The 54,052-nt window shown below is 40.0% G+C and overlaps 2 protein-coding genes and 3 non-coding genes across 6 annotated transcripts; 1 reads left to right on the top strand and 4 right to left on the bottom strand.

Moving 5' to 3' along the window:
• The first annotated feature begins 9,118 nt into the window (after positions 1-9,118).
• Positions 9,119-25,022, top strand: fbxw12 (F-box and WD repeat domain containing 12). Of its 2 annotated transcripts, none has more exons than XM_062969962.1 (10): positions 9,119-9,470; positions 11,678-11,715; positions 12,409-12,569; positions 12,890-13,011; positions 13,932-14,141; positions 14,792-14,953; positions 15,651-15,861; positions 16,406-16,590; positions 16,689-16,816; positions 23,623-25,022. In XM_062969962.1, the coding sequence occupies exons 1-10, from the start codon at positions 9,378-9,380 to the stop codon at positions 23,666-23,668; spliced, it is 1,356 nt and encodes a 451-aa protein (XP_062826032.1). In that variant the 5' UTR covers positions 9,119-9,377; the 3' UTR covers positions 23,669-25,022. The 2 variants fall into 2 exon arrangements, with proteins under 2 accessions (XP_062826032.1, XP_062826031.1); XM_062969961.1 differs by lacking the exon at positions 23,623-25,022 and adding an exon at positions 17,788-18,088 and having other exon boundaries at positions 9,125-9,470.
• mirlet7d (microRNA let-7d) lies at positions 22,042-22,138 on the bottom strand. The gene has a single exon (NR_129816.1). It is a non-coding gene; the product is annotated as a microRNA let-7d (primary transcript).
• On the bottom strand, positions 22,786-22,892 carry mirlet7f-2 (microRNA let-7f-2). The gene has a single exon (NR_129819.1). It is a non-coding gene; the product is annotated as a microRNA let-7f-2 (primary transcript).
• mirlet7a (microRNA let-7a) lies at positions 23,383-23,483 on the bottom strand. The gene has a single exon (NR_129812.1). It is a non-coding gene; the product is annotated as a microRNA let-7a (primary transcript).
• A 15,672-nt stretch (positions 25,023-40,694) lies between the features above and the next one.
• Positions 40,695-52,174, bottom strand: LOC134296062 (tripartite motif-containing protein 54-like). Its single transcript, XM_062969959.1, has 4 exons — positions 51,940-52,174; positions 47,372-47,530; positions 45,551-45,721; positions 40,695-41,463 (listed from the first exon to the last, which is right to left on the bottom strand). Exons 1-4 carry the CDS (start codon positions 52,111-52,113, stop codon positions 40,819-40,821), a joined length of 1,149 nt encoding a protein of 382 aa, XP_062826029.1. The 5' UTR covers positions 52,114-52,174; the 3' UTR covers positions 40,695-40,818.
• Positions 52,175-54,052: the final 1,878 nt, after the last annotated feature.

The following is a 54,052-nucleotide window of genomic DNA, read 5'->3' as shown; positions in this document are numbered from 1 at the left end:
GAGAATCTTTAGGAGCAAAAATTAATATAAGACACTGTCTTATTTTCGGGGAAACATGGTAGGACCACAGTTAGAGAGTCTGTGCCCAGTGAGCGTAAGCTAAACCAGGTAGGCCAGGATAGAGAAACAAACTCACCAGGTTGAAGACAAGCCACAGAAGTTTATTACGACTTGGCCAAAAAGGATGAACGTAGAGTTATCTGGGTTATCTGTCTTTACAAACACACAATGATTCTGATAGTTATCTGACTTGGGAAATAGCTAGAGGGATTTAGCCAACGTTCCTGTGCAAACAGGATGATAGAGTTGGGTGACTTAAAGTTTCATTTTGATATATATAAGGGACAGTGTATACACTACATATAAGAAATTGATACAATACACAGAAAGATGCAAGTTACACAGAAATCATTAAACAGATACAATTTATTAAAGGGTTAGAGAGTACTAGACACAATAGAGTTTGAGGGATACAACTGCTGCTAAGTCCTGATCCTCCAAATCTTTGGACTATTGTAACTTTGGACATCCAGAAAAAGTTTTTAATATAAAAGAAAAATCATATATTTATTTGTAGTCTCTTACTGAACTATAAATTCTTCAGGGGGTTACTATGGCTCAATAACAATATCTTTAGGAGTATCATGCCAAATCAGGATACTTGGAATTATATTGTTGGTATACATTGCTTATGTTCTGATCATTTACAAGCCTGACTCCTAGTTCTTTAAGATTATAGCCTAAAGCAAGTCTTGTTTTGGCTCTATAACAATGAATTGCAACCCAAGTACTTGGCTGTTAGAGTTATCTCAGGGCCTGGACTCCCCTACGCATGCTTTGGTGGGGGGGGGGGAGGCAGGAGGAGTAGGAGAGAGTACTCCTTTTTGGGATTTCACCTTATCTAAGGCCATCATGCACATTTAGGAATTCTCAAGTGCTTTGCTTTGCCAAAAGTTAAATACTTGTAATAGCTTATTTCCTGCCATTCTAGCAAGTGCCTTCCTTTTTATTTATTTTCACTTCATGGAGGGTCCTAAAAATAGTTTCAAAAATTCTTTTTTAGCTCACTGTATATAGCATTCCAAACTCTAATCACCTCATGATGACTTTATTATAAATTGTGATGGTTTGCCTAGCATCACTCTCCCTAATTTATTTTTTTAAAGTCAAATACTCTCCCTTGAATATTTTAGGTAGCACACTTGCGTTTTGGCTTGCCAAGAGTTGTGGGGAGTTGATAGATCGTGGTGTTACCTTGTAAGGGCACTTATCACCATAAATCCACCCAGAAAGGTTTTTCCTGAGGATAATGGCTGTTTTGGTGATTCATCTTACAGACCCTGCCCTTCCTTATTTGCACAAAATATCCTACACCCTGCAATAATTTCTGGGTCAGGCTCCTGCCCCACATGTGATTTCCTTTTGGACACAAGAGACAAGAAAAGATTAAGTTAAAGGTCAGCTCTCCCTAGGTCAGCCAACCCACTTCAACTTCTAGGTCATTTCAAGGACTACTAATAGGATGCTATCAGACCAGTGAGCATTCCCAAGGGTCTAGGCAATTGTCCGCATGAAGCAGAGTTTACTGTTGTCTCACTGAGGGAGGAGAGGGGAAAATAGTACTTCTGTTGTGCTGGAAAATTTCACTGTTTCTGGCTCTAGTGGAAAACAGTTATCACCAACACATCCTGGCATGTAATTTCCCTCATTTATTACTGTCTAGCATTGGTTTAGAAATGCACAATAAGCACTAAGTTGCTTAGAGAGGGCTGCAGTTCCTGAAGGAAACATTATGCAGAGATGCCAAGAACTGTCAGTTTCCTCCCTAAAACTGAGATGCATCTTCAATTATCATTCAGATTAACCTTAAATTGAAAAAAGAGAATGACTACAGGCAATAATAGGGGCAATAACAATTAACAGGTTTGGCTCCCACCTCCATCACAGAAAGCTTTGCAAATAATAATAAAATAATAATAATAATAATAATAATAATAATAATAATAATAATAATAATAATAATGCGGTTTTCTGGCATTGTATATTTCTGCCGCTTCTGTGACTGTTCATTTGGGTTTTGATGATTCCGTAGCCCACTTGTCGATGGATGTCTAGAATCAGCAGCGTCCACCGTGGTCCTTTTTATCCTGGGCGACGACCGAGCCAGTATAGACTTCGTTTGGGTTTGATTCTCCATAATGCTAATGGGTTAGGTGCTCTTAGTTCTGCTCCTCAGCTGAGGCCTCTCTGGCTTGGTTGGACCTACCGGTAGTTACACTACCGCCAGCACAGCCCTCAGTCATCATTGGAACAGTTAAGCCCCCCCACCACGTCAAGGTGGCACCTGCGGGGGGGATAAAGGAGTTCGAAGGAAAATTCTCACAGAACAAAATGGAACAGATGGAAATAACAACTGAAATGATCAGCAAACGAGTGCAAAAAGTCAAGAACTGGACATCGCCTGGTAGTGATCAACTTCATGGATTTTGGCTCAAACATCTGATTAGTTTACATGGAAAAATGGCCCAACAATTCAATGAGATGCTGCAGAAAGGAAGTATCAGTGAATGGCTAACAACTGGAGGAACATACCTGATACAAAAGGATCCAGCAAAAGGAGCAGCACCAAGAAACTATAGGCCAATAACGTGTCTGCCCACTATGTTTAAACTACTGACTGGCATCATAGCTGACAGAATTCAAGACTATCTTGAAGAAAAAAAACATCTTGCCAGATGAACAGAAAGGCAACAAACGGAAAAGCAGGGGCACAAAAGACCAGTTATTGATTGACAAAATGATTCTGGAGAACTGTAAAAGCTGAAAAGCTAATCTTCACATGACGTGGATTGACTACAAAAAAGTCTTTGACTCACTCCCACACAGCTGGATTATCAAGTGCCTGGACGCCATTGGGATTAGTAAAAACGTTGGCACCTTCATTGAAAACATGATGGAGCACTGGAAAACTGAACTGTTTGTTGGAAATGAAAGCTATGGACTTGTCAACATCAGAAGAGGAACTTTCCAAGGAGATTCATTGTCCACTCTGCTTTTCATTATTGCCATGATCCCTCTGTCAACAATCTTACAAAAAACAAATCTCGGCTACCAAACATCTAAGAATTCTCACAAAATTTCACATTTGATGTACATGGATGACCTGAAGCTGTATGGGAAAACGCAAACTGAAATCCAGTCTCTGACCAACACTGTCCAAATTTTTAGCACTGATATCAACATGGAGTTTGGTTTGGACAAATGTTCAACAGTGGCATTGAAGAAGGGAAAAATCATTGAAAATGATGGCATAAATATGCCCAATGGCCAAACAATAAAGTGTCACCAGCCAGAGGCCTATAAATATCTGGGCATATTACAACTGGACAACATCAAGCATGAACATGTGAAAACTGTGGTCAGCAAAGAATACACACAAAGGGTCAGAAAAATTCTCAAAAGCAAGCTCAATGGAGGCAACACCATCAAGGCCATAAACACCTGGGCCATACCTGTCATAAGATATACTGCTGGCATTATAAATTGGACACAGGCGGAACTGGACAATTTGGACAGAAAAACAAGAAAACTCATGACCATTCATCATTCACTGCACCCTCGCAGTGATGTTGACCGGCTCTATCTGCCTAGAAGATCAGGGGGCAGAGGACTCTTACAAGTAAAACAAGCAGTCAAAGAAGAAGAACATGCCCTGGCAGAATATGTAAAGCAAAGTGAAGAACCTGCTTTGATTGAAGTCAAAAATCAGAAACTCCTCAAAACACAACAGACAAAAAACCAGTACAAGAAAACTGCACTACAAACTAGAGCTGACAGCTGGCACAACAAAACACTGCATGGAAAGTTCCTTGACAAAATTGAAGGAAAAGCTGATAAGGAGAAGACCTGGCTCTGGCTCACAAATGGGACCCTGAAGAAGGAGACAGAAGGCCTGATCCTTGCAGCCCAGGAGCAAGCCATCAGAACAAATGCAATTAAGGCCAAAATCGAAAAATCAGCTGATGACCCAAAATGCAGACTGTGCAAGGAAGCTGACGAAACCATTGATCATCTCCTCAGCTGCTGTAAGAAAATTGCACAGACAGACTACAAACAGAGGCACAACTGTGCGGCCCAAATGATCCATTGGAACTTATGCCTCAAGTACCACCTGCCAGCAGCAAAGAAGTGGTGGGATCACAAACCAGCAAAGGTCGTGGAAAATGAACACGCAAAGATACTGTGGGACTTCCGAATCCAGACTGACAAAGTTCTGGAACACAACACACCAGACATCACAGTTGTGGAAAAGAACAAGGTTTGGATCATTGATGTTGCCATCCCAGGTGACAGTCGCATTGATGAAAAACAACAGGAAAAACTCAGCCGCTATCAGGACCTCAAGATTGAACTTCAAAGACTCTGGCAGAAACCAGGGCAGGTGGTCCCGGTGGTGATGGGCACACTGGGTGCCGTGCCAAAAGATCTCAGCCAGCATTTGGAAACAATAGACATTGACAAAATTACGATCTGCCAACTGCAAAAGGCCACCCTGCTGGGATCTGCGCGCATCATCCGAAAATACATCACACAGTCCTAGACACTTGGGAAGTGTTCGACTTGTGGTTTTGTGAAACGAAATCCAGCATATCTATCTTGTTTGCTGTGTCATACAATGTCGTTGTGTCAATAATAATAATAATAATAATAATAATAATAATAATAATAATAATACAAAAACACTGGGTGGATAAAGGAGTTTGAAGGGAAAGTCTCACAGAACAAAATGGAACAGATGGAAATAACAACTGAAATGATCAGCAAACGAGTGCAAAAAGTCAAGAACTGGACATCGCCTGGTAGTGATCAACTGCATAGATTTTGGCTCAAATATCTGATTAGTTTACATGGAAAAATGGCCCAACAATTCAATGAGATGCCGCAGAAAGGAAGTATCAGTGAATGGCTAACAACTGGGAGAACATACCTGATACAAAAGGATCCAGCAAAAGGAGCAGCACCAGGAAACTACAGGCCAATAACGTGTCTGCCCACTATGTTTAAACTACTGACTGAAATCATAGCTGACAGAATTCAAGACTATCTTGAAGAGAAAAAAAACATCTTGCCAGATGAACAGAAAGGCAACAAACGGAAAAGCAGGGGCACAAAAGACCAGTTATTAATTGACAAAATTGTTTTGGAGAACTGTAAAAGCTGAAAATCTAATCTTCACATGACGTGGATTGACTACAAAAAGGCCTTTGACTTACTCCCACACAGCTGGATCATCAAGTGCCTGGACGCCATTGGGATCTGTAAAAACATTGGCACTTTTATTGAAAATATGATGGAGCACTGGAAAACTGAACTGTTTGTTGGAAATGAAAGCTATGTTTTGGCCTTCAACTCCCAGAAATCCTAACTGCTGGTAAACTGGCTGGGATTTCTGGAAACTGTAGGCCAAAACACCTGGGGACCCACAGGTTGAGAACCACTGCCCTAAAATGAATCTATCACAGGGGTTTCTTGGCAGCATTTATGCAAAAGCAGAGTGCCTTTGCTTTCTACTGAGGCTGAGAGTGTGTAACTTGCCCAGTGGATTTTCATGGCTGAGCAAGGCCTTGAAACCTGATCCCCAAAATTGTAACCCAATGCTTAAACCACTACATTACACTGGCTTTCTGAGAGAGAAGGATTGCTACATTATTCAACTCCTTCTGCCCTGAATGTCACTGACTAGAACATTATTAAATTTTCTCTCAAGACTCAAGTTTCCCAAAGAGACTTAGTAAAAAATATGGTTTTTTTTAAAGCCTGGGGATAGAATTGTAAAATACGCCCACAAATACATTGCATTAAAACACAACTGGATCAAAGGCACAGCAAAAAAAGGCCACCTGAATAAAAAGTGCTTAGTCTCCTGGTGGAAGCACAACAGGAAAGTAGACACTCAGACTAACTCCTCAGAAGAGGGATCTACTATCTGAATGTTCATGAAACTGGAAGAAAACAAATTGTGCTAGGAGATGCTAATGATCTTTGCTGTATGTTAACTAACGTATATTGAACACTCTTTAAAAGCACAACAGAAAATGTTTTAGAGTGGAATTAGCTACACACACAATCAGGTAGCAACTGGTGCTCTCTCTTCCGGTCTGCCATTTTTTGAAAGGTAAAGTTTTTATATAAACACAACATTATTTATATGTGTAAAACAGATTGACACTTCATTCATCAAAAAGTGTGAAAATTGGAATTGTACATTTTCGATATTTCCCTGTAACTTCTCAGTAGTCATATGTAGTACTTTTTCAATTGCCAAATTTTAAGGTCTTCTAGCCCTTCTTCAATATATAAATATTTTTAAAACTCATACTTTTAAGAATAATATTTTTAGAAATGGGTACTGAGGCCTCAAATGTTTTCTTATCACTCCAAATTCAGTACTGAAGAGCAGTATTAATGCTATAAAGAAAATGCATCATGAAAACATGGCATAGATCTCCTGAAATATTTCCTTGCAAATTGGTTTAATTGCAGGACAAGCATGTAGCTTTGCTTTTTGTTTTGTGAGTAAACATTGTCTATACTCATTACAGTTCTTACTTCCTGTTGAATTTGATTGAGGGTCTAGTATGCATCCAATATAATGTTAATTATGTTATTATTGTTGCAGCTATTAATCTTTTCCCTTAGACAACAAGGAGATATCACCTGTTTTCCCCTCCCACTTAATTTCACAACAACCCATTTAATTTCACAACAACCCAGTGAATATGGATGCCATCTATCTGTGTTGACCGGATTTTATCCACATTCTAACCATGTCACCCAGTTTCTGTTTGGACCATCGTGTGAGCCAGGTTTGAAGCTTTCATTTGTTTAAAAAGTAACCCTTCTAATCCTTATAGAAGCCAAAATAAGAGACAAAATATGGAGGCACTCTGCAGTCCAATTGAAATTTATGGTATGAGGAAACAAAGTGTGAATAGTGTGAGCTACTAAGTTAAAAAAATAAAAACAAGTAGCACACTCTCGAGGCACAAAATCAGGCAAGGGAGATTGCAGGAGAGTGTGCAAGAGTGCAAGAAGCAAGCAAGGTGTGTACTACAAGGACACAAGGTAAAGCTCAGGAAAGAAGAGTTTTGATTAAACATTTGGAAGAACATCTCAGGTTTAAGAGCAGTTGGACTGCAGAATATATTATTTTAGAGGGGATGAATTTGCCTTCTTTGGAAGTCCTTTAAATGAGATGGGATGCAAGATGTTTATGAGAAAACAAGATATGCTATTTTTTCAAAGATGACTTTGGTTTTTTTAAAATCTCAGAATGCATACATTAAACTAAAAGGATTTTAAAGGGGGTGTATTTGTTTTGGGCAATTACAGCTGCAATTTCAACTTTAAATAAATAACCATCCTCTGCTAGCCAAATATATTTTTGTCCTTGGCAGTCCAAAGACATGGTTCTTCAGTTTAACAGTTGAGTTACCTGTGTGCCATTACATGAATACTTGTGAATTTTTAAGTACATTTTTGCTTATCCAACCTTCACTCATCCAACTTTCTGTATTATCCAATGAAGTCTGCCTTTTAGTAGTCAATGTTTTTGTAGTCAATGTTTTCAACACATTGCAATGTTTTGGTGCTAAATTCATAAATACAGTAATTACTGCATAACATTACCTTGTTGAAATGCTTTTTCTGTTGATTTGTTGCAAAAAGATGATGTTTTGGTGCTTAATTTGTAAAATCATAATGTAATTTGACATTTAATAAGCTTTTCCTTAATCCCTCCTTATAATTCAACATTTTCACTTATCCAACTTTCTGTCGGCCCATTTATGTTGGATAAGCGAGACTATTGTATCACTTGTTTGAAGAGTTGACTTCTAACAAGGTCATGCTTTTCTTTTTCTTTTCTTTTTTTTAATAATTTTAATTGAGAATTTGATTATATGCAGTAAAAACTGGGGGTGGGGGAGGTGCATGGAGGGGAGTGTCTAAGGAGGGGGTGGTGGTGGGGAAATAGAGGATATAGGGGGTGTTGTGAACTTCCATTCTTCTATACGATGGTTCTTTGACTCTACTGTTCAAATTTGAATTTTATGTTTTCCTTGATACTCCTTCTCTTGCATGTCTTCATGTGGTGGTGCTTTGTTTTGGCCTCTTCATCTCATTAGATTAACATCTTAAATTTACTTTTTTTAACCATTCTGGAGTCCAGTCACTTATCTTCATAGATTTGCCTTGTGCTTTGGAAACCAGGAGTGTTAATTTATCCATACACATAATGTTGATTATTTCCTCTAGCCATTCCTCTTTTGTTGGTATTAACGATTGTCTTTAGACCCTGGCAAATACCATTCTTGCAGCTGTAGTTAAATATGTAAACAAGTTTGTCTTTATTCATGGTCCAATCAATATTTGTCATCCCCAATAAAAAAAGGTAACGGTGCTCCATGAACCGCTGAGCTGCTGAACTTGCTGGCCAAAAGGTTGGAGGTTCAAATGTGGGGAGCGGGGTGAGCTGCCGCTGTTAGCCCCAGCTTCTGCAAACCTAGCAGTTTGAAAACATGCAAATGTGAGTATCACTCTGGCGGGAAGGTAATGGCACTCCATGCAGTTATGCTGGCCAAATGACCTTGGAGGTGTCTATGGACAACACCGGCTCTTCAGCTTAGAAACGGAGATGAGCACCAACCCCTGGAGTCGGACATAACTGGACTTCACGTCACGGTGAAACCTTTACCTGATAAAAAAGCTTCTGGTTGTAATGGGATTTTTTGTTCTAATTTTTTTGGACATATTTCATGAATTTCTATCCAATTTTTTTTTGTCTTCTCACATGACCACCACATATAGTGGAACCTGCCTATGCATTTCCCACATTTACAACAGTTGTGGTTTATGCCTTTGCCAGATGTGACAAGGTCATGCTTCTTTTCTTGACTAGTGGTTTTCCAAAGGTGGTCTCCATATTCATGGGGATTCACATTTGCCCAACGGATATGTGCCCAGAGACTGGGTACAGTTATTTTCCAATAATAGCCAAAGGGTATGGGTGCCTCACCGAACTACAATTCCCAGGATCCCACAGCACTGAACCATGGCTGTGAAAGTGGTGCCAAACTGCGTTAATTCCACCTCTTTGTCTCCGGCCTCCCAAACGCGAAAGTCCTGGCAGGCGGGCTCAGCGTAGTCCCGCCTGCTTCGGATCCTGACGAAGAGGAGGAGGAGGAGGAGGAGGAGGAGGAAGAGGGCCGCAGCCCCGCCTCGACAACAAGAGGGACCATCCCGGGGCGTCCTCTCCGCCGAGCCCTGGGCCAAGGGCTTCTCTCTCTCTCTCTCTCTGTCCCTCTCTTGCGGGGAAGATGAGTGCCGACGCGCTGCCGCTGGACTGCCTGCTCCACCTCTTCGCCTGCCTGGAGGTGCCCGACCTGCTCCGAGCCGCCCAAGTCAGCAAGGTACATTACCTGCCTCCCACAGCCCCTTCCGCTTTCCCTGGATGTTGTTTACCCCCAAACAATGGAGCCGCGAGTCTTTGCTGCCAATTTCTGATCGCTGTAAAGAGCCAACCCTCTTCTGTGTATGTGCTGATCACTTCCTCCTCCTCTCCCCTTTGTATACAAACCATGGTGGCTTCTATGAGTCAGCTTGGCCCCTCTGGGTGCATCAGCACTGTGTTGAACGAATGCAGCTTGACACTGCTTCTAACCACCATGGCTCAATGCTATGGAATCACTGCAGCAGCAGTTTTACAAAGGCATGATCCATCTCCGCCAAAGAGGGCTGGTGTCTCACCAAATTATGACTCCCATAATTCTATAGCATTGAGCCAAGGTGGTGTAAAATGGCATTTATTGTAAGCAGTGGTTCTCAACCTGTGGGTCCCCAGATGTCTTTGGCCTTCGACTCCCAGAAATCCTAACAGCTGGTAAACTGGCTGGAATTTTTGGGAGTTGTAGGCCAAAACACCTGGGGACCCACAGGCTGAGAACACTGATCTATGGTGTAGAGCAGGCATGGGCCAACTTGGGCCCTCCCTCCGGGTGTTTGGACTTCAACTCCCACCATTCCTGACAGCGTCAGCCCCTTTCCTTTCCCTCCTCAGACACTTAAGGGGGAAAAGGAAGAGGCCTGGGGCTGTTAGGAATGGTGGGAGTTGAAGTCCAGACACCTGGAGAGCCCAAGTTGGCCCATGCCTGGTGTAGAGCCAGCCTGTGTATGTGTGTTTTGGTCTTCAAGTCGCTGATCCAAGGGTGCACCTTCTGTAGAATCAATGCATTTTGACACCATTTTAACTTCCATGGCTCAATGCTAAGGAATCTATAGTTTGGTGTGCTTCAGAGGTATCTATTAGAGATGCCATTCTGACAGAGAAGGCTAGACACAACTTGAAAAACTGCAGCCTACAGGATTTAATAGCATTGAGTCAGGGCAATTGAAGTAGCCTCAAACTACATTCATTCTTCAGTGTAGATGCACCCTAAGAGGTAGGAGAAACATGTATTGTTGTATCCGCGTTTTAAATGGATCAACATTTCTGACACAATTAGTGTCTAATTGGTGGAAGAATATGTGATACTTGCCTTACAATCGCTTGTCAGTGTTTGACATCCCCATGCATTTCAGTGAGGTTTTTTTTCTAAATTCATATTTATGTTTTTATTTGAAAACAAATACAAAGAAGTTATTATCTGTTGCATTTGTATGCTATGCTGCCTTCCTTCCCAGAGTGGGACCGAAGGCGGTTTCCAACAGTTATAAATTTTCATAATTGAAACAAAGTTGCCAGATACATTAAACAGAAAAACTGAAACACTTCTGATGCATGCAATGTTGAGGATAATCGAATGTTTCCATTTTCAAAACTGGTAGTAGTCAAACAATGTCAGTTTGGGAGGAGACAGTCAATACCTGGGAAAGTGACAGGTCATCAAAGCTTAAGCTTTAAGAGAGTCAAAGAAAACACCCTTGGCTCAGTGTGAGATCATATTTGGCATTTGTTTCACCTTAGCCTTGCTTGGTAAACATTCGAGGGAGGCACAGCTTGAACCCTGCCCCAGCCAGCAACATGGGAGCTTACTCTTGTGCAGAAGTTGGTGAAATATGAAAGTGAAACTTCTTGAGCTAAGAGTGAAACCCTAGAACAGTGGTTGTAAACCTGTGGGTCCCCAGATGTTTTGGCCTACAGCCCAGAAATCCCAACCAGTTTATCAGTTGTTAGGATTTCTGGGAGTTGAAGGCCAAAACATCTGGGGACCCACAGGTTGTGGTTCTCACACTGCCCTAGAAGATGAGTGGGCGATACCTGGCCCTTTTGTATAGTTGGGTGATAGCACTTCCTTGCCACTGGCTAGGCTGCCAAGGCCTGATGGGACTACCATTCCACCAACATGCATGGGACCTTTCCCCTCACCTTTATCTAGAAATGTTTCCTTTTTGAACAGAAGCTGAGCTCAGATCCAAATACTTTGAAGAAACAAGATAAATCCAAACTATTGGTTCTGAATGCATTCCTGGGAGTAATCTTCATTCTCCCGTAGCACTTACTTCTGCATAGACTTGCATAGGGCTCCACTGCTAAGGCCCAGGGAATTCCTGAGAATGCTCAGACATTGCATGTTTCAATTCTGGAGCCGCTTCTCAAACCTGTTGTTTGCCTTTTTAGACATGGAACGAAGCATCAGAGACCACTTCTCTTTGGAGGTGAGAGCCTTATTATCACACTGAAGACTGCTACATGGGGTCATTTGTAAAGAAATTGTTCCTGGGAGTCCTTGCTCCTAATTCAAACAGTTCACAAGTAAAAGCTTCTCCACTAGATAGCAATCTTTATATTCTGATTGTGTGGGAAGATGTTATTATTATTCAAAAGGTCAATACAGAGGTGGAAACATACACACGTCAATGTCCTAACCATTTTTGTTAATCCTGCCCACAACCAGAAAATACCAAAACTAATAAGAACACCTTGGTTTCAAGGCCCTTTCACTGGGCAGTGTTCAGTGATAAATATTCATACATATTCTATTAACGTATTGCAGTGACAAACATCTTTACTCAACATACACCTCTTATTTGGTAAGTACAATTTACAAATCTATGTAAGTTCTTAGTGTTTAATGACTCATCTCTTTGTGTTTCAGTGACTCATCACTAATGGATATTAGTATTTTCATAAATTCTTATATTGCAAGTTTAGGATTCAAAAATCTCCAAAGCAGAATGTTAAAAAAGTTTTACATCCAATGCAACTAATCACCCATCTGTTTTTCATCTAATGAAAGCCTCTCAGAATAAAGGATTGTTGTCAGGAGTCCCTAATGAACAATTCATTGAAGCAGTTGTCGGAGAAACACCTTACATTGAAGATAACTCTGCCACTGTTTAAATTTACAGAAATTTGTGTCTAAGACGGTGGGCCTTCTGCAATATCTCTGTGATCCCAGGAATGCAGACCTGGAAAAAGTACTACCTCCACCGATCAAACCTTGAGCATAAGATGGAATCAGGACGGCCTTCAGTTGATTATACATGTAAAGCTATTAGAGGACATAAAGGTAAGTGAACTGTAACTAAAAATACAGTGTCATTTGTAAAACAAAAAAACCCTATACATTCCTACCTCAAATCATACATTCTGGCCTGCAGAACCCACCACAATAAACCAGAGTAAAATATAAACAGCTACACACATCAAACTTTCAGTCCATTGTTTGTTTATTGGGACATCTGGATCTGTAAATACATCCCCAACAGGTTTGTGATGCACTTTTCATACTGAAATACTGCGATTTTTTTCTATCAACATCCAAATTAACTAGGTTTTTAGCCCCAAATATATTTTTACTTCAAAGAAAATTTTGTTATTTCATTGCAGGAGTAATAAATGCCATGGCTTATCTATCAGAGAATGAACACACTTTTGCAACAGGAAAGGTGAAGTCTATTGTATGTACTGCATCTTCTGATGGCACTATCAGAGCATGGAATGTCCAAGAGGTAGGACAAAAGTGTACGTAGAAAATGATTGTTTTAGCGTTCTTTGATGGCCCAGCACTTATGATACAGGCAAGATTAAAAAGCCAACAAAATTAATGTCTAATTGATCGCAAAATGTGCAGTGTGTTTGACTCTACCTTCTAATTGCTTGTCAACTTCATGGGGTTTTCTTAGGCAAGGAATACTCAGAGGTGCTTTTAACAGACATGATCCGGTGCCTTTGCACTTATATTAATAGTATCATTTTGAACAAAAGACAAGGCAAGAAGATTGGTCAAGTTCCATAGTGACTTTTCGATAATGCGTGCTACATCTTTTGTCCTTTCTGGCTTTTATAAAAGCCAGTTGAATGGAAACAGTATATTTATTGCAAAGTGATTCTGTGTGCCTAAAGAAGGTGGTGGAGAGACCTTTGGTTTCTGCTTTTTTGAAACCCACAAACCCTGATTTATAGCTCTAGTTTTTGATACCACATTTTGAAACAAGGTGGAGAGACAAAGAGGTTCCTGAATAAGTCTGAATATAAATATACTCTTCAGTCTACCTTCATAGCTCTTTATGGAACATAACTACTTTTGATTGGCTTTTATATTCTAACCAAGATTTTTCTTATAAGTATGTGATCTGAGTATTGTTTGCTCTTCATGCATAACTTCTCACTGAAAAGGCAGGCCATATATTAAATGAAAAAAGTGTCAAAAAGGCAAGAATTAAGGAAATAGGTGACTTTTCATATACCAAAACAGCTATTTTATTTTTCCTTCTACCCAAAGATGACTGATAAAAAGGTACCAGAACATGCACTGTCGTGGAACTGCTTTCATGTGTAAAAACATTTAACACAAAAACAGTACCAACAGGAAATAATTTCTTTTTTAAAGTACTAATCAGCTAACACAATTTTTATTATTATTAATCAGGGCACGCAGATTTGGTCAAGTCCACAACAGGAAGCTCCACTACTAAATATTATCACATTTCCTCTGCATAAATTGGCAGCTACCACAGACTCTCAGGGGACAGTGAAACTGTGGCATGGAGACACAGGGGAAGAGCTTGCAGCATTTTCAGTGTCATCCTCCTCGTGCTCTGTGGTTGGCTACACAATAAACAATAAGCCATTCCTAACGGTAAGTGCAGCTCTAATGGAATTAACTCCTCTTTCTGCCAGCTTCCTGTTGCCTGGACAAATGCCTACTGAAAATAGCAGACAATACATTTTGAAATTGTAGAAACAGAAGACTGGGTCAAACCAAGGCCTACCTAGGTAAGGTAAAGGTTTTCCCCTGACGTTAAGTCCAGTCGTGACTGACTCTGGGGGTTGGTGCTCATCTCCATTTCTAAGCCAAAGAACCGGCATTGTCCATAGACACCTCCAAGGTCATGTGGACAGCATGACTGCATGGAGCGCCATTACCTTCCCGCCAGAGTGGTACCTATTGATCTACTCACATTGGCATGTTTTCGAACTGCTAAGTTGGCAGGAGCTGGGGCTAACAGCGGGTGCTCATTCCGCTCCCGGGATTTGAATCTGGGACCTTTTGGTCCGCAAGTTCAGCAGCTCAGTGCTTTAACACACTGTGCCACCAGGGGCATACCTAGTCTGGCATTATCTTCAAGAAATGCAGCACCAAAATGCACTCAATGACTTAGCCAGTGATGGAGGACTGTGGTAAATCTTTTGTCTGCTTCCATAAAGTATAGTAGTTTTTAAAAGCTTCAGCTCTTTGAAAATGGTAAACCGTTAATCCTATTTTGACTATTTCCCTTATTGGTTTAGGTAGGCACCGGAGAAGGTGTACTCTACCAATTGGCAGCTGCTGACTTAAGCCAGGTTTTACGCACAAAAGTGTTTCACGCTGGTGGCATAGAGTTGTCACTCTGCTCGCCAGATGGACAATGGATAATTGTTTGTCCTACTGATCCTGCTTATTCGCCAAAGGTACAACCATGCTGCTGTTTAACATATTGGTTAATACTAGATTTTTAAGGCAATGACAATTTGGGATGGGGTGAATGAATTTATATGGGGATGTCAGATTGCCTTCCAGTTATGCTGCTGTGAGCTTGATTCCTGCTCAACCTCATCTTATCCCCACTGCAACCATCCTGATAGGGGTTATTTTACAAATAAAAAGAAAAACTAGACACTTTACATGTAGTTATGCATTTTGCATGGTGCACGATTTGGGCTCAAGCCAAACAATAAGCTTTGGTGCTTGAGCCTCAGGAATTAGTTTCTGTCCTCTCCCTCTTCTTTTGCCCTATCTTAACAGTAGTAATGTAATGATACATTTTGAGGTGGCAAGCACAATCCTAATATCCCTATCTCCAAAGACAGTCCAAAGAGACAGGCAGTATGTTGATCCGAATCAAGAAAATCAGCTGACAAAACACTATAAGCTAAAGCCACATTTGTGTGGAGAAATTACAATTATCTTGGAGACTGTGGGAGGACATGCAGTTCATGAATAGCACATTGCTCACAATAGATGTTCTAATAGTGTGACTTGGTCCAAGGCAGTTTGGTGTGTCCAAAGTTTGCTTAAAACTGGAAAGCCTACTTGAGAAGGCGTTAAGTGTACCCAAAATAGACTTTTGGGCCTCAGCCTATTGTGATTCTTGTTTTTGTATACTAGGTATTCTACACACATTGTGTAACTCACCCAGATGATGATGAACTGATGTTGTCTAGCCCCTTACCAGTCACAGACCACCGTCTTGTCACCTGCTGGTTACCAGCAGAACCAGCAAGAATAGCCATAATGCATAACGATGAGATTAATTTTCGCATTGTTTGCTTTGATATAGCCATTGAGAAGAAGTCCAGATATAAAAGAAACATTACAGGTATAACTTTTAAAGTTGTTACCTAGTTACGGAAGCTGTTTTACTTGTAATGCTTTTATTTTAGTAGTAATCTAAATAACAGTTTGCAATAGTGCACTTGGTGTAGTTGCTACATCTTCTAGAAAGTCCCCTTAAGTTGTGTGTGTTTTTATTTAGAGATAGTCTAAGTGAAAGACTATTGTTTTGTGTAAGATAATACATGGAAACAGAAGCCATTCACTTCATATTTGCATTGCTTAACACACAATATTAAAAAAATTCACTGTGAAATAATGCATGTTTTGTCATACACATCAGAGAATCTCATGCAATCCTACTTCTTTATACCAGAGGATACTTTCTGTACAAAATTAATACTAGAATAGGCATAAATTCTACCTTTGGGAAACTCACTATAAAGCCCCCAGTGAACCACTAATTCAAAATATAGAACATTCTTCAAAGTGTCTAATACACTGGAGGGTAGTTTGGGGAAACACCATAGAAAAAGCTAGAACAGTATCAGCAGAAGGGTAGTTTAATTTTATTTATTTATTTGCAAAAGCTCAACAGGTTGCAAGCTTCACGTTACCAACACAAGAACCATGGATGACTGAGAAGATCATGAAAGGATCTGGCAAACAAACTATTCTTATAGCAGCTGGATTGGAGCTGAAATTATACTCTCTGATGGGGACTGAATTAATGGCTTTCAAGGATCACTATAAAATTATTACATCAATCTGGGTGGTACAGTCACAATTACTACTGCTACTACTATTTTATGTTCTGTAATTTAGGCATTCTTTATCTTAAGGCTGTCTTACTCTCCTTTCCACTGTCTGTAGGATCCATTTCATGTTGTTACATCATCCATGGACCTCTCTCTCCGTGTGTACTCCTGGAAAAATGACAACAAATCCTCCTTGTTGATTAGTTGCTATCATTTACTAGGTGGTTCTCACAGATGGTCAAGGTAAGTCTTACCTCTATCACTTTAGTCTCTAATCTCAGTTCCTTAGGTGGCAAATATTTCTTGAATATCAGTTAATTAAACTTCATACATGAACAAAATTTTGAGTACCCATGAACACATTTAGTTAGAGCTTGACCGTTCTTAAGAAAGGTGCATCTTTGGATCTGCCAGCTTCTTAAGATCTTAACAGGCATTTTAAAATGTTTTTAAGAACAAGCCTTCCTTTCTAGCTACACTTCCAAACTGGAGTGGAAATCTATGACTGGTTTATGGAAAATATGTGTTTACAAGTAAAAACAGATACAAGTATTATTCAGTGTTTGGCGCTTTGGTGGATTAATACAATGGATTGAGCACTTGGGACATTTTCTTTTTAATGAAAAGTTGAGTCCTTGACATTTTTGTGTTGTCAGATTATAAAACGTATTGTGTCTATTAAGTAGAGGCAGATCTCCAAAGATAACTGAACATTGTGCTTCCAAATATTAATCTGAATTCTATTTCAATCATTTCTTGAGAATTTAAGTAACATGTAGAAGTATTTAGCACTTAGAATTAAATTATGCCATATGTCAGTACTTATAGCAATAGGTGGCAAGGTATTCTCATGCACATATATCTGGAGTTTTCTTCCAAGCTGTGGAAGTATTAACACTGGCTCAAAAGTTATAGTATATACTGCTTCAGTACATGATCATTTACTTGTCACGCCCGGGCTCTTTTCCCCACAACCAGAAATAAAGGAGTAGAAATGAGGGTCTCACAGAAAATAGTACAATTTACATCACAACGTATCTATCCTGCTTCAAGTAGCACAAACTAACTGCCGCATTGTGGTAGTTTTCCCCAGAATGCTATGAAAACAGTTTCTTGAAAGTTGTGGAGGAACATGTAATCCAGATTTTAGTAAAGGAACAGCATGAATTGATAATTATTTAACTATTAGAGATCTATGTTTTTCTCTCTGCTAGCGGCTTCAGAAATGTGGCTTGTGACGATGTGAGCATTGTAGGCGTTGTGGCTGGAACTGATGGCACCGACATTTTAAGAGCATACTCCTTTAATCTTTAAGATACTTCTTCTATGTTCTCACGTTAGCTTTCTTCTTTTATTAATAAAGTGAATCCCTGGTATCTGCATGTTTCAGTGGTATGCATCTATGTTCATATCTTATAAAACATTTTATATCATCTGAAAATAAGAGCATGCACAGAAATTCAAGCTTTGTAATCATTTGCACTGCTACTGGCAATAAACCTTACTTTATGGTCACCTGCCTTTTTCTGGTCGATAAATATAAGTTCAAACGTATAGCCAACTCCTGTAGGGAAAAGGTTCGCAAGGCTAAAGCGCAAAATGAGCTCAGGCTTGCCAGGGACATAAAAAACAACAAAAAAGTTTTTTTTGCTTACGTTGGTAGAAAAAGGAAGAAAAAGGAGGCGATAGGGCCACTGCAAGAAGATGGGGTGATAGTGACAGGGGATAGGGAAAAGGCAGAACTGCTTAATGCCTTCTTTGCCTCGGTCTTCTCACAAAAAGAAAGCCATCTTCAACCTCAGCAACATGGAATGGACGAAGGATTGGGGGAAATCCAACCCCAAATAGGGAAACAAGTTGTCCAGGAACACCTGGCCACTCTAAACGAATTCAAGTCGCCAGGGCCAGATCAGCTACATCCAAGAGTATTGAAGGAACTAGCGGAAGTTATTTCAGAACCACTGGCAATCATCTTCGAGAGTTCTTGGAGAACAGGAGAAGTCCCAGCAGATTGGAGGAGGGCGAATGTGGTCCCTATCTTCAAGAAGGGAAAAAAGAACGACCCAAACAATTACCGTCCGGTCAGCCTCACATCAATACCAGGCAAGATTCTGGAAAAGATCATTAAGGAAGTGGTCTGCAAACACTTAGAAACAAATGCGGTCATTGCTAATAGTCAACACGGATTTACCAAAAACAAGTCATGCCAGACTAATCTGATCTCTTTTTTCGATAGAGTTACGAGTTGGGTCGATACAGGGAATGCCGTGGATGTAGCATATCTAGATTTCAGTAAGGCCTTCGACAAAGTCCCCCACGACCTTCTGGCAAACAAACTAGTAAAATGTGGGCTAGACAAAACTACGGTTAGGTGGATCTGTAATTGGCTAAGCGAACGAACCCAAAGGGTGCTCACCAATGCGTCGTCTTCATCATGGAAAGAAGTGACAAGTGGAGTGCCGCAGGGCTCCGTCCTGGGCCCGGTTCTGTTCAACATCTTTATTAACGACTTAGACGAAGGGTTAGAAGGCACGATCATCAAGTTTGCAGATGACACCAAACTCGGAGGGATAGCTAACACTCCAGAAGACAGGAGCAGAATTCAAAACGATCTTGACAGACTAGAGAGATGGGCCGAAACTAACAAAATGAAGTTCAACAGGGACAAATGCAAGATACTTCACTTCAGCAGAAAAAATGGAAATCAAAGATACAGAATGGGGGACGCCTGGCTTGACAGCAGTGTGTGCGAAAAAGATCTTGGAGTCCTCGTGGACAACAAGTTAAACATGAGCCTACAATGTGATGCGGCAGCTAAAAAAGCCAATGGGATTTTGGCCTGCATCAATAGGGGAATAACGTCTAGATCCAGGGAAGTCATGCTCCCCCTCTATTCTGCCTTGGTCAGACCACACCTGGAATACTGTGTCCAGTTTTGGGCACCGCAGATGAAGGGAGATGCTGACAAGCTGGAAAGCGTCCAGAGGAGGGCGACTAAAATGATTAAGGGTCTGGAGAACAAGCCCTATGAGGAGAGGCTTAAAGAGCTGGGCATGTTTAGCCTGCAGAAGAGAAGGCTGAGAGGAGACATGATAGCCATGTACAAATATGTGAGGGGAAGTCATAGGGAGGAGGGAGCAAGCTTATTTTCTGCTGCCCTGCAGACTAGGACACGGAACAATGGCTTCAAACTACAGGAAAGGAGATTCCACCTGAACATCAGGAAGAACTTCCTCACTGTGAGGGCTGTTCGGCAGTGGAACTCTCTCCCCCGGAATGTGGTGGAGGCTCCTTCTTTGGAAGCTTTTAAGCAGAGGCTGGATGGCCATCTGTCGGGGGTGCTTTGAATGCGATTTCCTGCTTCTTAGCGGGGGGTTGGACTAGATGGCCCTTGAGGTCTCTTCCAACTCTACTATTCTATGATTCTACATCTAAACTGGAAAGAAACAGAATAGTTTCATTTAGTCGCATATAGTATGTCTACAGAAGTTCCAATAGACTGGAGGATGACAAATGTTGTCCATATCCTCAAAAAAAAAAAAAAAAAAGGGGGGGGGGGGGTCAGGATAAAATTACCACCAAACCAGGCTGACATCAATATCAGAACAGAAACTAGAGATCATCAGAGTCTGTATGAATTTAAAAAGCAATGCTGTGTCAATGAGGGTTTCTCAAAAACAAGTCATGCCAGACTAGTATCATCACTTTTTACTATAGATACAAGTTTGTTAGATGAAGGGAATGCTTTTAATGTAGCGTGTCTTCAGTTCAGTATGGTCAATAAGGTCTCCCCGATATTCTTGCAAACAAGCTAGTAAAATGTGGGCTAGAAAATGTTATTGTTAGATGGATTTGTAATTAGTTGATTGGCCAAACCCAAAGGGTTCTCACTAATGGCTTCTCTTCATCCTGGAGGGAAGTGGTTAATGGGGTGCCATAGGGTTCTGTCCTGGACCATCTTTATTAACAGCTTGGATGATAGAAAAGATGGCATGCTTATCAAATTTGTAAATGACACCAAATTAGAAGGCGTAGTTAATGCCCCAAAAGAGAGACCAGAATTAAGTGATCTTAACTAATTAAAGTTGTGCCAAAAGTAAAATGAATTTCAATAAAGAAAAATGTAAGGTACTACAGGGAGGGAGAAAAAAATGAAATGTAGTTGTCTTCTGACTTGACTGCAATACACGTGAAAGGGATTTAGGATACTTAGTAGACCACAAGCTAAATAAGAGCTAACCATGTTATGCAGCAGCTAAAAAGCCAATGTGACTGGCCTGCATCCATATGAATATAATGTCTAGATCGAGGGAAGTTGAAGTACCTTTTTATTAGTGAAATGACACCTGGAATATTATGTCTAGTTTTGGCTACCACAATTCAAGGATATGGACAAACTGAAATATGTCTTGAGAAGGGTGACCTAAATGGTGAAAGATCTGGAAGCCAAGCAGCTTATAGTGCTGGGTATGTTTAGCTTGGAGAATAGTTAAGGTGACATGACCATGTTTAAATATTGGAAATATCTAAAGAGGTTGCAAGCTTGTTTTCTGCTGCTCTAATCTAGAGACTAGAACATGGAATAATGAATTCAAACTACATGAAAAGGGATTCCAGCTAAACGGTTCGACATTTGAATATAGTGCCTCTGTGTGGTGGCGCCTCCTTCTCAGGAGATATTTAAAACGAGGCCAAATGATCAACTATCAGGAATGCTTTAACTGCGTATTCTTGCAATGGAGTAAACTGAATGGCTCTTGTGTTCTCTTCCTACTCAATGAGTCTAGTCAACTGACATGTTTTTTTTAAAGAAATCTTACACAAACACTCCATTTAGATATACTAAGAACTAAAATAATCTCTACATTAACACTTTAAGTAGTACTATTGACTGCTCCACCAAAAAATGTACTGGACCTTGCAAATTATTGTGCCGGTGTATGCATAAGAATCTTTTTAATCTGTTTTAAATTTTAGATTGTTTAATCTTATTTTAATTTTTATATCTTATGGATTTTTGACAAGTTTTAAAATTCATTGCAAGCAGCTTTAAGTCCTAATCTGGGAAAGAAGCAGGATGGAAATTGTTGTTATTTTAAAACAATCTTTACAAGCATTGTTTGTAGCATCACCGGGAAAGTTAACATAAAAAGAACAGAATAAATTACTGCAAAGAAATAAATTGGTAAACTCAATCTGAATCTTTTATTATGCACAAATATACAAGTCAGTATCATTTTTGCCAAACCATACCTACCTAGCATAAATTGTTTTTATAATACTTTGTATCACAAATCTACTTTTGTCCTCTTGCTGTGGATACATTTTGTTTGCTACCAAAACTTTAACTTTATTTGACCTATTTGGGCTCATGGATAAAGATGTCTCACTAAATCCTGCAAACTTTATGTAATAATCCGTTTGAAGATGATTTAAACTGAGCCAAAATTATTTTGTTGTAATATTAAAGCCCTAAGAAAGGCAGCAGGTTGTATAGTTAACTCCTTTTGGGCAAAACCACTGCCCTAAAACTATGCAACCTACTACCTCTTCCTAGGAGCCCACAATTTCTTCTGTAGCTCTTCCAAAAATAAACTAGCACCTGTAGTGCACAATAAAATTGAAAAAGAAATCAAAGGATGATATAGTACAAAATGCACACATTAATTTAAGTGTAGAGGTAAAACATATTCTACAATTGCTTTGCATCTCAATCAACAGATAAAAGTGGGATATAATAATAATAACAATAATGGAATATAACTCAGATGTAACCTGTATATCATTACTAGTATACAAAATGAAGCATTCTCCATGCACCAACCAAGAAATGGTCACCTTTTAGCAATCCTACACAGCTCAAGCCAAATGACATGTATTTTCAAAATGTATACATGTGAAAAGTTCTTGAATACATAAACTTCTTAATGCTCATCTATGTGCCACTGGAGAAAGTATCTCCTTCAGTGGGAGTGAGATTACATCCATTAGTAATTTCCTCATGAAAGAGTAGGCCTGGTGCCTTCAATAGGCATGTGTCAGAAGATGAAAATTACAGACATCAGGAGAGGATTTTGCCTGTTTTTAGTGCAACACATATCATACTAAAAATAAAGAAACATCTCATCACCATTCTTTTCGAATCAATGACTATGTCATTAATCAAAGTTCAGTCAAGGTTATTATTAACACAGTAAGTAGAATATTGCAGAAATGTTACTCCTCAGGGAAGGCAATAGATTGTATAGTTATCTCCTGAAGAGGGCAAAATAACTGCCCTACAACTATACAATCTACTACCTCAACCTGATAAAGAGAAATCTATGTATAAACAGGTCTATCTACATTTAATTTCTTATCCGAGTGTCTGCTTGCCTCTGAAACAATTCACAAGACAAAACAAAACTCCTCCCCCCCCCCCATTTTCCCATGAAAACATGATCTGGAGAAACTCTTAAATAGTGTTTGATAGGTTACTGGGTATAGGAAACTTGTGCAAGCAGAGCTTATTTCCACAAGATAATTTCTACAATTTGGGGGAGTTCCCTTTTCCCACTGAAGTTCTCAGCACCACAACCCACATCATTCAAAACACTCATAAGTAAATCATTGTGGGGTAGATGGGGAGGGGAGAAGCGATGACAAAGATCTTTACTCATAAGTTCCCTCTTCTGATCAGAGTGCTAAATATCCCACATTTTGAGTCCACACCTCTTGCCAAGAATGATTCAAGAAGTGTTGTCTACAACTAGCACAAATCCTTTTTTAGCCAAACTTCAGTAACAAAATAGATAAGATGACAATGATGGTTTTCTGCCTCTTTAGGAAAGACAGTAGACTGTATAGTTATCTCCCAGTGGTGGGTATGACCCTAAAACTATACAACCTACTACCTCATCCCACAGTGCAGTATCTTCAGTTAACAGATGGAATATTTTTAGAGGGACAGGTATCTCTAGAAGTATGAGCATTTAAAGACTTATTTTGAAAGGCCTTTTCTTTTAAATAGAAAAAACAACTTGTTAGCCTTAATCACTTTGTTTACACAGGAAAATTCAGCTGACTGGAAATGTTCACGCAAAGGAACTTCAATAAAATATTCTTCATCTTGTTTCATGCTCAAATCTGAAAGGAAGAAGAAAAGTTAATGAATATATTTCTAAATATGCCATAAACAGAAAAGTCATGATACTCTATAATCGATACAGGTTGAATATTAATTATCCAAAATGCTCGGGACCAAAAGTGTTTTCGATTTCAGATTTTTGAGTATTTTACATGTATATGTGTACATAATAAGGTATCTTGGAAATGAAATTGAAGTCTAAAAATGAAATTCATTTCTGTTTTATATACAACTTATACACAGCCCAAAGGTAGTTTTATGTAATGTTTTAAATGATTTGTGCATAAAACAAAGTTTGTGCACATTGAACCATAAAGGAAAGCAAAGGTGTCATTATCTCAGTTACCCATGTGGACAATTTTGGAGTATTCTGGATAAGAAACACACAACCTGTACTTTAGTGCAATAAACCCATTCTACTTCTTATAAGAAAAAATATGGTTTTGGAATATATACTGCTTTTATAAGGTGTGCATTTGTTGTACTGAATTCCAATTTGGTAGATGCCAAATGTTCCATGTAAGTTTGCCTAAGTAATAAAACACTTTTTTTTGCATCTGGAACAGACAACATTAGCATTGTGTGATGATACGTGGATATGCTCCACTCCTCTTTCCTGCCATTCTTCAGTCCCTTTATGCATAAAAACTATCTGCAAAGGAGCCTCACCTATTTCAAAGATATTCTCTCGAGAGTACAGAATATTTGGGGGTGAGGGTCTTTTTGGCACAAGGTACAAAACATGGATGACTGGTTATGACCATAAATACAATACACAGTAAAAACACAGAAGCATAAAACAGACAAGCTGGTCTAAAAATGAAGAACACAATTGAAGTACCTAGTATTTTCAAAGGCTGTGATCACAAATCTGTACCCCTTAATGTTAGTGACCTGTAATGTCCATCCGCCCAAATCAGCATAGCTGATGTTAAGAGATGACAAGAGCTATAGTCCAACAAGTGGACAGCAATTCGTTCTCATGCCTGCTATACACGTGAAAATTGCCTATCAGGTATGTTTTGTTTCCAGAACTCGGGATTTTCATACAATGAAAATGGCCTCAAAAATTGTTTATTATAAGACCAGAACATGGTTATCAAGTTGCCTCATTTAGAGGGCTATCCACAATTCCACCGACTGAAAACCTTATTTAAAATTTTTCCAAGACTGTGTCCATTTAGGTATGATGAAAGGCTGCGGTTTTCGTGTTTTTATTACAATATATTGAATTAACCACATTGCACCTGCTCTTTTACAAGCAACTAGGAGCCTCCATGACACATACAATTTTTAAATACTAAAAATAATTTCCTTGCTATCCACTAATTTCTCCATTACAAGATTAAGGTGGGCCACAAGTGTTTCCTAATGCTCAAAGAAAGTAGGAATAAGTTAGCCCAGCTTTTTCTAATTGATTATTTTGAATCAGAATGAAACCAACAAAAATAAACTGACAGCCTAATTCTTTTTAGCTCCCACTGCTAAGGAAGGAACAATGTTGCTCACTTTGTTGAGTGGTTTTTAGTACTTTGTTTATATTCTTTTTGGAAGCCAGTGTCCTCAAATTGAGAAAATTTCCCTACTGAATAGTAAGATCTTGCTGAACGTCTACATGTTTAACAGTGAACAAGATCCAACAGTGTGTGTCAAATATTGTTGGAAAAACAGGCTCCCATTTCTCCAGCCCCATAATCAATGCCAATCAACTGGCCAATCCTCTGAATCAGATCTGAAAAGGCACAGAATAAACGGTGGAGAGGGTAGCAGGGGGGGGAAAAGATCTACTTATGAGACAATGGATGGTACTCCATGGCTTTATTTCTACCTGTATAAGCAGTGGTCTAAAATCTAATTGCTTCTTGGAACTAGAATAGCAACAAATTAGTAGAATTTATGTATATGCCAATGTTACATTCAGAAACTGATTTAACAAGACTAGTCTGTGGACCTAGCCACTGGATTTAAGCCAGCTGTAGGAAACACGTGGCTCACAAAATGCACTAGCATAACCAGTGGTGAGATATATTGAAAGCAGCAGACCAACTTCAATTAGAATTGCATGATTCCCACCTGTGAAGGGGGTAGATCTCTTGACTTGTAGTTAATTAAGATAAAATTTAAAAAAAAATCACGAAGGAATAGAAATATCTGAGATGATCAATCTTTTATACTAAATGCATATAAATAAGAAAGCTTAACCTTGCAAGGAAAATATATTGTATTATTTGTGTCCAATGATCTCTTCTTACAAATAATGTGCCATTCCATATCACTGCTTAACATGATCTGTCAAATTAATCCAAAGTGATAATCCTTCAGGTACAGGTCTAAACTAGGACAAGCTCCAACTCAAAAACAGAGAGTGTTGTGTAGTGCAACGTTAGTAACTACAAAGCACCCCCATTGAGGCTTTCCTGCAATGCTCTGATACTTACAAAAGCCCACCTTGCAACATAAAGAAAATCATTTGAGAAAAATAAGGGTTTTGTCAATGCATGGCAGATGTCAACTCCCACAGGTCCTGAAACCTGGACTATGTCTGAATTGGCAAACCATTTACTCTTAATTAAACGTAAAGATAACCACTTGAGACTTAGCTGGTGTGGTCTCCACCCCTCTGCCCCACAAAGGATTGTAATATTTAGTGACCTAGCTGCAGTTTTGAAAATACTAAATTCAACTACTTCTCATTTCAAGAATCTCAGAATGTTCTTAGCCTGAGAGATGGGAGCGCCAAAATGGCCATATTCGACATTCTGAAGAGATTTTTTTTAACAAAAAAAAATTGGTAGTGCACTCAGGATTTAAGTACAGTACAGCCCCCCTATTGGTGTGGGATATCTTCCCAGACTTACTATGGAAAACTGAAATTGCAGGAAATACAAACACTATTGAAATTGATGAATTTATGAGAAAGGATATTATAGACTCGTTCTGGAGGACCCAGAATGTGCCTACAGTGGACAGTTCTCATGAATAGAGATAATACTGTACACTGCGGCGAAGCAGATTGGTCACAAATCAACTTTATCAAGATATCTTTTTTGTTGTGACACAGCACTACGGGAATTCAGCCAACAAATACAAAATATTTGTCAACAATTTAGTTTATCAATACCATCCATATATTCAGGGTTTTTTTTTTACTTAACATTAAGTCTTTGAGTTTATATGCCTAACATAATACCTTATTAGGAAAATGGGTCAGACTTAACTAAAGCAATTTAAGTTGTTTTGGCAAAAACATTACTGCCTGTGTATATATCTTTCATTTTCCTTTCAACTGTCTCTCATCATTACAAACTAAAATCCTACTTTCTCACATATGAGACAACTTAAGAAACTTGGAGAACTCCTTAACTATGACGGAGGTTTAAACACAAAATCTATTTTCCAAGTACTTCCCTTTATCATCTTGAAGCCAAGAATGCCCATCACATCTGCAACTACGATTTCTCCATTATCTGCTGCAAAGAAACAGATATTATCATAGTCTATCAATCTTCAAATATATAACCATTCTTTCTCTGTAGTAAGGCATATGTCACCACGGAAATATGAGTTACATACTCATATTTTAAAACAGTACAAACAACTGACAAATCAGAAATTACACAGATCAGATCAAGGACGTTATTTTCAAACTATGAAATCAATAGTGCTGAACTCCCGTGTTGCAACAAATCCAATTTAAAGTGGTAATTTTGATTTAGAAAGTCATATACAGCTTGGGGCCAGGTTGTTCGAAGGACCATATCACTCTTTATGAGTGTGGTAGAACACTAAGATCTGGAGAGGGCCTCCTCTCTGTCCCACCAACATTTCAGATTTCTTTGGTGAGAGAGGGCCTTTCAGGATAGCCCCATGCCTGCTTGCCAATCACAAGCAGGTTAAAATGCACTTCTACCACGAGGCATTTAGGAAATGATGAGAGGTAGGCTGCAGGGGATTATGTGAGCACGATATAAGGAAGTGTAGTTTTCAAATGTTAATACTTTCATGTTACATAAAGAGAACAATTTAATTGGTTTTCTTTTAAAAAACCATACTTTAATGAGTTAGCCCTGCCTTAATTGTTTTGTACCACACTTGCTATTAGCAACAACCTATGGAAAAAGGACAGCTGGTGGGGATGAGGGAGAGAGCCTTCTTTGTGGTGGCCCCCTGACTTTGGAATATCCTCCCCATGGAGATTAGGCAAGCCCACACTGTCCTTCTTTTGCAGGGATTGAAAAACCTGGATGTTCCAGCAAGCTTTCGAGATTGATTAGTTCTTAGCAATATTTGCCCAGTCCCTAGGTTTCCAGATAGTACTCTGGTTTGCACTTCATCCACTTCCCAGGCGCTATGGTATGTTATTTGCACTAGCTCCTGCCCAGACCTTTTAGAGTGTGGTCATGCCCATTTTAGAAATCTTGGTCTTTCTTTTTGTTGAACATAGTCTGATGGAGCTCCAATGCAATCTATTTTATTTGTTATGTTTAGTCTGTTTTATCTTGGTTGCTGTATTTTATGATGCTCCTTTTAATGTGTTTTGTTTTATTGATTGTTTTTGCTTTTATGTCTTGTGGGCAATTAATCCTATTTGTAAGCCACCCGAGTCCCCTTGGGGAGATGGTGGCGGGGTATAAGAAAAAAGCTGTATTATTATTATTATTAAAGGAGGAATAAAAATAAAGTAAACGATAAATACGAGTCTGAAACCAATCCGATTTTGGATCTGAAGGTTAAAACTCTCCACATTCCCAACAAGATCTGAGTCCCCTTCGGGGTGAGAAGGGCGGGATATAAATGTAGTAAATAAGTAATAATAATAATATCCACCCAGTCTTTTGTTCCTCCTGGGCTTTAGTGGGCACTTTTGCTTTTATTTTGTTTTCAGATTTTCTTTAAATTATTATTGTTTTGTGGAGACTTCTCTTAATTTTCTCACTGGCTCATGTTTATCACTGGCAACTGAGCTTAGCAAAATGTACTATTTAATTGTGTTTATTTAAGTTCAATTATGTCGTATTTTTACTTAAGTTTCATAAGTTTATTTTGAGATTGTTTTATCCGCTGTCTTGATTTATTGTCTGTTTTTGGCATTTAATGTTTGCCATTTTGTTACTTTTGTTGGAAACCGCCCGGGATACAAATAAAATATCACTACTACTACTACTATTATTATTTTCATGCTTACAATAATCCATAAATTGCTTCCAAACTTTTTTTTGTATCAGGAGCGACTTGAGAAACTGCAAGTCGCTTCTGGTGTGAGAGAATTGGCCATCTGCAGGGACATTGCCCAAGGGATGCCCAGATGTGTTGATGCTTTTACCATCCTTGTGAGAAGCTTCTCTCATGTCCCCGAGTGGAACTGGAGCTGACCGAAGGAGCTCATCTTCGCTTTCCCTGGGTTGGATTCGAACCGGCAACCTTCAGGTCAGCAACCTAACCTTCAAGTCATCAGTCCTGCCGGCACAATGATTTAACCCACTGCACCACCGACTAAAGAAAGGCAAAGGAAACCCTTTCCCTCTCCCCTCCCGCTCTAACCTTCCAGGAAATATCAATACTTTTTTTAAAAAATAGTTTAAACCCGCTCTTGCCAGGCTCATTAGAGGCACCAAACGCCCCCTTACAAATAGAGCTGTTGCAGACCTAACCCCATCCCCAAAAAGTCCTGAGGGTCACTTACTCACAAGGAAGCCCCACTGAGACCCAAGTGGGGATCGGGGGCGGGGCTAAGGCCTTGGCCTGCGACCAGCTAAAGGAGAGAGCGCGGGAAGGAGAGAAGGCGGCGCGAGCCTCGTGGTGAAGGAGTCGCTTGCCAAGAAGGTTCCCGCCTCCTTCCTCATCCGTTTCTCCCTCTTTGCCTTTGCTCCGGCCGCCCTCGGAAGGGCCCGAAGGGAAGGAGCAAAGAAGGGGCGAGAGAAGGAAGCCACTGCTCTCGGGCGGGAAGGCGGTGAAGAAGGGGCGCGGGCCTGGGAGCGTGCGTGCGTGAGCCCGCGCATGCGTGCCACGGGGGGCGTCTCGGAGGAATGGGCGGGGCCTCCCTTCCTCTCTCAGTCTACCTCTGGAGTCCCCCGCCGGCGCATCGCCTCGCGCCCCAACCCCGCCTTCCCTCTTCTCTTTCTCTCTTCACCCCTTCCCTCCCCCTTCATCTTGCCCATAGCGGACATGCTACGGGAAATGACGCACCACATAGGCGAGCAACCTATGGCGAGGGAGAACGAAGCCAGACAGCCAATCGGACGCCGACATGTGGGCGGGGTTATCACGAGACCTCCAGGTTGGTCAGGGAAGGCGCGGCGAAAAAGCGAAAAGGGCGGGGGGGGGATTAAAGTGACCAAGTGGGAGGAAGAAAGGGCGCCGGAGGAGGGGGGGAAGAGAGGAGGAAGATGGGAAAAGGCGGGAGAAGATTAGTATTTCTTAATGGTTGACTCGAAGGGGCCTCAAAGAGCCACTTTCACCCGCTAACAAGAAGCCGTTTTCCTGCCCTCAGGTCCCTCATCTCCCCGACTTCCCCTCCCCTTTCCTCTCCGCCATGGAATCTCCCTCCCGTTTCAAGACGCTCTGGCCGTTACCTGAGCGGGAGCCAGCGTCTCTCGCGCGCCGCTCGAAAGGACCCGGATGGAGTCGTCTCTGGCGGCATCAGGAGAGGCTGAGGATGGAGATACTGCTCCTGCAGCAGCGCTACCGCCTTTCGCCGCATTGGATCACGGGAAGGAGGGGGAAGAACCGCTCTCGCTTCATGCCCCTCCCATCTTCCTGAAGCGGGGAAGCTCAGCCTTTCCGCCGTCTGACGAGGGCCGTGACCTGTCCGTCACCGACAGTTCTCTGCAGTCATTGGAGCACACTGGCAACAGCCCCGCCTCCATAGAACAGCCTCTTTTCTGATTGGGCGGGTTGCCATGTCAACCTGACAAGTCCCCACCTCAAATTGTATGGACTTCGCGTTTCTCCTGCTGCTAAGAAAGCCAACTAGATTTTGGCCTGCATCAATAGGGGTATAACGTCTAGATCCAGGGAAGTCATGCTCCTCCTCTACTCTGCCTTGGTCAGGCCACACCTGGAGTACTGTGTCCAATTCTGGGCACCGCAATTGAAGGGAGATGTTGACAAGCTGGAAAGCGTCCAGAGGAGGGCAACTAAAATGATCAAAGGTCTGGAGAACAAGCCCTATGAGGAGCGGCTTAAAGAGCTGGCCATGTTTAGCCTGCAGAAGAGAAGGCTGAGATGAGACATGATAGCCATGTACAAATATGTGAGGGGAAGTCATAGGGAGGAGGGAGCAAGCTTGTTTTCTGCTGCCCTGCAGACTAGGACGCGAAACAATGGCTTCAAACTACTTCCTGAACATCAGGAAGAACTTCCTCACTGTGAGGGCTGTTCAGCAGTGAAACTCTCCCCCAGACTGTGGTGGAGGCTCCTTCCTTGGAGGCTTTTAAGCAGAGGCTGGATGGCCATCTGTCGGGGGTGCTTTGAATGCGATTTCCTGCTTCTTGGCAGGGGGTTGGACTAGATGGCCCACGAGGTCTCTTCCAACTCTACTATTCTATGATTCTATGATAGGAGTGGCCAAATATTTATTCTTACTTTTTGCAAACCATGTGATTTTACTGTCTACAGCTGTTGCTCTTCTCGTGCATGAAATCTCAAGTTTGCATTAAATACATAGAAAAGAAGAAGTTGATGTGAGGATACACAAGCTGTTATGACTGGCTTCCTTCAACCTTGATGCCAAGGGAACTCCCACACCACACATCAGTTCCCCTATTTTTCCTTCTTCCGCCAATGGCATGACTCTTCGTGAAATTACAATACAATTAAGCATAATTACAATCTGATTCTGAGATATGAATCATACTCTTAGGCCCCTTCCACACAGCTATATCAAATCCACATTGAACTGGATTATATGGCAATGTAGACTCAGATAATCCAGTTCAAAGCAGATATTGTGGATTATCTACCTTGATATTCTGGGTTATATGGTTATGTGGAAGGCCCCTTAATTCCACCTTTGTTGGTTTCTGGCTTTAAGTTATTTGTAACATACGCTGGTCATAATACAAACCCATTAGAGTTTTTGTGACAAAATCATAATAAGTAGTATAGCAAAATTAGTAAACTGTTTCTGGGGAGGGGGAAGGGAGAAAAAGGGGAAATGACGTAAAACTGGTCACAGGATGATGAAGAAAACAAAATGAGTAATGTCTCGTAAACACCAAAGCAGCTAAATAGTTTAAAGAGCAAAATTCAGTGCGGCAGTCTGTAACTCAAAGTTATATCTGCAAATCTTGTAAGAGGTGCCCTGGAAAGGGCTTGGGTAACGTAGAAAAGCATACCCTTTAGTTTCACTTACTTTCGAAAACCTTAGGCTGATTGTTATGTATAAGATTAATGAGACTTTTAGTTACAGTCAATTTTTATTGTGTTTAAACTACAGAACTGCTGAAGAAACCACGAAAAAATGATTATATGCTTGACCATATTGAGGTATAATTATTCAATAGTATTCCTGTACCTTTGTACTTGTCAAGTGAATTAAAAAAACAAAAACAAGATTTGTTCTGAAGAGGTTTCCCCTTGCCTTGTGACTTTACAATAACTTCTAATACATTTGGCACTGCTGATTATGGGATGTTGGATCACTACTGCAGAAAAATTCAGGACTAAAATGCTGCATGTTTAATTCATTGATTTTTGTCAGCAACCTCTCTATCATGTGAAAAGGTTTGGATATAAAGAAAAAGCCAATTATAACATTGATTATAGTCCAGAAATATAGATTTAGGTGTGGAGATTTTGGAATGAGACCGGAATTCAGAGTACCTAATCTAAAAACTGGATTAGGCTCAGGATCTGGTGATCTGTGTGGAAGAACTGTCTGTAGTTCCGTTGTCATGGGCTGATCACTACCTGATGGGTTTTAGGGCCCTTCCAGACAGGCCCTATATCCCAGGATATGATCCCAGGTTTTCTGCTTAAAACTGGATTATATGAGTCCGCACTGCCAGATAATCTGGGATGAACAGAAAACCTGGAATCACATCCTGGGATATAGGGTCTGTCTGGAAGGGCCCTTAGATTCACTGGGACTAGTATCTGCACATGTAGCGGGCCTATTAAGTCCCAGGAGACTTACAGATCCGGATGGATTCCTGGTGTCTCTTGGTGAATTTTCTGTTGAAGCCCTGCCAGATCTCTGGAATACAAAAATGTCCAAGCACATGATTGCCCCTATGTGTCCCTTCCTTAGCTCCCACAAAATGAAGCTAAGCAGGCCTCCTGGTTTGCTAGGAGTGAGATGAAATGGGTGGACAGAAGACTACAGTGACTGCTATGGCCAGCAGTCTGTCTGACCTGCCTCAGCTACTGTTGCAGAAGCAGATACTTCCCAGTATTTTCAGCAACCTCAAAGGGTTAATCATACCTCATTCTATGAAACAGAGTTTCCCAAACTGTACTCCAGATTTCAACTCCCACAAGTCCTAACAGCTGGTAAACTGGTTGGGATTTCTGGGAGCTGAAGTCCAAAACACCTGGAAGAGCACCGTTTGAGAAACATTGCTTTGAAACAAGGAAAGTATTGCAGGCTTCAGTGATTAGAGTTGGAGGCTTGATGAGACAAGCTCTAGCTGAGACTTCTAAATAATGAAGCTTCTGTGGAGTAGCTTTGGATAGCAGACAACTTTGTATTCTGCAGCCCTTCCATTTTTACAGTATTCCTGAATTTTGACTTCCAGTTGGACTCCTGGCTTATGACTTCTGGACTCTGAATTTGGCTTTATTTTCAAGAAATCCTGGCATTTGACCTTGGCTACCTTTGTTGTATTCTTGCACTGCACTTTTTGTATGTTGTGCTACTTTTTGGACACTCAGCATTTCAGACCCTGGATTGTGGGCTTGATTTTGCTAATTAGACTCTGAACTCGCCTTGGCTCACTCTTATCAGTTTGTGTTTGTATTTTTAAGGACTTAAGAATTTGGGTTTCTTTGTTAATGAACTCTGGTCTTTAGCTTATCCTTTTATTATGTGTTTAAACTTCAGCCCTGATATCGGGAGTCACAACATGATAGTGACAGTGTTGGAAGACTAAGAGCAAAGCCTGCAAAACATAGGCTCTAGCGTATTGGGAAACTTGTGCCATGGCATTAGTATTGTATCTACGCCACAGCCTGGTAGTGGACCTGGTTGTGGCACAGCTGGTTAGTAGCCAGCTGCAATAAATCACTACTGACTGAGAGGTCATGGGTTCGAAGCCATTCTGGGTCGGAGTGAGCTCCCTACCATTAAATAGTCTAGCTTGCTGTTGACCTATGCAGCTTGAAAGACAGTTGCATCCGCCGAGTAGGAAATTTAGGTACCGCTTTATGCATTTGACTAATTTACAACACCATAAAACCTTCCAGCAGCATGCAGAAGAATGAGGAAGTACTCCATCAAGGACTCGGTGTGACAAGTGGACGATGAAGTGGCCGGAATCGAGCATACCCTCATGAAGCTGGAAGCTGGAATGTTAAATTGCCTCTGTGTCTGTCTATATATGTTGTATGTCTAATGGCACTGAATGTTTGCTATATATATGTGCATTGAGATCTGCCCTGAGTCCCCTTCGGGGTGAGAAGAGCAGAATATAAATACTATAAATGAATAAATACATAAATACACAAATCTGTTCAGTATCATCCAATAGAGCTGTTTCAAATGGTTAGGTGCTCAGAAGAAAACTACTTGAAAGCCAGCTGTGATTAATTGCAAGACATTTTGTATATAAAATATCACTCAGATTGTGGTGCCTGCTTGTCCATCTAGGATAAATGTCAGTTTGTACAATGTGAGGATGTAGACAGGATCCTTGGGGAAATGAGAGCCACCACGTGTATACTGGGTTGTTACCATTCCTGGCTTGTGAAGGGAAATAGCAAAATGGATAAGAGGGCTTTACTGCTGAAAGGGACATCCCCATCTTCCTTAAAAGAGGTGTTGCTGAAGCCATTACTGAAAAAGGCCTGCCTGGATCCCACCATTCTGAATAATTATCATAATAGTCTATTTTGGAGCAAGGTTCTGAAGCATGTACTGGCCTTCCAGGTCCAGGGGTCTCTGTATGAAACTGATTATCTAGATCTGTTTCAACCTGGCATCAGTCTTGACTATGGGGTGGAGAGATCTTTGGTCATTTTGTTGAATGACCTATGCAGGAAACTGGACAAGAATAATGTGTCCCTGGTGGTTCTGCTGACCTCTCAGCAGCTTTTGATTCCATTGACCAAAGTATCCTTCTGGGATGGGACTTAGGGGGTACTGTCATGCAGTAGTTTTGGTCTTTCTTGGAAGGGTGAATTCAGAAGATAGTGCTGGGGAAGTATTATTCAATGCCTTGACCATTGGCTGGTGGAGTCCTCGGGGGTTTGTCCTGTCCTCCATGCTGTTTAACATCTAACTGAAACTGCGAGAAGTCATCCAAAGTTTTGGGAGTGGTCACCAGTACATTGATGATACTCAACTCTATCTCACTTTACCATCTGATTCTATCTGTATTGAACCAATGCCTGCTGTCAGGAATGGAATAGATGGGGACAAACCAGTAGAAACTTTATCCAAACAAGACAGTAGTATTCCAGATCAGTAGAAAGGCAGATCAGGGAATAGAGACTATGCCTGTGCTGCCTGGAGTCATACTCCTCCTGAAATCTCAGGCCCACAGCTTGACTGTTTTCCTGGAGTCAGCTTTGAGTCTGGATGCCTAGGATTCACTAATGGCCAGGAGTGCATTTGCATAGCTAAAACTAATGTGCCAGCTATACGTCTTCCTTGACACATGGTGACACATGCCTTATTATATTCTGTATGAACTACTGTAATGCATTCTATGTGGGGTTGCCTTTGGAAACTGCTTGGAAACTTTAGCAGGTTCAAAATATGTTGACCAATTCTCTTGCTAAAATAGCTTCACTAAATACCAGTTTGTTTCCAGGGATGATACAGCTTGTGTCCTGACTGTTTAAAATACTGTTATCTTCCAATGTGAACCTGCCAGAGCATTAAGCTCTTCAGAGGGAGGCTTTTTCTTGGTCTTGCCACCATCACAGGCTTGTTCGGTGAGGACAGAAGAGAAAATTTCCTCTGTGACTATTCCCACACTCTGGAATGCCCTTCCACAGAAGGCTAGGTTGACTTTCCTCCCTGCTTTTCTTTTGCTGGCATTCAAAGACATTTTTGTTTTGTAGTATGCAATTACTTCCAGTGAGTGTTTGTATTTGGGTGTATGCTTTGTACTCTTTTAAAATAATTGTATACTTTTTAAAAATAAGGTATATTAATCATTTAAAAATATTGTTAGATTTTAACCAGTTTTATCTGTGAGCAACCTTAGGTCCCATTCTGAGAGAAAGGCTGTGTATAAATTGTTTTTTAAAAATTAATTAAATGTGGAATGAGACCACAGAATGACAAGCTCAACTGTGTAAACATAGGGTTAACTGTTCAGAACATCTATACATTATATTTAAAGGAGAAATCTATTTTCAATAACATATGTAATAATCAAGCAGAATGAAAATCTCAATTCATTCCAAGGACTATTAATGCAAATAGGGCTAATTTTATATGAAGATTATGTGATAAGTCTGCCTCTTGCATTTCAAAATGTTTCTAATGAATCAGTATAAGATATCAGGTAACGTTTTTCAGCAATAAAATAACACAACTTGTCATGTGGCATGAAGTAACAAAAGGACATGGTGTACTACTATTACTACAAACGTGGTTGTGTCATTGCAGGAGTGGGTCAGAAAGTACTCCCAGTGTTTGACAAAGGAAAAATACTGCCATTTCAATTCTGTTTCCTGTCACAAGAGGGAGCATGAGTCTCACATTACAGAAGAGGCCTGCGTGCAAACATTCCACATGTATATGGATCAAAAATCCTGCCTTGGGCTAGTTGTGAGTACTTGTTCTGTTCCATTTCTGTAATTCTGTGAATTATAGACTAAACCACACTTGAATATGAATTTTGCTCTAGAAGAGAGATACATCTTTATTTACACTTGATTTGGGATGTAACAATATTTATATAAGCCATAGAAAAAATAAATTTCAACATGCCCTTGAAAGGTTTCTTACCAGAGTGAGAAGAGATTACCATTTGTGTTTAGCACTGTCATTATACTTTCCATTTTTCTCTGTAGGTAATTTATAATGCAACCCTCAGCATGGCTATTCTGGAGCAAGAATCATTGCAATCTATCAGTTTGCTTCTCAGTAAACTATACCATTTTAGCCATAGGCAATATTGCTTGCTGTATTTTGTCTCTGAAGTTTTGGCATCTGTGACAAATTGCGACAGCAGTGATGGTTTCCTGTTAGCATATTTCACCAGGAATAAGAAATTAATTATTCATTAAAATTCCACAGGTAACAGATATATTTTTGAAATAGAACGTTTTTGTTCACTGGTTCCATTTTTTTGAGCCTGTCAGTTTGATTGATAGAAGCTGACTCAGTGAAGAGTGACAATTAGTCACTGCCCAATAATAGGAATGCTATTTCTGTTATTCTGTACCTTATTTAGTAAAATAGTAATCTGGTAGAAAAATCATTTTCTTAAAACGGGACAAAATTTTTCAATGCTGAATATGTTGGGCTGCAATTTCTATCAGTCTAGCCATTGTAGCTAATGGTAAAGAATGCTTCGAATTGTAATTTCACATCTGGAGAATTCAAAATTCCTATCCCAGATTTAAACAGGTAATTGTCCCTGTTCCAATGACTGACTTTGAAGTTATATACTAAATATTCTAAATGCCCAAGTTTTAACATTTTTTAAGGATGTGGTTTGTATTTCTCAAAGAGATGTAACATGATAAGAACCAGATTGTACAATGGAAACTGTTGTTTCATCATGTCCCCCCTCAGACTTCTTTTTTCCAAGTAAACATCCCCAGCTGCCTCAGTCATTCCTCATAGAACTTGGTTTCCAAATATTTTATCATTGATTGCTCCTCTCTGGATGTGTTTCAGATCGCTCTTCTCTAGACATGTTCCAGTTTGTCAATATCCTTTTTGAACTGTGGTGCCTGTAACTGGACATGGTATTTCAGGTGAGGTCTGACCAAAGCAGAATAAAGGGGCACCATTACTTCCCTCAATCTCGATACTATACTCCTGTTTATGCAGTCTAGACTCACATTGGCTTTTTAAGCTGCCACATCACACTGTTGGCTCATGTTCAGCTTGTGGTTTACTAAGTCTACTAGATCGCTTTCACATGAACTGCCTTCAAGCCAAGTGTCACCCATCTATATCTGTGAATTTCATTTTTATTGTGTAGTACCATACATTTCTCCCTGTCAAAATTCATTTTGTTAGTTTTTACTCAGCATTCTAATCTGTCATGGTTATTTTGGATTCTGGTCCTGTCCTTTGAGGTATTGGCTATCCCTCCCAATTTGGTGTAATCTACAAATTTGTTAAGCATTCCTTCTATTCTGTCATCCAAGTCATAGATAAAGATGTCAAATAGCACTGGGTCTAAGACAGAACCCTGTGGCACTCCACTAGTCACCTCTACCAGTTTAATGCCCTTGGATGTTATTCATCTGGCTCTGGAGACTTGAATTAATTTAGAGTAGCCAGATACTGTATCCCTATATTGCCTCTTTACCTATTGTATGCTACATTTCCCCTATTGCATTATCTGATAAATCATCCCCAAGTTGAGCACTGGTAACCTTCTGGGCGAAGACCGAGGCAAAGAAGGTCATGAATACTTCAGTCTCTTCTGTCCTGTTAGCATTTCGCCATTGCATATACACAGCAGCGCTACCATTTTCTTGTTCTTTCTTTTGCTACAGAAATAACCCCCAAAAAGCCATTTTTGTTGTTTTAAAGTTCTTTAGCAAGCCTGAGCTCATGTTGTGCTTTGGCTTTTATAACTTTATCCCTATATATTCTGACTATTCATTTGAATTCCTCTTTGTTGATTTCTCCCGTTTTCCATTTCTTGTACTTGTCCCTTTTAAATCTTAGCTCAATTAAAAGTTTTGTAAACATCCATTCCAGTTTCTTTAGCCATCTCTGCATCAGAGTTGTTTGAAATTATGCCTCCAATATTTCACTTCTCAGGAATTTCCCTTTTATAATATTCCAGATCATGGGATCACACCCAGATTTCCCCTAAGTTTACAAAAGTCAGCGTGTTTGACTATGCCTATTTCCCTTTCCATTGTATAACGCATTTTAGTGCAGGGGTCTTCAGACTTTTTAAACAGAGTGTCAATTCACAGTCCCGCAGACTGTTTGTGGGGGGGGGGGGGGGGGGGGAAAGAGAGAGAGACTTTACTTTGAAAAAAAAAAACATGAACGAATTCCTATGTACACTGCACATACCTTATTTGTAGTGTACAAAATTGAAATACAATATTTAAAATGAGTAACAATTTTAACCTAATAAATCTACCAGCATTTCAATGGAAAGTGTGGGCCTTATTTTGGTGGATGTCATAATCTCGTCATTTCTGGTCTCAATTGGGAAACAAGGCCAATTGAGACCAAAACAACGAGATTATAACACAGAAGCTTTATTTTTTCAGAAACACCATCCACAGTGGCTCTGTAAAAGCCAGAATGCCACATCCATTTCCAAGATGGGCGTCCTTATGTATAAGTTTTTCTTGGTCACATATTCCACACTAACATTTCTTCACCTCTCCCCATGCTCCTCCCAGTTCCACCTCCTTTCCATCCCTGACTCCACCCTCGGCTCTTGTCCCTCCTCTATCCCCGCCTTCCTTGTTCCTTTTCCTGCCCAATGAAGTCACTGTTTTCCAGTTTGCAACAGTTTTATCTTACCTTTTGGGCGTTTCTGTAGGCAGAAACATTGCTGTGGAAATCTAGCTCTCCACATTCCAGCAAAAGATTAAGTAACTCGTATCAACTTCCGCCTCCCATCTCTGCTATGTTACTGAATCAACATTTTAAAATAATCATTTAATACAGAAATTATCCTTCTAACAATTGTTAAAATTTCATTTCAGCCAGTGACCCTAAGTCTAATGTTTAGGGCGGATTCTGGATAAATAACCTTGGAGGGTCTCAGCTGGCCTTAGTTTGGGGGTCCCTGTTCTTGTAGAACATGGTCATAACTGTTGCCTTTTCCTCCTTCTGGACAATGAGATCCCTAGGAAAGGCCCTTTTTTTCAGTCCCATCACTATCTCATGCACAGGTAGTGGGGACACAAGTGAGAGCCTTGTTCGTGACTACCTCTGGGCTCTGGAACACCTTTCTGCAATGGCTCCTCCTCGTTGTCCTTTTGTGAGAAGGCTGCAATCCTTTTATTCCAACAAATTTTTTAAAACAAAGTTTTCAACAGGCTAAAGAGTGCTGTATTTTTAACTAAACTGTTTTTAATAGCTTTTATCTTCTTTTTAAAAAATTCTTTTAACTTCAGCTTTGAATTTTTTATACTGTGAATAATGTAATTTTATTTTCTTCTCCTCATTTGTTTTGAATTGTATTGTTCTTTTAAATTGTGAGTTAGTTTGAGACGCAATTATGGGGGAAAGCAAGATACAAATACATCTAACAACAACAACAACACTCTTGCCATTATATGAACTTGATGCTAAAACTTTTCTTGTTCTCTTCTCTCTCCCCCCCCCCCCCCCCCCATATCGCTTTTTCCTTTTATGCCATTTTTTCCCATGAGCCAGTGAATATCTAGCTATGTTTTATTGACAAGATATCAGCTTAAGAGTTGCTTTACTGTAGAGGGGGGTATAAATGCTATCATAAAATAACATTCCATATCTGTTTGTTTGTTTTTTGTTTTTGTTTTTTTTAAATTGCACTAATGCTGTTTAACTTTTATAGTGACCTTTCCTATGTTATCATCCATTGTGCACTTATGTTTTACTCTTGCCTTTCAATTAATTTTCTAACTTGTTGGGTGATAATTAATTAACAAGTTCTGGCACAGTATGTGTCAAATGCCATAGCATATAGTTGCATTCATAAATAATTTATTTAACAGTAGTGAGCACCTGTTACAAGGGCATTTGTTTTTATTTTTAATTACTTTTAACTTGCATATAAGTGTGAAGTACCAATTTCTAAAGCTTACGTTAGACCATGTTTTGCCCTGGTTTTGATTCTCCTTCCAGTGAGTTATCCATTGTTCTTGATGTATTATTGTCATCAAAATTATTTTCAACAGAATCTTGGTTTTTTTGATTTGCTTTCTGAAAAAAGTCCAGTAATTTTTGGCAAAGAGATTCATTAGAAATTCCACTGGATAAAGAATGTCCAGGACATTCTGGGCTAAATGCTTCAAGGATCTCATTGCAACTTGCAATTAATTCATCAGTATTAGAGATAATATAATTGGTGATAGGAATACCTTTCATCAAGTCTTTAAAATATTGCCCAGTACAAATATAATAATCTTTCATGTCTTGGAGTAAAGAATTTTCTTCTACAAGTTTTTCTAGCTTGCTTCTCAGCATTTTATCCTCTTGCAAAAAATGCACCGAATTGGAATGCTGTTCCAAAAGAGTTTTCATTTGATGATAAAGCTGTTTGGGAATATGAAGTTCGTTTGCCATTAGCTGCAGCTTTTCTACTTTTGTAGAATAGTCTTTGCTTAATTTTTCTTTCAATTCAGCCATTCTCCATTGGATCCCTTTCAGTAGGCTAGTCCCAACGCTTTCTATCATATCTTTGATATCAGCAGTGGTGTATGTAAGATCATTGATAGCCTTTTCAATTTCCTGTGAAAGTGTGACATAGAATTGTTTAGTAATATCCAGTGCACAGTTTAAAGGAACATTCTGAATTCTTTGCTCTAGATCAGGTCTGCACAACCTGTCACCCTCCAGGTGTTTTGGACTTCAGCTTCCCGAATTCCTGGCCCTTGAACAAGCTGATTAAGGCTTTGGGGAGTCTGAGGCCCAAATACCTGGAGGCCCACAGATTGTGCAGGTCTGCTAGAATGGTAAGCTTGCTACCTAAAGCAATTATTAGTAAACAGTGTTGAGCAAAACTATGCCATTAAAGGAACTCTGATACTGGAAAAACTATATCAGAGTCTTCTCTGAAATCTCTGAATGACTTTTACTGATAATGAAAAGGAAATATGCTGTTCTTCAATGAAAATTTCACAAGTTAGCTCAGAGAGATATGAAATTAGTATCTTTAGTTGTCCGCTTTCAACAGTGATTTTGTATATTCTACACATGGGTTGTAGCAATATAGAAAGGAGCTAAGGGAATGGTATCTGAGGAATGAAAATGCTTTCATGCATAAAACACTTGAGGAAAGCTTGTGGGAGGATATCCACCACAAAAACTGTTGATATTACTAAAAACCATTAGTTTCTGCTCTTTGCATTATAGTGGAAAGATGCACTCTGCAACATCCTAAGAGGAAACTAGACCAGGTGTTCTCAAACTTTTAAAGCACAGGGGCGGTTCAGGGTCCCGAAGACTGTTGTGGGGGGGGGGGGGCAGACTATACTTTGGTAAATAATGACACTATTCCTATGCATACTGCACACATCTTATTTGTAGCGCAAAAAACGTGGAAGAACAATACAATATTTAAATTGAAGAACAATTTCAAACAACAAAAACTTTCCAGTATTTCAATGGGAAGTGTGGACCTCCTTTTGGCAGAGATGATAGTCAAGTTAATTAGGATTGTTGTTGGGTGCCTTCAAGTCATTTCAGACTTACCTAAGTCTAAAGTTTAGGGTGGGGCTGGGTAAGTGACCATGGAGGGCCGTACCGGATGGCCCATGGGCCTTAGTTTGGGGACCCCTGCTCTAGACTGGGACAGTGAAGCAGGGGAAGACGGAGATACCTCTGACACTATACCCTTCATATTCAGAAAAAGATGTTGATGTAACATCCCCACCCCCCATGCATCAACCCTGATCTTGTAATATTTAATCTTCTTACATTTGTTCAGCTGTACCCCAGCAATAGTGAGCAATGGCTTCCATGTAAAACCAATTTGGGTTTTTAGTCAGAACTTTAAAGGAGCTATCCAATGTGATGAACCTTGCTTTCCAAATCTTTTTTGTTGCTCAATGAACTGGCTGCCAGCTTCCCAGTTTGCTTCTCCCCCTGCCCCTCCAGAAACCTTTCTGTTATTTTTTTCTGGATTTTTGCCACTTGATGCTATAATATTTTATGTTTTCAAGCTTGGGGCATAATTTTCTTGGGTGTTTCTAAGAGTTCCAATTTCAAAGAATTTTCTCACTAAAGGCATTATGATTATATAGCTCAAAAAAACCCCAACATTTTCTAGCCCACTGTAAACCACCAATAAAGTATCATAGCTTCTGCAATAATGTGGTCATGTAATGTCACTTATTGTATAGATCTACCTTAGTAAACAAACCAATAACAATGAAATCCTTTTTACAAAGTCTTCTTATGGAAGACAGTGTAAACAACTAATAAAATTAAACCTGTGGAAGAATGGGATTTTCCTCTAGCTATGTCTGCTTGCATACAATAGGCAAAGTAAAGAGCCTCCAGAATCAGTTGCCAAATGAGGAGTAAAACAGAAAAAAGGAGGAAAACAGATTAGCTTGCTTCACCAGTTATCCGGGCGTGCTGAAAAAGCATTGATCTTTTAAGTTTTGCCACTAAAAGGGAAACTGTAAGAAGAGTGGAGTCTTTTGAAAGAAAGAAAAACATACTGGGATGCATTTTGGAAGACGTTTACAAGTGGTTCCTAAAAGGTTCTAAATATTTTTGTTTATTTATTCAAGGCATAGCTGGCCTGGTGGTTCCATTTCACTTGTGTATACTGCTAGTTTTGAAAAAAAATGCTGAAAACTTTGAACTGCTCTTCTTTTTTGTGGTATAGGAACCTATCCCTATTCTTTCCATATTATTTCTACCTCTGCCATCAAAGTTTTTATTAAAGAAGTAAAACCCAGAAACACATGGACTAATACTGCTCCTGGATTCATCTTTGCTGCAGTTTTTATTATGGTGTGTAAATTAATTTAGAACTTTGGGAAATGCAGATAGTCAGTTCCAATGGCTAGTGTGACCTGGCACTTGTCAAGGGCCAGAGCCTGGCAAGCAGCCCAGCAATGACTCACAAGACTGTTTCGCTTTCCTATTTTCTAAAAGCAAAACTGCCTTTAGAATAAGTGTCACACTTCTTTGCTTCTTCCAGTATCATTCCTAGACTATCCCAATTAAGTGCTAGTAGGGTGCTCTTGAATGATTCAAAAGATTCTAGTTCTCAGTGAAAGAGACATAGCTTTAGAATTCTAGCCTGATGAGGCAGATTTCAGAAATGCGCTCCCCAGACCTGGCCCATGGAGTTTGGACTGTATAACAATGTTTCCAAAGTTGTCTTCCAGGTGTTTTGAACCTCAATTCCCAGAATCCCTGATCATTGGCCAACAGCTTCTGGGAGTTGAAGTCCAAAACACCTGGAGGACTAGTCTGGGAATCACTGGGGTAGAATATAAACCACTACTCCGTTTGACAAATGAGATCAAGGTGCTGCTGGTAGATATTCTGCAAATACAAAGAGAAGCCAGGGACCAGAATTTCTCTCTATCATAGTTAGAAGAAAATGCAGCAACAAAATGCAAACCAAACCAAAGAATAACTGCACCCTAGACTTAAATAATGATTCTGTTTCTCCTATCATCCCTTAGAAGGGTAAAGAGAGTTACAGATCTGTGTAAGAGTATACTCAACCAATTAAATTAACAAATTCTTCTTCTTGGTCTTCTGCCTCAAATAAATGTATTGCTTGCACCAGCGTGAGTGCTTCATCAGGCTCCTTCTGGAAATCTTACATAAGTATTTTGGTGGTTGCCCACATACCTTTCCATCAGGCTTCCCACCTAAACCCTCAGTTTCTTTTTGTCCACTGCTGCAGCAGCAGCAGCTGCATCTTAGTACCATTCAGGTCTCTATTCTTGTTAACAGTATTTCTAATAAATTAAATCTTTCTTTTGACACTCATTTTTGTTGATGGCTCCCTTATCTTTCTGGCTCGACTTCACAGGTCAATTACAATTTTGCCTCATGTTTTTCAAACTTGGTTTTCATCTGAACTAGTATTTTTTCTAAATGTTGTGAGTATGCCAGTAAAATTTCTGAAACAGACATTCACTCACAGTACTTTTTGTCTCCAGATTCACTTACTGCTTGCTGTTTAGAAACTGCTTAGAAAGTGGTTTTTTTTCATTTCTACTTTTATTGGCTTTGGATTATTTTTAACTTGCATTGTTTTGACATGTTATTAGCTACCTTGAGTCCCATATCAGGAGAAAAGAGGCTATAAATAAATGAAACCATTCTTTTATGTATTCACCTATTTTTTCTGTTTGTATTTTAAAAATATTTCATTGTAAAACACTTTGTGGTTTTTTTTCCTTCAAAAATGTAAAAGGAATTTATAAAATTTTGACATTACTTGTACATCTGTCAGGGTAGATACACTTGAGAAATGTGTTTTATGGAAACTGTAGGAAATCAGGATTGTAATAAGGTAAGATGGCTCAGTGTGTTGTACATTCTGTAAGACTTTCAACTTAACCTTTTTAATGATTGTGGCTGTTCCTCTAACCATGCTAAAATTAATTTGTTAATCTGGAGCCTGTGATGAGGAATAATTCAGAAGTATCAAATGTGTGACCTTTAGGAAAATAACATGTAGCATAATCTAAAATGAACGTATTACTCAGGCGTGAGCCATAAAGATGATTAAATTGTTCATTTCTTGTTGACAGACTGCAGAATGATTGCCTATTTAAATAGAATGTTATGTTTTCATTAATACTTTAGAAGTGAAGAGGTCAAACCTCTCATACTGTACCTTCCTTGCTTGTTCAGCGTGCTCAAAGTGCTCAGACACCCAGTCTAAAGCTTTGGTTAATCTTTCTTTCCTCTCTGCATAAACCTCAGATATTTTAGCTACGTTGTGGGCCTCGTGGTCTCCAAAAAGCTTGCAGATGGCACAAATTGGTTTATCATCCGTTAGACACATCTAAGCAAGAACGAAACATATATCACATCGGTATCTGGTAAAATGGAGATTTGACAGCATTTTCTAAATATCTAAAGCATGGGCTTAAGGAGCTGTGAGTTCTGCCAACTAAGGTTTCTTTTTCCCCTAGCACTATTTACAAAGCAGTAATCTGGTGCTAATAACATGATATTCCACCCCCACATAATACACAGGGCTTGCTGCAGGGAAGTAGTTGTTTAACTTCCTTTAAAATAGTGATACACCATATGTTCCACATCTAGATATGGGAGCATAGAAAAGTTAATAACCAAAGTATTTTTTCAGTGAACAGTGACTAAAAGATTAGACAAAAGAAGTGAAGAGATAAATGTTAGCACTGCCACTCTTTTAAAAAAGGTGGATGAACATCTTGTCTTATGCCTGGATGGTATAAGAGACCCTTGGTTTTTAAACCCTTTAAAATAAAAGGGTTGAACAATTGTGTGGATCTAATAGCAGGTGATATAAAATGCAAAGCTTCCATAACATCTGAACACTGGCCATACTAACTGCAGATGCACACTGATGTTGGGATGAAGTCCATCCACATTGTAGAATTAATGCAAGTTGACACATTTTTAACTGCCATGTCTCAATGTTGTGGAATAATGAGTTGTAGTTTTACAATGCCTTTATCCTTATCTGCCAAATTGTTGGTGCCTCAGCAAACTACGACTCCCAGGATTTCATAGCACTGAGCCATGGCAGTTTAAGTGGTGTCAAACTGCATTAATTCTACATTGTAGATGCAGCCAGAGGTGGTCCAACAGCAAGGCGAAGTCAGCACCCGCCACTGGCGCACACCAACAGGGGGCGCTCTCGAGGCGCCCCTGTGTAAACACGGTGCGGCAACGGCGGCGGCGCTGCCATCTTCCAGCTTTTTTTGGCTGCACATCGCCTGGAAGGTGGGCCCAGGACAGCATGCGGCGGCACGCAGGGTGGGCAGGTGTACACTGTCCTGGGCCTGCCTTCCAGGTGATGTGCAAGCTCTCATGTCACCCAGAAGGCAGGCCCAGGAGAGCGTATGCCCGCCTGCCCTGCGTGCCGACGCATGCTGTCCTGGGCCCACCTTCCAGGCGACGTGCATGCTCTCACGTCACCCGGAAGGCGGGCCCAGGAGAGCGTGCGTTGGCACGCAGGGCGTACGCTCTCCTGGGCCCACCTTCCGGGCGGTGTGAGAGTGTGCACCAGCACAGTCGCCACCGCAGCCGCCGCCACGGCCTCTGGTTTGTGTGTGTGCGGGGGGGGGGGGGGGGGTTGGGCACCAAAATGGGGGGGGGCGCCAAGTAGTAGGTTCACCTACTACTTGGAATTACCTCAGGCCAGTTCTGGATGCAGCCTTAGTCCTCCAGTGCAACTCTGTGGTCAGCTTCTGCTGTAGTTGTGCTGGAGGACCTAAAGAAGGGTTCTTTCAGACATTCATGTTTTAAATTTACATTTTTCCACTTTTGTAGGGGTCCTGATCTCCTAACCTAGCAAATGTGGATGGCTGACTGTATAGTGATCTCATATTGAGCCACAATATGGGGAAAACTTGAAATACAGAGCAAGCATGCATTCTCCTTATAAATACTGTATAGTTACTTTAGTTGTTTACTAAATAAACAGAACAATAAAAGGAGTTCATACCAAGTTCATACTTTCTCCATGTTCTTCACATATTTGAGACAACCGGTCTTGTTCTTTGGCATGTAGATTTTCCTGCTCATACTTAAATTTTTCCAGGATACTCTCCACCAGAATATTTCTTGGCAAGCCACCAATTCCTCTCCCTCTCAAGTATATGATCTGAAAATGAAATGAAATCTTCAACTCTCCACAGGCTGCCTTCTTTTGTGCCTATCATTTTAAGATGGATGATGATGATGATGATGATGATGATGATGTCAATATTGATGATGTATTGATGATTTTGAGAATATTGCTCTGCTACAAAGCCATGGCCTTTGATCCCTTTCCAGACATTTCATGTTGGTGACACACTTTTTAGACATGCATCATTTCGCAACACAGTAATTCAGTTTTATTGGCAAATTGGAGGATAGCCCAATTCCTTATAAGAAATACAGATACATATCCATTTTGTATATCAAATTGGCAGGTAGCAGAGAATTGGTGTGTAGAATAGACTGTGTTACAATAAATCCTGTGTATTCCAGGAGGGACCCTTCATATAATATGATTTTCATGGAATCTGGAACCCTGTTTTCTATGCAAAGATTTTTGAATGTCATCATTCTGGAGGACCTAAAAATGCCTAGACAAGTGTTCTTTCTTTCCAGGCCTGCAGAACAATTATTTGGTCAACTTCTGGTGGAATTTCTGTGGATATTTGCCATAAAATCCTACTGGAGGCCTGGAGGCAAGACTTTCCTAGGCCATTTCTAGTTCTTCTGGAGTGATTCTATGGTATTCAAAGCTCTTTGCATATGCATAAAACCATGCTGAATGAATTTGCGTAATAACCAGGCCAACTGAAGTTGAATAGGAATTGGTTTGGGTCATGAATTTAGAGAAAATTTATTTAATGGAAACTAATAATTGCAGAGGAAACAATTTATAGAGATGATATGAGAAAATTATCTTTCCTTCTATGAAACTGGTATTTGGTTGCAGCAGAAACCTGGTGGCTTGAAAAAGAATGGTTTTGTGTTTTGGAATCAGCTCCCAACTCTGAGTTCAGGATCTTGGAGTAAGTCAATAGTTTTGTAATCTCAATAGTATAGCTTCTGTGAAATACTTTTCCCCCCAACCATTGGATGACAATTCCTACAATAGCCAACCATCTCAAAAGATTTGAAAATCTTTGTAACATGTTGCTAGCTTCCAAAACGTAATGTTAGAACAGGATAAAAATGTCAGAGTTTCTATTAACTGGCATGTTTTGAAAATAAATTAAATACTGAGGATATGTGGTACATATAATTCCTTTAAATTATAATTTTATTTTTCAAGGATGCAAATTCTTGGTTATAACTGCATTAAATTATTGGAAAGGCAAATTCAGAAAGAGTGGTGAATTCTGAAGTACTGTAGCGTATTTGCGGCAGCAAGTCTGCCTATCACAAAAGTAATGGGTATCATGTTCCATCTTCACAGGAGTAGCTACCCTCAGTGAATAACAAGACAATGACAATAACTCCTTGTTTTAACATTCAAAACCTTGCTTCTCCCATCTTTCAGCATTCATTTTTTACTTACCTGTTGAAAATTTACATTCTAGGAATTCTAGGCTACTTGTTATTTTTAAATCTCAATTAAGAACCCACTTGTTTTTCCAAAGCTTTTAGAATTTCAGCTTAATATTATTCTATAAACACGTATATTTTGCATGTGTGCATTGGCCAATTTATATTATATTTTTGTATGTTTTATGGATCATTTGTTTTGGAATTGTAGTTTTAATTTTTATTCTTTCCTCCTTTGTGTGTGTGTGTGTGTTTGCTATGATGAGGATGATGATTGTATCCCTTAACAGCAGTACCCATTTTTGGTTGTTTTACTTGTACAGCATTATGTTCCATTGATGGTGCTGTAAAAATAAACAAAATATTCTTATTATCCACAATGAGCTGGGCTGATAAAATGTAACATTTGTCTTTTTAAAAGTATTTTTTCTCCCTCGAATACTATTATCTCTATGAGAATTATATTCTAGAATGGTAGAGAATGCCTTTAAGTGGGTCACAATAGCTCCATAGCAACATAAATCAAGTTTCATTCTAGCTTTCAGAAGCAGGTACTAATTAATTTTGAACCAAAAGCAGCCATTTGTATATTGCGTGAATGCAAATTCAATGATCAAAATTTATTTTACGAATTAAGCTTTGTTTAATGATTGCTGTTACATTAAACTTAGCTGAGCTCACTGTGCAGGTACATATAATTATTGTTTTAAAAACAAAATTAAAAATGAATGCAAATTGCAATGATCACCTAAGTTATATAGGTTAAAACTGAAGAGGACATCATCAATTGCTTTTTGTTGGGACAATCCATAGTGGTTTCAATAATGTTTTAGATTTTATTACAAAATGTAATAAGTTAAAATTGCCCGAGGATCAGGGCCGGCCGGAGATATTTTTTGATGTGAAGCGGGGGTGCTGAAAAGCGCCCCCGCCACCGGCCCCGCCTCCCGCGCCCTGGCCCCGCCCAGCGTGCCCTGGCCCCGCCTCCCACGCTGCGTGGGAGGCGGGGCCAGGGCGAATAGTGAGGGGGGCGGGGCCAGAGTTGGCCCCGCCCCCCCAGCGTGCCCTGGCCCCGCCTCCCACGCAGCGTGGGAGGCGGGGCCAGGGCACGCTGGGCGGGGGGGCGGGGCCAGAGCTGGCCCCGCCTCCCACACTACTCCCGCTCGCCCGTCTGGCCTTTTCTAGCAGGCCAGACTTCAGCGGAGGTCCCTCCAGGCCGCAATCGCGTGAAGATGGAACATGATACCCATTACTTTTGTGATAGGCAGACTTGCTGCCGCAAATACGCTACAGTACTTCAGAATTCACCACTCTTTCTGAATTTGCCTTTCCAATAATTTAATGCAGTTATAACCAAGAATTTGCATCCTTGAAAAATAAAATTATAATTTAAAGGAATTATATGTACCACATATCCTCAGTATTTAATTTATTTTCAAAACATGCCAGTTAATAGAAACTCTGACATTTTTATCCTGTTCTAACATTACGTTTTGGAAGCTAGCAACATGTTACAAAGATTTTCAAATCTTTTGAGATGGTTGGCTATTGTAGGAATTGTCATCCAATGGTTGGGGGGAAAAGTATTTCACAGAAGCTATACTATTGAGATTACAAAACTATTGACTTACTCCAAGATCCTGAACTCAGAGTTGGGAGCTGATTCCAAAACACAAAACCATTCTTTTTCAAGCCACCAGGTTTCTGCTGCAACCAAATACCAGTTTCATAGAAGGAAAGATAATTTTCTCATATCATCTCTATAAATTGTTTCCTCTGCAATTATTAGTTTCCATTAAATAAATTTTCTCCGCTGAAGTCTGGCCTGCTAGAAAAGACCAGACGGGCCAGGGCGCACTGGGCGGGAGGCGGGGCACCGTCAGGGCGGTGCCCCGCCTCCCGCCCAGCCTGACGGCGCCCCCCCGGGCCTGCGCCCGAGGCGGCGGCGTCAGGTGCCTCAATAGTGGGGCCGGCCCTGCCGAGGATGGAGGGATGAGACAAAATGGGACGTAGAAATTTGGTGGTCTTATATATCAGAATATATAATCAATGATTCATTAATCAAAGGAAAAGAAAATATACAAATTGTCTAAAAGAACCTGACTGGTTCAGGAAATGGTCAGTCCTAATTAACAAAATAGATGGAGACGAAAGATACACCACCTTGAACCAGGCGTTCCACACAGTTAAAATGATACAATGATAATATATTGAATTGCTGTTCCAGGGGGGAGGGGGAACGGGGGAGGGGGAACGGGGTGGGTGTTACATTCCAAAGGATCGTTTAAAATGTCATTTAAGCATTACTTACTTTTGGTATTATGTATATTGAAATAAGACATGCATCGCTAAAATTTTGTTAATTGTTGGAATGTAATAAAAAAAAATTTTTAAGTTAAAATTGAAAAATGCTATTTGTGTACATGTGACATAGAAAAAAACTGATGACTGCAGAGTTGGTGGCTCGGCTTTAAAATGTAGCTTTATTTTCTCCTCAGTTACCAGCTTTTCAGTAGTCTAAAGGTGTCTCAAACATAGCTGCTGTACATTTATATAAACATCCCGGACTTCTAATTTGCTTTTCTGCAAAATCTGTATTGGGTTGTTGTATGTCTTTCGGGCTGTGTGGCCATGTTCCAGAAGTATTCTCTCCTGACGTTTCGCCCACATCTATGGCATACCTCACAACCTCTGAGGATGCCTGCCGTAGATGTGGGCGAAACGTCAGGAGAGAATACTTCTGGAACATGGCCACACAGCCCGAAAGACATACAACAACCCTGTGATCCCGGCCATGAAAGCCTTCGACAATACATTGAAAATCTGTATTAATCATCTGGGATAGTTACATGGTCTCAGGACTGTGTCCTTTCCAGAAAAAAAAAATGCTTATCGTAATAGCATTCCCAGTTCTATAAAAAACAGTTCCTGGTATTTATTTATTAACTACTGAAAAGGCCTTCTTCAGCTATAGTGGGTGAAAGCAAGCACAGTTTTGGGACTACTTACTTTTCTGCACATGGGGCAGGAGAATTGTCCATTGACATGACTACAGTTCTGGCGAGCAAGGATTTTTTCCAGACATTTCTTGCAGAAGTTATGAGCACAGGTCAAGACCAGCACAGGAGGTGTGAACAACTCTAAACATACTGGACATGAAAGCACCTGCGCCAAAGCTTCCATGACACTGGTGTGGCCAGAAGGCTAAAGATCAAGGCTGTTGTCCCTGCCTAGGATTCATGCCCATGTTCTAGAATGGCTCTGAATGCCGCTAAATGGTCAGTCATAGTAGCTCCATAGCAACATAATTCAAGTTCCATTCTAGCCTTTGGAATAAATTCTGATCCAAAAGCAACCACTTCTATATCAAATGTATGCAAATTCAAAAATCAAAATTTATTTTGCTAATCAAGTTACTATACAATGAACTGTTACATAACTATCAGCCCAGATAATACATTGTATCTGGGCTTTGTCATAATTGTCATAAATCATCATTGTCATTTATTTATAGTCTATTATTTATACATCTTTTAATAAATGATTTATTATTGTTAATTTGATGGTTCCCTGCGCTCAAGCCTTAAAATCCAAAAAAAGCATATTAGTTGTTGATATCAACGTCCAGCCTCAAGTATGATCAAGTTTGAATACAACCCATTATATTGCATTTTAAAAATTGGATTTATATCCTGATGCTAAGTACTGGGAGTGGAACACTCATGTAAAGAACTACACAAGCAATGTAGATGTGGTTATCCTCAGCTTTATTTCTGACTTGTAACATAACATGAGAAGTGGTTAAAAGAAAATGGTTGCTTATATGCCATCTTTGATTTACAACCAGAAAGGTAGGGAGATTTGCCATATAGAGAGAGCTGCGGTTCTCAACCTGTGGATCTGCAGGTGTTTTGGCCTACAACTCCCAGAAATCCCAACCAGTTTACCAGCTGTTAGGATTTCTAGGAGTTGAAGACCAAAACATCTGGGGATCCACAGGTTGAGAACTATTGATACACAGAGAGAGGAGAGACAGACAGAGGGAGAGGGGAGAGAGAGGGAGACAGAGGAGAGGCGAGAGGAGAGAGAGGGAGGGAGGGAGAGAGAGAGAAAGAGAGAGAGAGGGAGAGAGATTGGTCATTTGCCTACTATGTTTTCTTTAAAGATAACTTTAGGATCAACCAAAAACCAATTGAACAATTTTTGTCAGCATTGAATGATTGGCATCCAGTGGCAGCTTTGTTAGGGGGAAACACTTGTAACCTAGGGCTCAGAGAATCTGATTTCTACTCATTTCCCTTTAATAAATACCAAATCCTCTCCTCACCCCCACCCCCCACCCAAAAAAACAAAAATCTCTTAAGGTTTGCAAAACTCTCTGGGCGTGTATGGCTTTGAGAGTTTTATTAGATAGGAGGGATCTGCCAAAGTTGGTTGTCCTTCATTGCACAACTCTTCCCTAATACAAAGCCAACATTAATACTGATAATCACATTTGTAAATGGTAAGCACCATTTTAAAACAGGCTCACCACTCCCCAATAATGTCTTAATAAACAATGCCTGCTATGATATCTAAACAAAAAATGGTGTTTCCTTCAAATTATTTTCTCATTTGCATATTCCTGTGTCTCACCATTGGGACCAGTACACTATGGAGCATGGAAGAGGACATTGCCCTGTAGTGAGACAGTTACAAAGTATCAGGTTATTGGATATACTTTGGTCTGTCTAAATTATTTTAATTGTTCATTATTAGTTTAAATTGGTTAATGATTTTGCTTTATGTGGCCCTGAAATGGTATGATATACGGCATAATAGAAACATTTCAATTAACAAAAACTAATAAGGTTTATGCAAATTTAATCGATCACAGATGGACTTTTCTTCAGTCTTACGAGTAATGAAAATCAGAGTATACATTCCCAGGCTACTTCCATGTGCCATTGGGCTGAGGTCAGTTTGATTCTAAAGATTCTGCTTCAAGGAGTTCATTTATATTCCTCTTTCTTCTAAGTCTTTCTCCAGGGTTTCGGTCACCCTGGGCAAGCTCCTCCCAGTGCCAATCAAGATGTGGTGGTCTACCAAACAGCTTTCATGGTGAATAGGATTAACCTTATTA

The sequence above is a fragment of the Anolis carolinensis genome, chromosome 2 (genome assembly GCF_035594765.1).
Source record: "Anolis carolinensis isolate JA03-04 chromosome 2, rAnoCar3.1.pri, whole genome shotgun sequence".
Taxonomy (NCBI): Eukaryota; Metazoa; Chordata; class Lepidosauria; order Squamata; family Dactyloidae; genus Anolis; species Anolis carolinensis.
This window is presented reverse-complemented; position numbering and strand designations above follow the sequence as displayed.

Bases quoted from the DNA above. Each gene is read 5' to 3' on its own strand.
- fbxw12 (XM_062969961.1), top strand. From the start codon at position 9,378: ATGAGTGCCGACGCGCTGCCGCTGGACTGCCTGCTCCACCTCTTCGCC. The intron at 9,471-11,677 runs GTACATTACCTG...TTGCCTTTTTAG, and splicing joins GAGCCGCCCAAGTCAGCAAG to ACATGGAACGAAGCATCAGA. The intron at 15,862-16,405 runs GTATAACTTTTA...TATTTGCAAAAG, and splicing joins ATATAAAAGAAACATTACAG to CTCAACAGGTTGCAAGCTTC.
- LOC134296062 (XM_062969959.1), bottom strand. From the start codon at position 52,113: ATGGAAGCTTTGGCGCAGGTGCTTTCATGTCCAGTATGTTTAGAGTTG. The intron at 45,722-47,371 runs GTATGAACTCCT...GTTCTTGCTTAG, and splicing joins ATGGAGAAAGTATGAACTTG to ATGTGTCTAACGGATGATAA. The intron at 41,464-45,550 runs GTACAGTATGAG...ACACTTTCACAG, and splicing joins ACGCTGAACAAGCAAGGAAG to GAAATTGAAAAGGCTATCAA.